Raw genomic sequence first — 72,089 nt, 5'->3', positions numbered from 1 at the left:
CCAACAACGCATGAGGGTTCCCTTTTCTCTAAATCCTCACCAATACTTGTTATTTCTTGTGTCTTTGATAGTAGCCATTCTGACAGGGATGAGGTGATAGATATCTCACTGTGGTTTTGATTTGCATTTCCTGATGATAAGTGATGCTGAACATCTTTTCATGTGCCTGTTGGCCATCTGTATGTCTTCTTTGGAAAAATGTCTATTTACGTCCTCTGCCCATTTTTTAATTGGATTTTTTTTTGGATAATTAGTTGTATAAGTTCTTTGTCTATTTTGGATCTTAACTCTTTATTGGATATATCATTTATGAATATTTTCTCCCGTTCAGTAGGTTCTCTTGTTCTGTTGATAGTTTCCTTCACTGTGCAAAATCTTTTTAGTTTGGAGGTAGGAAGAAAGTTCTTGGGTGATGGAATGTTCTGTGTCTTAATAAGTATGTAGTTAAGTAGATGTATTCATTTGTTAAAATTGATCAAACTATACATCTAAGATCTATGAGTTTCATGCTATATAAATTATACATCAATAAACTTAACATTTAAGGAAGGAAGAAATTAAGAAATCATAAGATTGTGGAGCTAAGATTTTTTTATTAGTAATATACAAATAAGTATTCATATTTATTATTATTAACTTAGTCTGGCTATATTTTAAATTTTTTTTTCAACGTTTATTTATTTTTGGGACAGAGAGAGACAGAGCATGAACGGGGGAGGGGCAGAGAGAGAGGGAGACACAGGATCGGAAACAGGCTCCAGGCTCTGAGCCATCAGCCCAGAGCCTGACGCGGGGCTCGAACTCACGGAGCGCGAGATCGTGACCTGGCTGAAGTCGGACGCTTAACCGACTGTGCCACCCAGGCGCCCCTAGTCTGGCTATATTTTAACTATGACAATGCACCCACTTTTAACTTTCAAGTGTACCAATAAATTATCAAATAATTAGTTTTTAGGAACATTGCATGACTTATTACATGTTTATAATATTTGGCATATAGTTTTGATATACTCCTTCTTGAAATCAAAGAAAAATATTAAGAAAAAGAAAAAATAAGAAAGGAGTTCATAAAAATGAACAGTGTAAGGAAAGGTATGGTGTAAGCATTCATGGCTTCCTTTATTTACAAGCAAGTATCGTTACCATTAAACAGCACATTGTTATCCACTAGAGGTTTATAAAAGAAAATACAAAACATGAAGTGAGGTGTGATTTCTGACGTCATTTAATTTAGGAATAAGTTTTATCCGTAAGACTTAAGTAACAGCAATGTAATGTATAATTATTTCTCAAAATTAGTGGTAAAGGTCATGAATATGTAGAGAAAGATGGAGAAACAATATTCACGGTGCTGGTTTCTGTCGTAGGGTTTGTGAACTTAAACTTAACGCTTAGGCAGGGGATATTGTAGGGACAATACTTTTTCCTTCTGTCTCTGTGAGGGTAGTGCCAGCTAGCAGGAACACAGTCCCTGAGAGTTATGTTGCGTATTGAGTGTGTGTACCCATAGATTAATGTATACAGGAGAGTTGTATTTGGGCTGCGGTTTGAAAGTTTTCGTCAAGTGGGTCCAAGACTGTATTTTGGGCACATATGCCATAAGAAAAGGCAAAGGGCAAGAAGTATTTGACTCTACATCGCTTATTTTTTTTTAATTGAAATACAGATGGTTAACTGGTTACTAAACCTCCAGATGCTTCCCAAAACACCTAGGTTTGAATGAAATAACAATCTTGAGGTGGACAGACAAAGAGAATTTCCAAGTACTACCAACCCTGCAAACATATAATGACGCTTATACTGGGACTTCCGTCTTTCTTCTCTTTGAATATCACTCTATTATGTTTTGTCTGTATTAAAAATAAATTAGGTAATTTGCTCTGTTGCCCTTCCTCATTTCCTTGAACATTTCATTTCTTAAAACAAATGAAAATACGCTGTGATCGTAATGCATGACAATATAACTCGGAAAATGGAAACTGAGCATTTTAATTGCCATTTAAAATCATTTGATATTTCATTTACAAGGAGAATTTTTCTTATTGCCCTAGATATGTGTTTCTGTGATGCCCAAGTAAATGACATCTTCCGTCATTATTTCATTGTCACTCTCAAGGATCCCTATATTTTGATAACTGAAAATGAAATATTCCTCTATGTCCTACAAAAAATTTAGCAAAGTCTGTATGTTGCAGCCAGTAATGTCCTGTATAAACTTAGCTAATTTGCCAACTTATTTTTCTCTTTTACAAAGAGAAAGCAAATAATTTTGTCCACATAAATAATTTCAAAAATTTTGCCAAATGGAATATGCTATAAATAAAGGTATTTTACATATCTAAGAGAAAGAGGAAAACATACAATCCTTACTATAATTGCAAAGATCAAATTTTCAATTTACTTATAGTCATTTTGAAACAAGCATGCTGGAAGAACAGGAATCAATCTAAAGTCAAGGATGAAGACTCCTTAGAAGAGGAGTCTCCGCAAGGACTTGGCTCTAAGATAAGTTATTTGGGTTCCCTTACTTTCTCCCTATAACATGGAAAAATTCATGCTATTTAAATTTAAACTTAATGGCATCATTAAAAATGAAACATTTTGTGTAACCTCAATATAAAAATTGAATGAAATAGGAACTGTCTTAGTTGAATCTAGGAAGGTGGGCTCAGAGTTTCTCCATCTGTCCTCTCATCTCCCTTCCAACATGGAATCTGGAAAGACTCTTGGCTTATGAATAGACCATCTCTAGGATCCTTTACATCTTATTTTTTTTAATGTTTGTTTGTTGGTTTGTTTTTGAGAGAGGGAGAACCCAAGGGGGCAGGGAGAATGCCGAACAGTCTCAGAGCTGTCAGTGCAGAACCCAGAGCATTATGTGGGGCTTGAACTCACAAACTGTGAGATCATGACCTGAGCAGAAGTTGGACACTTAACAGAATGAGCCACCTAGGCATCTTAGGATCTTTTACATTTTAAACATCCTATGAACAAAATTCCTCAAGTTTGCGCCGACTCAAATCCCTTGTTTTCACAATCTGTTCTCAACTAAAAAGTTCTGGCCCCTTTCTTTCAAGTATCTACCAATTTTATTTGCCATTCACCAGCTTCAAAATCTTTGTAGACACTGCTGCTTGTGGGAATCCAATACAAACACTTCCTTTGGGCACCAAGATATTAATCTGTCTCAAAACTCTCTTTGTAAGCTTATTGTTGAAAACTGTCCCAGATTAATTAGTTTCATGATAGATACACACCCTTCATATATGCAAACATGTTTACAAAGTCCCATCTCCCTGTGTCTGTCTTTTATTTCTGTCACTCCACATGAAGTATTTTACTGCATGTTTCTCACTTATGCAAATTCAAGATCTTTTTCTAGTCGAGTTTCTTTTTTAAAAAACAATATTTTGAACGTAAACTCACTCAAACTAACTGAATTAACAAATGAAAGGTTTATTGTTGGTAGATAGTGATTTCACAATACCAAAGAACCAGGGATAAAATGCAATCAAACTCATGTTTATGAACCAGAAAGTCAGGAGCCTATGCTGTGTTCCCCATTTCTCTCTTCTTTGCTTGTCTCTAGGCACTTCCTCTAATCTCCTTTCCCTGTGGACAAGCTTCCTCTGCTTACTCATTTACACATAGCCCAACATGGTCATCAAAGTCAACTCTACATATTGAATTTTTCCCTTTAAGCCAATGCCAGTTCTGATTGGTTTGGATGTTCTCTCTCTCTCTTTTTTTCCTATATTTTTAACATTTATTTATTTTTGAGACAGAGAAAGACAGAGCATGAACAGGGGAGGGTCAGAGACAGAGGGAGACACAGAATCCAAAACAGGCTCCAGGCTCTGAGCTGTCAGCACAGAGCCTGATGCAGGGCTCAAACCCATGAACCGTGAGATCATGACCTGAGCCGAAGTCGGATGCCCAACCGACTGAGCCACCCAGGCGCCCCAAGGATGTTCTCTCTTTAAGGACTACAAAAGTCCCATATCTTCCATGGTCTTTGAGCTACTTATGCACACATTTCCAGACTTCAAATAACTCCTAGCTTACTTGAGTATGAACTGTTTGGATTGGGGATAGCAACCTTGTTCATGAACCATAACTTAGGTGTAACCTCCGAGAGTGCGCTCTATCCCATGGGTTAGCGGAAAGTGTTGAGACACAAAGAGAAAATTTGTGGAGACACAGGAGAAAAATTTGGTAAGAGGGAGAATAAGTGCTTTTAAAGTTTATTGGTTAAGCTTAGGACAAGCTATCACCCATGATCTTTGTCTTTATTTTATATTCTATTGAAATAATTTCTCATTAGATGTTTGGAACCAAATGTGTCAGTAGTAACTTTAGACTTTGGTATATGTAGACAGAATTATTGTGGACCCTGGACCTATAATTAAAAGCAAACAAACAAACTTTGTTTTATCATACGAACTGTGGCTACTTACCTAAGGATTTACCTAAGCATATGTCACTGACAATTCTCAAAGGTATGGAAATTAATTGGAAGAATGCCAGTGTATAATGGGAACATCATAAGCTCTCTTCCATGCTCAGATAAATCTAAAATGCAGAGATGTTTTCCTAATCCCTGTACTAATAGATGACATTGTCTTCATGGATTTATGATAATTTACATGGCAGGAAGCATTAGAGATAATTAAATATTTTGTATCTATTTTATCTACATGTTGCAATTAATTTCTGCTTACTTGCATGTGCGTATCTCTACAGCAGTAGCAGCATCTGCTTTTACTCATTTTCCCCTTGCAGTTCCAGGATACAACAAATATGGATTATCCAATTCTAGACTGACATGCTTTTGAAGAGAATACATTTGCAGCTCACGGAGTAATGCCTTGGGCTAAATATAGGAAGGGGATTTTCTGACAAAAGAATATCATTGATATCTCTTACACAAATGTTAATATCAGTTTACCCTAACAAAACCTATAAATGGCACCCCAAGGCATACCTTGTACTTATTTATGTGTTTTCATAAAGAGAAAAAGAGAATGGCCCTACCAAGCAACAAGAACATTGCAATTAAATATATATTCCATAAATATTTCTTATTTCCTATGTCCTGAAAAGTGGTGCATAGACCTACTGATTAGGAAGCTATTGACCTGTGCTATGGTCTGAATGTTTGTGTCCCTCCAAAATTTATATTTTGAAATCCTACCCCCAAGATGTTGGTATTAGATGGTGGGGTCTTGGGAGTTGATTTGATCATGAAGGTGAAGTCCTCATGATTAGGATTAATGCCCTAATAAAAGCGACCTGGAGAGCTACATTGCCCCGTCTGCCAAGTGCAGTTATAGAGAAAAGAGAGCCATCCAAGAGGAAGCAGTCTCTCAATAGAGATTGAGTCTTCTGGCTCCATGATCTTGGACTTCCCAGCCTCCAAAATTGTGAGAAATGAGTATTTGCTGTTTATAAGCCACTGAGTTTTAGTATTTTTGTTATAGTAGCCTTAATGGACAAAAATAACCTGGAATTTTTGATAATTTGGTTGTGATGGTCTAAGTATTGCTTTCTAAATGGTGATGGTGAAAATTTTTAAATAGTAAAAGTAAATTTTATGAGTTGTTTTTATGTTTGCTCAGCAACCTAAATAGGAATAGTTGCCATTTAATAATTATTTATTTTTGTTTATTTCTTTTAATTTTTTTAGCATTTATTTATTGATTTGGGGGTGGTGGAGGAGGGGCAGAGAGAGAGGGAGACACAGAATCTGAAGCAGGCTCCAGGCTCTGAGTTGTCAGTACAGAGCCTGATGCCGGACTTGAACTCACGAACTGCAGGATCATGACCTGAGCCGAAGTCGGATGCTCAACCGACTGAGCCACCCTGGTGCCCCTTAACAATTATTTCATAACTGATGAATGAGTGAAGGCAAAGGGAAATTAATGAGACATTGACTTTATATAATTATTTTCAAACTCTGCTTCACGTGTACAATGGAAGAACCCTTATTTTAAAAGGCAACCTCTGAGCAATCTACATCCTCATCATACCTGATCTTTATTTAAGTGTAGCTTATCTTCTATTCTTCAGTCTTCTTGCCTAGATAAATAACAGGCTTTATTCCCATTCTTAATGTACATTTTCAGTTTCCAAGATTGTGGTGGATATGGACACTAATTATAGCCCAAGCAGTCTCTCGTCTCTCCATCTCTTACGAAGCTCAGCAATTACCTTAATCAAATTGGGAAGGGTACAGATATTCAGAGAAGTCACCACTTCCTGTGGACATCCATGTAGTTGGTTGTTATATCTGGCTTTTCTTATTCTGCTAGGAAAACTTTTGTAAGTCTGCCTTTTGTCTTTACCAATGTAGAAGAATAATCAGAGCTGAATAGTAGTTCAGGTGGTGAAAACAAATTTTATTTAGAGCTATCGTAATTGGGGGAAAAAGACCTCAGTATAGAAGTGGACTCAATGGCAAATACAACATGGACAAATGGGAAATTAGAGCCAAAGAGTAGAGCAGGGTTTGGTGGATGGAAAATGAGTAACAGGAAACATTACAGATTAGAGGGGATTCTGGCTAAACCCACCTAACAGGATTCTTGTTGAAGGCAGGCCAGGGTCATCAGACCTAGGGGGTGGTGGAGGATGAGGAATCCAATCAGATATTAAGGGTTATCATATAGGGAGGAACTGACCATTCATTACTAATCTGCAAAGTAACTAATTACTAGTTAGCACCCGTGTATTTAATCAAACAAATGTTTTTTAAGCAACTATTGTATTTATTTCTTAATCATTTAATGATATTTTACTGAGCAGCTGTTATCTGCTAGGCATATTTCTAGATGCTAGGTATAAAGCAATAAACAGAACACAGGCTGTACTCGATGGATTTTCTAGTTGGAAAGAAACAAAGTATAAACAAAGCAGGTAAGCATAAAAATAGTATTTGGTTGGAGTTAGATTCTATAGAGAAAAATGAAACAGAGGAAGGGGATAGAAAATCTGAGTGGGTGAAGGTATTACCATATTAGTAAGGGCATCCAGGGTTTCACTGAGAAGGCAGCATTTGGATAAAGACCTAATGGGGACAAGAGAGATGACACTGGGTTTCCCTAGGGAAATGTGTTTCAGGAACAGACAGAAGCAACAGGAGGGTCTTAAAGTGGGGGCAGCTGACACATTGGAAGAACAGCCGTACGGCAGTCTGACTGGGACGGGGTGAGTTAACACTAGAGGTACAGGAAATGAGTGCAGAACAGCAACTGGCCAAAGGGACCAATTAGATAAGTTCTTAAGGAATTTCTTTGTCTTTTATTCTAGGAAGACTGGAAAGTATTGGAAGGTTTCAAGTAGCTATGTCTCATGAACCAACTTAGGTTTTGCAGGTACAAAAACGACTGCCTCGGGTTGGTAATTGGGAGCTCAGATTATAACGTGTTAACTTTGAATGCCTATTTAATATTGAATAGAGGTGTAAAGTAATCAGTAGAAGGGAAGAGTTAAAAAAGACTCTGGAGTTTATGGGAGACATGTAGGTAGAGATACATATCTGGAAGTCACCAGAATAGACATGGTTTGAAAAGACATAAGACTAAAGGAGATCTTCAGGAAAGCAGTATGGAATGAAAGGAGCTCACCTCCTTATATAAGATGCTCCAATATTTAATGCTTGACGAGAATGAGCAGGACCATGTAAAGGAGACAGACTAAGAAAGAAAAGCCAGAGAGATGCCAAATGAATATGGTATCCTTGGAACTAGTGAGGAACTATGGATTCAAACAGGAGAGAATGACCAAGTATAACATATGCAGCTGATAAGTAAGAGGAGTATACAGTACTGAACCCTGGATTTAGCAATGTAGAAGTTATTACTGATCTTAATAAGGGACCTTGATAGAATGGTGGTGGTCACAGCCTGATGGAATGTTGTCCAACAGAGATAAGAGGAGAAGAATTGGAAACAGTGTTCTGAAAACTTTTTAAAAGAATTGTGTTTTAATAGGCAAAAAAAAAAAAATGAGGTAGTCGCTGGAAGCAAAAATTGGATTACTAGAGGGCCTGGGATTGTGTTATGTTCTGGAAATCTGGAAATAAAAGATATATAAAGTGCAGAGCTGTTCTCAGTGAACAAAGGGCTTTAACACCTAGTTGCAGTCCAGGAGAAAGTCCAGGAGACATTGTTTAGATAATGTAATCTGTTCAACTATGGAGTAAAAATATCCACCAACCTTTGTCCAACATGAATGGACCAACTGACATGGGAAATCAGAGAAAGATGACCTGAGTCACTTCCAAAGACATCACAGAAGGGGTAAAGCAGGAGCTAAGTGCTGACATTTCAGCCCATGTGAACAAATGGAGACAATAGTTGTACTGGTGTTTTATTCTCAAATTATCATAAGACACTGGAATGTGTATCACTTTGACAAATCCTAGAAGACAGTGATCATTTCTCTTTCTCTCAACTGTTTCTACAAACTTCCCAATGCGTTCACCCGGGCCCAGCATATGTCATTCCACCGGACAGATTGCAGACATGTCAGCCACAGGCACTGAACACTGTCGCACTGAGCCAGTTCCTAATGAGGAGATGCCAGCTCTCTCCGGTGAGCCAGGTCTAGGATCACAGACTGAAACCAGTGCTTGAAGTTAATCTTAGAGTCATTAACTCTTCTACTTACCCCAATGTAAGTTAAAAGATTTCTGATAAACTGACTTTGCAGACGTTATATTAAATCATTTGACCAGTTTAACAGCTATCCTTCCACATTGCCCAATTCCTACATTAGCAGAATAACTGCTTCCAAGAGACTGACAGGGAGAATTAACTTCTTGTCACAAGACATGCCACCAATTAGAAAACACACTGCCGCTTGGATGTGCTGGCTGTAGGGATCACTTATTGTGGCATATCCTGAGATTAAGATGTGGATTGTCACATACGACGATTTTTAAAAAGTTTACCAGCTGGCCTTGCCATAGGTGGAATGTTGCCTGTCTGGAATGTATGAGTTGAGTGGCACTGGTTAACTTACTTGTCCCCATTTGCTCCCTCCCATCGATAGCTTGAAATGATCATCATGCATATCATCTCTGAAGAGTCCCATAATTTACTTGGTTAAGTCTTATGTGCATAGCATCATATCTTTGCCACAGTTGGGTATGAATGGATTAAGTACATTAACATGAAAATCAAAAAGGACTCAAACCCGGTGGCATTTACTGGGTAGTGATGATGAGATCCACATATAAAGCAAGAACCTTGTCGGGCAGTTTTAGTGCCTCCAGTTTATTATATGGTTGGAAACAACACTGACTTAAAACCTACAGGAGTTTATAAGGTGGTAGGAGACACTGCATACAGATTTCTATCACCCCTGAGTTGACATCATAGGAACCACAAGTCAAAACCACTGGAATAATGGCAGCAAACTTATGATAAGGGATCAAATTAATTAAAAGGGTCCACCTGCTAGAGGTATTGCTGCCTTTATGCCAACTATGTACGAAGATGAATATTTTCAGGTGAGAAACCTCTGCTTCATGAAAGACTTTCCTCATTCGCTCATCTCCTTTGCGATATTTGATTTTTAAATACAAGAGCAGAATAAAACAAACAAGAATTTGAGGAACATGTTTCTGAGACAAAGGAAGGTCAATAGGCCTCTATTTCATCTAAATTCCCAGACTGGATTGAGGCTTTAAAAGACCTTATTCTGGGCTTCCTAGGGCAGCTGTTTAACACTTGTTCTGCTATTTTGTTTAGTTCTTACAAAGCTTAGATTGTTGGGCCATAACTACTTCTCAGGGTGCCAGTGGCCACCTGTATAAAGGAGCTTCCAGAGTCTTTTGGGCATTCAATGAGACAAGTAAAGCAATCATCCACAGAGGGGCATGGAGAGACTAGTGCTGTGAATTCTCAGTGCAACCTGCTTTTCCTTTCTATTACTGATTGGAGAAATACTGAAAACCATACTATTACTTACAACTTAGATGGCTTAATTTCTGGTTACGATTGTGATCGAATTACTCCCCTTCACAAAACAGTAAATTTGGTCTTCTTATCCTCATTTTATAAAAGGAAAAACTGCAGGTGAATGATAAAGAAACATTTTTGATGCCTGGAGAAGAAATTAACTTGTAAATGACAATTGTGTTTCTGCCCTAGTTTCTGTCTTTAATGAACAAGAAAAAGAAGACAACTATTTAAGAATATTGGATACCTTGGGGACCTTGCGTCCTCCTTTTTGTGTGATTTAATGCCTCCCAGATACCTTTTTTTTTGGACAATGGTGAATCCTCCAGCAAAATATCTGTAGTGAGGCAGCCCTCCAGGCTGCTACAACATTTAAGTAGTATTTATTGCCTATTTCTTAAGGGAGGTTCTCTTTGTCAAGGTAAGAAAAATAAGAGTTATATTAAGGTGTAAAACAGAAATATCTAAGCAAACAGCAAATTGTTATCTTGTAGTATCTTTTCCTTGTCATACAATTCACATGAAGAAAACCTCTCCTCTCTTTTTGACTCTCCTCCTTTTTGACTTGGCGCTTGTTCTCCAAAGCTGCTATTGTACACATGACGGTACTATCTTGTTTGATGACTTTTTAAAAAATTAAGGTAATACAGTTTCTAAACACTAAGCATGTATAATCTAAATCATACAGCACTGGTGTGAAGAAAGAAACAGGAAAACAGAGACCAAGATTCTGAGAAGGAAGGGATGGAGGAAGAATGGAAGGAAGGGAGGGAGGGAGGAAGAGAGGAAGGAAGTATGCAGAAAGGCAGGAAAGAGAGAGAGAAAGAGGAAAGGAGAGAGGGAGGAAGGGAAGAAGGAAGGAACGAGGGGAAAAAAAGAAGGGAAGGAAGAAAAAGAAAGGGAGAGAAAAGTAAAGAAAAAGAAGAAGACAAAAGTGAAAAAAGAAAGATAAGAGAAAGACAATGAGAAGTTCAATGACAAAGTAAAGGCAAAGCCAAACTGATTCGACCTATAAAACTAACAGTCATGCTCAGCTAGGAACAGTGTATTACTTACATAGGCACTGAAAAGAAGCATAAGCACAATGTGCTTCTTCTGCTCCTCCACCCACGCCCCAAAAAGACCACATGAAATCAAAGTCTACTGCCACACAGATTGTAGGCCATGCCCATGAGTTGAAGAGCCAAATGCAAAATGTAGCTAAGTGGCTCTACATTCTGTAGCTCTATTATTAAGGGAGTGCAGTAGAAAGAACCTTGGAGGTGATAAGCCACTGTCTCATGGCAGCCTCGAAGGAAAGTTAGGAGGGCAGGTGGGAGGCAGTGTCTCAGCAGCTCCTTACAGCCACCCTTCTCTGTGACCCATGGGTTCTCCTCTGACACAGATAAGCTACGGTTCAGGCCTTTGCCTACAGGGGTAGGTACAAAATCACTAGGATGCTCCCAGGGCCTGTTGTTTCCCTACAAGAATCAGGATTGTGAAAATCTTACTTTGGTGATTGAAACCTGTAGACTGAGGGTACAGATCTATCACCTTCTCCATATTTATCGGCTTTCATTCATTCAATAAAAAAATTATTGAATAACTTACAGAACACATACTCTCTGCCAGGCATGGGGGTTGATATTGGAAAAATAAAAATAAGCGAGATAGGTTACCCTTCATCAGGAAGATGGGGGGGGCAGTTAAGGAAGATGGTCTTGAAACTGTATGTAATAATGCCACGACAGAACTGTGTTCTGGGACCAGAGGGGCCACAGTGCAAGTCAGTTACTTCGTGGGAGAAAGGTTCATGATCAAGGCAACACATGCTATTTAAATTTCGAAAGGTGAATATTGTGCTCTAGTTCGAAAAGGGAACTAGGAGCAAAACCTCAGACAAGGTTACCCGTGGAATAAAAGACACACGGGCATAAATCAAAGAATTCTGAGTAGTTCAATGTGACTGAAATTTCAAATGTCTGACAAGGAGGGACAGTATAGACAGAGAGAAGACAGCGGGGCAAGGGAGCATAGAGCCAGTGTTCAGTTATCATAATCCTTGTATGCCATTGCTTTTTAGGCTTTTATTGCCAAGGCTTTAAGGCATTCTGAAAGATACTGAATTGAGGGCTGACAATGGCATAGTTTGTACACCATTGGTCATGGTGGGGAGAATGGTTCAGAGAAGAGTTCCCCCAGGGTCCAAAAGTACGTTAGGAAATTTTAAATGAGGTCCAAATGGAAATTATGGGAAATCCAGTTTTAAAAGGGAGAGACTGGGGCGCCTGGGTGGCTCAGTCAGTTAAGTGTTAGACTCGGTTTCGGCTCAGGTCATGATCTCATGCTTTAGTGAGTTTCAGCGCTGTGTGAGGCTCTGCGCTCAGTGCTGAGCCAGTTTGGGATTCTCTGTCTCCCTCTCTCTCTGATCCTCCCCCACTCATAATGTCTCTGTCTCTCTCAAAATAAATAAATAAACTTAAAAAAAATAAAAAAAATAAAAGGGAGGGACTGCAAGCTGAATGTGAACTTCAGAAAGGGTCAGGTTGGAGAACATTGTAATTCACCTGGAGGAAAAACACTCTTCTCTTTTTGACTTCTACAGCTTGGGACTTGTTTTAATAAAATTGCTATTGAAATTAACAGTTTAATTTACTTTTCCATTTATGAGATAAGTGCTCATGTAATATAGTGCCATAGTGACACTCGTTTGCTTTGGATTTAATTTACATTGACGGCCTATTTGCCTGTTTTTACGGGAACTGAATTAGGTTGTCCATGTATAATACACAGTAAGTTTAATGAGGTTCAGACCTGTCTCCCAAAGCTACCAGTGGGTAAAAAGTGTTTCACTTGGGAAATTAGAATCTCTGTTGCCACCTTCATTAATCTGCAGAGGAGGAATTTGCTCTCTTTTGTATTACATATCTATAACAAGTGGAAACAGGATGATAAATAGTGATCTATCAGTTCCCAAAACAATTTACACTAAATCACTTATGATTGCTTCCCACTTCTAGTTGCTTCACATGGAGTACAAAGCAAATGCCCACACACATTACAGTCCTCGGGGTCTTTTTCACAAATACAAAGGTTTTTTGGTAACTATTTCATGTAAACGGACATGGAAAGATAAATCCTGAAAAGCCAAGGAAAACACTCTCGGACAGTTCGTTGTTTGGTAAAGAGAAAGCAAGCATGATCTGCACACCTAATAAAGAAAGGTTCTTCATTAATGCTCCTGATCCTTCTATCACTTCATACATTTTAAGTCACTCTCATATAGTCTGTCCCAGGGGAATCTCATGAAGGCCCTATAACATAGTTCAGCCAAGCCATCTAGGAGAGGTTCAGAGATTTGTCTAAGCACGGCACCTTCAGGAACATACTCCGTTACAGGCTCTCAGTGTTTATGTGAAATTGAAGGAACTACACAGTGAAAAAGGCGTAAATGGCTATTCTCTTACACAGAACTGAAAGTCTAATTATAAAGAATTATACTCCACTAAACAGGAAGAGCCCTATGGCATCTAGGTATATGAAACAGTAAGCTCGACTTTGAACCCCGGCGTTTCCTGCAAGCAAACTGTCTTACCCTTGCAATCCAGCAGGAGACAGATAATTAATCATGGTTGTATAAGTTTGTCTGCAAAAAGCATCTAGAAGGCAACTAAGAAAGCTGGAAGCAATAGGCTGCCGGCAATTGGTGAAATAAGATTTGTTTGCATTTCGCTAACCCCATCTGTATTTGTCCCCTGAGCTGTGGAAGGGAAAGTTTCTTCTTGGGCTGGAGTCTCTTGCATTTTATATTTTTCACAGCAGAACCTGGCAAAGGGCCATTTAGACAAAATGCTTGTTCACATTAGAACGAGACAGTCTTACATGCCCAACATTTATCAGACACGGTGCAAGGTATTTTGCATTCTTTGATTCATGATTCCTTCTAGAAAGTGTTTTATGCCCTCAGTTTGAGGTGAGAAAATGGGGGATTCAATCAGTGAAAGCTTGACGTCCAAATTCACCTCCTACAAGCTTCTGAAGTGAAGAGAATGGGATTCACCTTCAGACATAAAGCCTCCAAGTCTGTTATTTTTTCCATAATGTGTCCTTCATTCCCAGTTAAAATTAATGAAAGCGGGCGTATTTGTAATGGCGAGATGTAAAGAGTTAATAAGATACAGGGCTAGTGTTAGCAGGCATGCCAGTAACGGTCACAATCTGTGCAGATCTGGCTGGCAAGGCCAGGAACCAGTGCTGGCACGCCCCGTGACCTTCGTATACTGCTAGCGTTGCTTCAGAGCGTGGCCCTCGGCTAGCAGTCTTCACGCCCGGAAGAAGATCTTTCTGAACCAGTGGAAATTACACGCCGTTTCTTTACATGCCAGATGTGAGCTTGGATAGCCACAACTTTTTGCCTCAGAGTCGCTCACCTTAGTGCGAATATCAAAAATAGATATAAAAAATCTGCAAAGCCCAAATATCTTATTTCCAAACTTAAAGAAAAACTTTCATTTGAATATTTGTTGAGCATACGGGTATTTTCTACCAGTTTGTAGTTTGATTTTTCACCTTTTTAAACTGTCGCTTTTAAAATAGTTTTAACAATCTTTTTTTCCCCTTTATATATTTAATTGATTTTTATTCAAGTATAATTAGCATACAAAATTGTATTAGTCTCAGGTGTACAGTATAACGATGCAACAGTCCTGCACATTTTTCAGGGCTCATCAAGTAAGTGTACTCTTAGTCCCCCCACCCAACTCCCCTCTGGCAACCACCAATTTGTTCTCTGTATTTAAGAGTTTGTGGGTTTTTATTGTTTGTTTTTTTCTTTGTTTACTCCTTTGTTTTGTTTCTTAAACTCCCACATATAAGTGAAATCATATGGTACGTGTCTTTCTCTGTCTTATTTTACTTAGCATAATACCTTCTAGGTTTTTCCATATTGTTGCAAACGGCAAGATTTCATTCTTTTTCATGCCTGAGTAACTTTCCATTATACACACACACACACACACACACACACACACACACACATATATATATATAATTTATGTATATATATTATATATGTTGCATGTGTATAGTACATATAATATATAATATATATGCTTTATATATATATATAAAACATTCCATTGTGCGTGTGTATATATATCATTGTGTATATATATATGCTTTATAGATAGATAAGGAAGATATATATATATATATATGCCTCATCTTCTTTATCCATTCATCTATTGATGGACATTTAGGTTGCTTTCATAATTTGGCTATTGTAAATAATGCTGCAATAAACATAGGGATGTATGTATCTTTATGAATTAGAGTTCATTTTCTTTGGTGGATACCAGTAGTAAAATTACTAGATCATATGGTAATCTTATTTTTAATTTTTTGAGGAATTTTCATACTGTTTTCCACAGTTGCTGTACCAATTTGCTTTCCCACCAAAGTGCACAAGTGTTCCTTTTTCTCCATATCCTTCCCAGTACTTATTACTTCTTGTATTTTTGATCTTAGTCATTCTGACAGTTGTGAAGTGATACCTCATTGTGGTTTTGATTTGCATTTCCCTAATGATGGGTGATGTTGAGCATCTTTTCACATGTCCGTTAGTCACTTGTATGTCTTCTTTGGAAAAATGTCTATTCAGGTCCTTTGCCCACTTTTGTTTTAATGTTTTATTTATTTTGAGAGAGAGCATGAGTTGGGGAGGATCAGAGTGAGAGGGAGAGTGAGAGAACCCCAAGCAGGCTCCACACTGCTTGAACTCACAAACTGCTTGAACTGCTCAAACTCACCAACCTAAGATCATGTCCTGAGCCAAAATCAAGAGTAAGATGCTTGACTGACTGAGCCACCCAAGTGCATGCCCCTGCCCACTTTTAATTGGATTATGTGGCTTTTTTGGTTTTGAGTTGGATGAGTTCTTTTTATATTTTAGATATTAACCCCTTAGTGGATATGTCATTTGCAAATATCTTCTCTCATTCAGTAGATTGTCTTGTTGCTTTGTGGATGGTTTCCTTCACTGTACAAAAACGTTTCTATTTTGGCATAATTTTATTTCAGAATTTTTGTGTGATTCTCCCTACCCCCCCCATGACACCTGTAGTAGCTGCAACAGCTTTTCTCCTCCACTTAGCAAAGCCTACTGTCATTGATTAACTCAGTCACTATCTTGTCTGTTAACTATGCATAGCTAATCTCATGACCACCCCATTTCTCTACAGTGCAGGAAAGGTAGTCTGAAAGCTCCATCACTATGAACTATCACCCAGGTCTTGCCTCGGCTGATCTGAGCTGGGCTTTACATTGGTCTGTGATTATCCAAAAAGGTAGGTAAGGTCCGTTTCCATCTTCCCTGAATCTATAATCTCCCATTGAAGTATGTTGGGGTTCAGTAAAGATATGTACATGCATATTCTGTGTGATTGGGGGAAATTACAAAAAGGTTACTCTTCATTTTAACCAACCTTCCCAGGTATCATTCCTGATGTTTCTCCATCAGTGAGCTTTGCAGCTGGAGCTCAGCACAAATGTGTCTTTAGCCACTATTCATTCTCACTGTTAGTCGTGCCACTCCTTACATGCACAATCTTGTCTTTGAAAGCACTGGTCTATTCTTTATAGCTCGTTTTTGGGTGCAAGGGATAACCAGCAATTCACAAATAGATCGCACTGCTTAACACTTTGCCTCAACACGCTTCCAAAGTGTTGCTTGTGCCATTATCCCATGGAAGTTTCCCGTGGAAAATTGCCCAGGCATCGGGAGCCATCCGTGTCTTCCCTACACACATGCACTGTAGATAGGCCTTTCTTCTGGTTGTAACGTCATCTCCTCCATCTCCTCCTCATTGATAGAGCCTCAAGTTTAAAACCTCATACCCTGCTGATGTGACATGTGGTATGTTGGTGCTGAATGCTGCCTGGGTCATGGTGTTAAAACAAGATTTCATGTTTCAGCATTTCCACCTGAGTAAATGACAGTTTCAGGATGCATTAGGTGATCTTGGAACACTGACTTGGGGGGTTGTGCTATTAACACCATATTCTTTTCTGTCCTTGCCAGCAGTAAGATGCCCCTGCTGGCAACTGCATTGTTAAAACCCAAGCCTTTTTAGCCAAATTCTTTCCATAGATCAAGCCAACAGAAAGCCCTACCTCTGTTTAGTTTCTGCTCAGCTCAAACTTTTTGCTGCAGTCTGAGAGACAGGAAGTCACAGGCTTTCAAAATGCTCTAGATATATATACGGTTACCAATCTTTGACATGCAAAACTGTTAAAAATCTCAGCACTTACACCCTGGGGAAGTGCTACTAGACTGGAAGGCATGAAGTCATTGAGAATTCACAACTCATTTCTCTGAAATGCCAAGAACAAGGCTGTTAAAGCTCAGAAAGCACAGAGGCAGGCCCTCCGAGGAGAAGGGGGTGCAAGAAAGCTCAACATGCAAGCTCGGAGACATGAACCTGGTGGTGCCATTTCAGCCTCCACCCAGGCAGAAAGATACGCGCCACACGATCATGTTCTACCTCACTGCCCACAGTCCATCATCAGACTGTGTTGCCTGATAGATGCAGACTGACACCGGGTATTTAAACGTAAATATTTATCTGTGTTTGCTTGCCTCATAATTCTTGAGGAGAAAAGGACACATCTTTATCGTAAAAGGTGCAAAAACAAAACAAAACAAAACAAACAAACACAAACATTAACAAATACAATGAAACAAACTGGAAAGCTTAACCCACATTTCTTCTAGTCAAGTTGCCGAGCCCTGGAAGTCTCCATTGATGGAATTTTTCCTTCATGTTATTACCCCCCCATTGTTTTCTCATTCATTTCTGGAATATTGCAAGCACTTCCTAATTTCTCTTTCTCCAGCTCTTTGGGCCATCAGCTGCAAAAACCTGTGGATAGTCTATCCAAATACTGCTGTTACAATGCTGCTGTCCTGTACACACACTTGAAATTATTTCCTTGTTTTTAGGGATAATGTCCAGGCTCCATTTTTAAAATTTCTACTTTCCCAACTGCCACTCACTTTTTAGTTGCATCATTTAAAAGTCTATATCTATTGTTTCCTCATTTCTTTACATATTTGATTCTATACCTCACTTTCCCCCATCTACTCTTGGTTTCTCCCCTTTCAGAATTGTCTCACTTTCCATTTTTATCTCCATTAAATCACACAAACAATGAAGGCTAAATTAAAACTGTAATGAGATATCAGCACATTACCGCTAGAAAACTAAAATTAAATACACTGAACATATTGTGTATTGGCTAGAATGTAGCACCAGCTAAACTCTTCATACTCTGTTGGTGGATGTAAAATAGTCCAACCACTTTGGAAAACAGTGAAGAAGTTTCTTAAGAAATTAAACATATGCTTTCTGTAAAACCCAGCCATTGCACCTCTAAGTATTTATCCAAGAAAAATGAAATGAAATGCCTATGCACACAGTTTTACGTGAATGGTCATGCCAACTTTAATTGTAATAGCCCCAAATTGGAAACAACCCAAATATCCATCAATGGATAAATGAATGAACAAATGCTGGTATGTCCATGGCAGCCTGGAGATTACAAATGAATTACTGGTGCACGCAAAAGCCTGGATGAATCTCAAAATAATCATGTCACAAGAAAGAAGTTAATCCTATCAAAAAGTATATGCTCTATAATTCTATTTATATAAATTATTAGAAAATTAAAATGAACCTATACTGAGAGAAAGAAGATCAGTATTACCTGGAGAATGGGAGATAGAAATTGATGATGAGGGATTGGAGGGAGAAATTCCAAAAGGACTCAAGGAAACTTTGGGGGTAAATGTATATGTTTATTATCTTTATTGTAGTTGTGGTTTTACAGGTATTTATGTATGTCAAAACTCATTAAAATGTGTATTTGAATATATGTGATTTATTGTAAATTTGAAAAATCAGTTAAAATTAGCACTAGGAACAATCATCTTCTTATCTATAACTCAGAAACTTAACTGGTCTACTGAATAGAAGACTAGTGAGAGAATAAGACACAGAGTTCAGACAGCCTTTCAAGTAAGTTAAACATTTTAGGCTCATGAACCTATGAAGGCTGAAGGTCCACACATAGGGAATCTCTCCTAACAACCTAGGAAACAAACTAGATGGAATGATATGTTGCTGGCATTAGGGACCAGTACAGAATGGTTTTAGTAGTGTCTTTGGCTAACAGCCAGTGCTAGAGAAAAGACAAGTCCTGACAGCGAGGGCAGAGAATAGTTGCAGGAGTCCTAGCTCACCCAGCCAGACTTGGAGCCAGGTGGTGCTGGACTGGTTGCCAGTCTTTTAGGACCACAATAGTGCACTGGGCCACTTCACAAACTGTGTCTAGGCTGCTTTATCCAAGACTAGAGGGCCTTAAAGTTAGTTCATAATGGGGGCTTGTCCTTATCATCTTGGATAGGAGGCTTATTGGCAGGCTTTACTCTTAGAGAATGGACCACTTAGAACCCCTTCAGATCTTTGAGGGGCTTCTCCTGTCATCATTGACAAAATGCTATGTTATACAGCCTGAAAAATATGATATCAGACAGCAAGATTGGAAAGTCTTGAATCTATGTGGACATGTAGGCAAGCTTGAGGGCTTGTGGGAACTTCCCTTCCACGTACCCCACAAATCTACCTTTACAAATCTTGCACACTTAAAATTCTATGTCCATCCTGAAGCTTTTCCAGACCAGTCTTCTCTGACATTTTCCATATATTACTGCATTTTGTTTTGAGCCTTTTAATCTCAACTATAAACCTTGAAAGTGATTTCTTCCTCCTTTGAACTCCCCAAACTTATATTATCTGTATTATTCTTATGTGCCTTCATTATATTTGTCTTACTGTGCTGTTTAGATGGGGAGACTGTCTTTTATTGACAACCAGGCAAGTAGACTGTAAGTTTGAATGAGGTTGTGATTGTAGCCTTACAGGACATGTGTCCCCAAATGCATATTATAGAGTGGAGTCACATGTTATTCCCTGTTACTAGGATGAGATGAAAAAAGAAGAGAAAAAAATGGGATAACAGAGGAAATGCAAAAAGAGAAATTTTGTATCTGGTATTGATGACTATAAATTTTATTACATACAATTTCTAAATTTCTCTTTGTTCTCCCAAGATCTCTTAATTAGATGTTGATATTGTCTGGGATTTTTATTTCAACCATATAATCATAAGTCAAACAGTAAATGAAAATGTATTAATTGTGTGAAATCTATTATACATTTAATATGTGTCAAACCACTATTTTGAATCACTTTGTAATCTCTTAACCAGAAAACATATCAAAGGTGCCTTTTTCTGTCTGACTGTTTTCTTGTATAATACCCCAGCCACACATGGGAAAGGAAAAAGCCGCATATCTATTTTTATAATTCCTTCCTTCCTTGCTTCTTTCTTTCCTATTGTCTGCTTGCCTGCCTTTCTTCTTCCTCCCCTCCTCTCTTTCTGCATCCCTATTTCATTCCTCCATTTTTTTTCTTTCATCCATGTTATGGGTTGACTTTTGTGCCTCCAAAAATATATCTTCAATTCCTAACCCCTGGCACCTCAGAATGGGGCCTTATTTGGAAAAGGGGTCACTGCACATGCAATTTAGTCAAGATGAAGTTAGACTGAAGTAGGATGAGCCTCTAATCCAATATGGCTGGTGTCCTGATAGGAAGAAAAGACAGAGACACAGGGGGATGATGGCCATGGGAAGATCAAGGAAGAGATTAGAATGATGCTACCACAGCCAAGGGATGTCAGGGCCACCAAAAGGAAGGGGCATGGAAAGATCCTCCTCTAATGGCTTTGGGGAGAGCATGGCCCTCCTAACACCTTGATTTCAAACTTCTAGTTCCAGGACTGTGAGGGAATAAATATTCCCAGCCAACCAGTTTGTGGTGCTTTGTTACTTAGGGTAGCTTACGGAGATGAATGTAATCCATTCTGAATGCCCACATTTTATCTTCCTTGCTTTCCCTTCTCCTTCTCCTCCACCAATCTTTTACCCCCCCCCCTCAATTTAATTCCATTGTTTTCCGTGCAACCCTTTATCTTCTCAATTTATTTTTTTGACATAAAAGCTACAGTTATTTGGAAATAGTATTGCTCTCTGGGAACCAGATGAGGAAACCAACCTACAGTGGCCTGGAATAAAGAAATGCAAACCATCCACCTTCTGGGAATAGAATAGTTCCTGTGACTCCATGTCTTGATGGCATAATAGTGTTGCACCATATGCATTTCACTTCTGAATATCACTCTCCGTGAAGGGGAGAGGAAGCAAAAGAGAAAATGAATGGCCCAGGAACCAGCTCTAGACCCTCTCTGCTGTACTCTAGGAGCCCTGAAGAATATTATCTAAGACAGTTACCCATAGACCAGACAGCCTCTGTAGAAGTCCAGGTTTATGACAGATAAGTTCCAGCACACTGTTGGAACAACAACAAAAAAATGAGTTTTGATATATTGAAGAGGTTAAAAAGAATAATTTCACTTAACCTGTACTACCCCCTTCCAAGGTAGCATAGCTAGTGCCAAGAGGATTTCTCAGCCTGTGATTTCTCCTTCCAGGGAAAATAAGAGCATATGACTAAACTCCTGGATTTACCAGTGGTTCAGAACACTACAAAAGAGGTCCATTTATCTCCTGCACCATCCTGAGTTATGAGCTGCATAACTAGTGGGTGGGAAGAGGCTGGAAGACTGGCAGATAGAACTCTTGGAGGGCACTAAAGAGATGTGGATCATATTAACTGCTTCACAGCCTCCATCAAGAAGCCCACCCATGAGCATTTGGAGATGCCTTGCCCATAGATCCCCTCAACTGGTCCATAGGCTCCACTGCTCTACACACCTCACCATCCTCCACACTATGGCTGGTTTCCTATGCATTCTCCCAATGGCACCGAGAATGAACTTTGCAGACAGCTAATGAGCATGTATAGAAAACTGATACAAAGCTGTGGGCCAGGTAAAAACCACAAACTTGAATTCTGGCTTCCCTTGTGGGAAAGGAAAAGGGAGGCTGTTTGCACACGGCCTGGTGCATAGCATGATTAAGAGAAGGCACACAAGCTAAAGAATTCTGCCACAAGAGAAGAAAGAAGCATGGAGAAGGAATAGCTGAAGAAGGTCTGAGAAAGCCTCAGAATCTCTAGCAGGACTAATAGAAATCAGTAAAAACTAGAGGAGGTGATTGTTACTTCAAATGGAAACACAGCAAGACAAAACTCAACGAACTTGGAGAATCAAGGAAACCTGATAACACCAAAGGATCACAATCACCTTCTAGTAACCAGTCTCAAAGACATGGAGATCTGTGATTCACCCAATAAATAATCAAAACAGCCATTATAAGGAAGCCCAATGAGCTACAGGAAGACACACAAAGACAATTAAATGAAATCAGGAAAATAATACATGGGCAAAATGAAAAGCCTAACAAAGAGATAGAAATCATAAAAAAGAACTAAGTGGAAATTCTGGAGCTGAGGAATAGTATGGATGGAATGAAAAATATAATAGTATCAACAGCAGAATGGATCAAGCAGAAAATGTGTGTGAATTAGAAGGCAGGACATTTGAAATGATCCAGTCAGAGAAGAACAAAGAAAAAGACTCTAAAAGAGGGAAGAAAGCCCACATGATCTATGAGATACCATCAAAAGAAACAATCTGCACATTATTGGAATCCTAGATGGAGAGCAGAAGGAGAAGGGGGCAGAAAGCTTATTGAAAGAAATTATGGCTCAGAACTTCCCGAATCTGGGGAGACAATGGATGTCCAAGCATATGACATTCATATTCAATAAGCAAACACAACTTAAAGAAATCTTCTCCAAGACCAAAAAAACAAAAACAAAAACAAAAACAAAAACAAAAAAACTATCAAAAGTCAAAGACTAAGAAGGAATTTTAAAAGTAACCAAAGGGGGAAAAAGCTTGTAATTTACAAGAGAACTCCCATAAGGCCATCAGCAGATTCCTCAGCAGTGACCTTATATGCCAAGAGAGAGTAAGATGATACATCCAAAGTGCTGAAAGAAAAACTGCACCAAATACTCTATGAGGCAAAGTTGTCCTTGGGAACAATTACAATGGTCAGATTGTCTCTCTCCTTGGACTCTCATTCTCCCACACAACATAGCCCCTCCTGAGGTCACTATAACTTACGTTGGATTTGTATTAGACATTTGGAATCCAGCTTTTCTCTTGGACTGTCTTTGGTTTCATTTCCTTGGCAAATACAAGGCACAGTTTGGGGTAGAAGTGGGAGGAAAGCGGTGAAATAGAGCAATTCTTGTGGTCTGCTTTGATCTGAGCCTGCTTCAGCTGAATGAGGCTTAGACAAAGAAACCTTCCATGTTGTCCTGGCCAATTTACTAGAATTCTTCATTAGCATTTGAAACCATTGTCCTGCTAAAGAGCAAACAAAACCTTCACTATAATTTGCCTTGGGTGTCTTGTTTTCTTCATATATCTATGATGGGGATTCTACACCAAAATGTGATGATGGGAAAGGTGAGAGATTTTTGGACCCATGGCTAATAAATAATTTTACCTTCATCTCACACAGATTTGAGGAAGGTATTTATCCAATAGAATTTTAAACAATCTAGCCTTATTGGAAAAACCTTTCTTATTTTGGAGAGGGGATTGCCTGAAATTCTGGAGTACTCTGCTTAAAGTGGCGATGCCATCACTGTTTTGAAATATATGCATCTTTTTATTTTCATCTTTTTATTATTAAGATATTTTCCTTGAAATTATTACTTCATTCCCAGTGTCATTCTGCATAGCAGGGAGTGACAGAGCTGGCTGTATAGATCATATAGTGCTTTAATAGGTATTTTTTTATTTTAAATGTAGGAAGTTTGTTTATGATTTGGCTTTTGACTCCGCTTGATGTCAGGCAGGTAAAGAGTGCAATGATCATGGCTTTGCAAGTATTGTAGTTCATGTCTATTCAAATGGCTTCAAATGTGCCCCTCTGGCATCTTTGGATATAAAGGACTTTTGTCTGACTCCAACCAGGAAGTGTCACTATCCTTTTCTGGAAAAAGCACAATCTCCAGATAAGAGAGGAGTCAACAGGACGATCTAACCACCCTGGTGCACCCCACAATGTGACGTGAATCGGGGAGGATCTTGGCTAGTGTGAGAATGTTTGAAGTTAGTGTTAATGTGACTTGTGATTGCTTATTTTCAACAGCTCTGACATCTGATGAAAAGAAAAAAGAAACATAAGCAACACTTACAATAATTCAATAATTGTTATTCCTTCTCCACATTGAGGGGACTTTGCAATTTAGAAATTTTATTTTATAGTAAATAAAAGAATCAATATCATAAGACAGATGGTGTTTAATAGAGTGAATTATATTCATAGGGGAGATTTAATCCTTTATGTCATTTAATTAAAAAATTACTTTATGTAATGAGACCACTGCTCTACCAATATTTAGCCATTTCCTAAACAATTTTCAAGCAGAGAAATAGTCATAGGAATTTATTTTGGCCAACCTATTTAACTTCTATTTGCAACTTATGAAGGGAGGTTAAAGACATGTGTTTAAGTTTATAGATTTCTAACTGACTTATCCAATCCAAGTCTTCTGTTTTTCTGGAATTTATGTAGTTAAAAAACAAATAGGAACTAATTGTGAGTGCACAGGTAACCTAAATGCTTCCTAATGATCAAGGAATAGGTGGATGTTACACTTGTAATAACAGTGCCGATGCCCATGAAATTCCTTAAAAATCTTCTCAAATTCACTTCTGTATCTAAAAGTCTGGGGTCCAATTAAATGTACTAGGTATGTGACAATAATTGCAAGCAATAACAAAATTTTACCCCCTGAGTTGCTAAGTTAATGAGAGCAAAGAGTGATGGGTGGAAATGTGCAGAGAGAAAAGTGGGCTGAAATTTAACTGTCAGTGTGCCCAACAGGAAAGCCATGTCAAAGAAGGAAGGAAGTCAGATTCTTTCAGAGCTGACACGGTGAGGGAACTTCCAAGGCTGCTTCATTTGCAAAGTCAAAGCTGTTTAGTTTCTATTCAGGAATGACAGGATGAAAGGCAGCAACATTCTCTTGTTGCCCTTCACCTTCAAATCAGACACACTTACATTTCAAGTTAAAATGTGCAAATCAGCTTGTGTCCCTGGCCACACATAGTTTAGTATCCATACATTAAATGGAAGGCTGGTTAATTTCACATGCCACTATCTGTGGTTTTCTTTTCATTCTGGCAATTAATGCTGGAATCGTTAGTGACACTTGCCTAGAACACCGCCCCCCTTTTATCGCTTTGAAGGTTTTTTTTCCTATCACTTACTAATGGGGACAAGGGAAAAACAGGATGTAAGACAATTTATCCTGCCAGAAATCAGGTTATAATGCATGGAGTCTCTTTCCAAAGAATATTTCTATAAATAGAAGTCATGAAGTTCTGTCATAAAATAACCAAAGCCTTTGGAAACCCAGTAAATAGGTTATATAGAGCTGTCCTCCAAAGTACCACTGTAGTCCTTGAAAATGTCAAATTCACTCTGTGTCAGCATTTCCTAGCATACCTACATGCAGAATAACTTCCAGAGAGTAAAGTATGGAAAATAAATATTTAGCATCCCTAGCTGCTTCTGAAATTGTCTACATGAGTCTGCCCAAATTACTGAATACCCTACAAGCATTCTTCTCATGTGTTTTTACAGCATGATTTAGAAGCCTTGTACAGCAATAATCACTGGCCTGGATTTGAAAGTGACTAGCTATAGAAGTTGTTTTGTACAATGTCTGTAATAGGTTAATTAAAGGACTATTCAACATAATTGAGGTCTCCTGGGCTCTAAATAGTTCTTCTATTCTGTAAATCACTTCTGTCCATTATTGAAGACTCAATGTGAAGAGTCTTGAGGAGTAATGCAATGGTTTTAACGTGAGGCAGATCTGGATTATGTAATCTTAGGCAGTCAATTTATTTTCTCCTCCTTTCAGTTCCTTTATCAGCAAAATGGATATATATATATATATATATATATATATATATATATATATATACATACATACACACTTCATTGTCACTGCAAGTATTAAGTAACATCTTCGGTATAGATTATAGATTGTCATTCATATGGCATATGTTCATTACATGGTAATTTTCTTGTTTCTTGAATATACTTGTATCTGTGTAGGTATGTTCATGGTAAGCAATTGAAATAAAAGATTTATAACCTCACAAATAAACTAGCTGGCTTTCAGAAAGATACCACCCTGGAAAATTTGTAAGAGCCCAGCTATAAACTTTGAAAGGCCAGAGGCATGAGCTTCCCAAGGAACCAGAGGTGGAGTATTTCAGTCTCAGAGCACAAATGTGAGCAAAGGATCTATGTGTAATTGCAATAGAATAGCTCCTCTGTCCAGTGACACCTCCCCTCTGGGAACTTTGTGTGGGACTATGATATATGCTTATGGGGATGTTTGGTTTTGGTTGTGTTAATGCACAGATCTCTGATCTGAATATTTTAACACTATTTTCTGGCAGCTGTTGAGAACATATCCATATGAACATGGAACCCGAGATGGGCATTCCCATAATAAGGATTCACGCTGACCCCCTGGACCAGGGCTCTCTTTCCTAAAGTGTGTATAAATGGATTGTGTGGCTTTCCTTTTTCTAGCCATGTTTCTGTTTTTTTCTTGTTGGATTAACCTATGTTGGATACAATACTCTTAGGACAGCTCTTGTATCTTTATAAAGACATTGTCTGTATCATCATGTCTTTTTTTTCCCCCTTTAAGTTTGCTACTCTGATGGTGTTCTGATTATTCATTGTGATGTAATTTGATTTTCCCTGTCAATTAGCGAATGGAGTATCTTTTCATATATTTATAAGCCATTTAAATACCTTGCTTTGTAAAAGGGCCTTTTATATCACCATGGTTTGATGCACTTGATTGATGTCTATGGAAGTGACTCTATTCCAAAAGTATTTAAAGCAATGTCAAAATATACAGTGTTGGGACTCCTGGGTGGCTCAGTCGGTTAAGCATCCAATTTCGACTCAGGTCACGATCTAACAGTTGGTAGGTTCAAGCTCCGAGTCGGGCTCTGTGCTCACGGCCTGGAGCCTGCTTCAGATTCTGTGTCTCCCTCTCTCTCTGCCTCTCCCCCACTTACTCTCTGTCTCTCTGTCTCTCAAAAATAAATAAACTTTAAGAAATTAAAACATATATATATATGCAGTGTCATGTAACAAACACAAAATAAAGCCAAGTGGGTGGAGAACTTAAAGGCCAAATAAGCACAGATTATGACATGAAACTGGAAGTAAGTTTAACAAATTAAATATGAATGTTAAGGTTCAGTGTACCATATAAAAACAGACCATAATTCAGATCTGGATTCCAGCAACCAGAGCAAAGTGGAACACCATATCAGCACATGATTCGGAATCTACAACATAAAAGACAGCCACCTACTGTTCAGAAAAACAGTGTCTTCTAGAACTGGGATTTGGAAACATTTCTCTGTTAGAGCAGAGAATGGAAATAGGCTGGGTTTCACATACAGATTTATCAGGGTTGGTTTTAGTGAACACTATTTTACAAACTTTTGAATTAAATATTATTTACATATATATTAATTTAATTATTTGAATATTAATTAAATATTATTTACATATGTATTAATTCAATAAACTCTATACCACATATAGGGCTTGAACGTATGACCCTGAGATCAAGAGTTGCATGCTATAACAACTGAGCCAGCCAGGCCCCCCTAATTATCAATATTTTAACATCAAGATACTTACATACCAAATTCTGGGCTCCAGATTTCTGTTCACAAATCAAAACAGACACAGCGTGCCTTTGTGCCTGTAGGTAGCTGAGTGCCATTCCTTGGAGAGAACATGTGTCCTCCATTTTACCAGGGCTCCCATCAATGCCTGGTGTCAGATGCCATTCATCATCATTCTTCTGCTCATTCCATTTATTTTGTATTTAGTGATTTTCTGCCACTTTACCCAGCCCATTTACCTCATTTCTGCTTCCAGCTGGTCCCTGTAGGCATCTAAGTTTGTATTCCTCAAGGAGTAGATCAGATGTATATGCCATCAGTTAAGCCTTTAGAAATGTTATTTCTCAAAGAAACAATACGCTATGAGATCATCAACTTCTTATTTTGTTGCTAAGCCTGAAAGGAAAACACAGAAAATCCCAAGAGGCTGATGATCTGAAATTTATGTATGCTTGTCTTGGCATATGTTACCTAAGTAGTTTTTGAAAACGCTATGCCTTCCAAATTGTTTTCTGTGTTTGTTAATTGTGAAATTCAAATGCAAACATCAAAATGATGCACAGGCAAAGAAGAATGGCATTAATAATATAGAGAAATCCATCTGGGATTATTTTTTCAAAGATGATTGATAACCCACACAGTGCTCACAGGAATAACTGAAACTTGATCAGATTCCACAGAGTGTTCCAGAAACTATACTTTTAGATTAATAGGAATTATGTAGTTGTTTTGTTGTATTTTTAAAGTAACTGTTTCACTTAAATTGCATTTAAAAGTATGCAAAAGTATATAGCTGAATGAATTTTTGCAAGTAAATACATTGATGTAACCTTCATCACTGAGACCAAACATAGGTTACCAGATCCCCAAATCCTCCCCTGTCCCCACTGCTCATCATTAGCTCACTCTTCTCATTCCCACACCAAAGATTACCACTCTTGTGACTTTTATTTCCATAAGTTCATTTTGACTTTTAATTTTATATAAATAAAATCATATAGTATGTAACTTTATGTAAGACTTCATTAGTTCATATGGTGATTGGAGCATTAATTCATGTTTTATGCTAACAATAATATGTACTTTCTTTTTTTAATGTTTATTTATTTATTTTGAGAATGAGACAGCAGAAGCAGGGGAGGAGCAGAGAGAGGGAGAGAGAGAGTATCCCAAGTAGGCTCCATGCTGTCAGCACAGAGCCCGATGTGGGGTTCTATCTCATGAAGCATGAGATCATGACCTGAGCCGAAATCAAGAGTTGACCACTCAACAGACTGTGCCACTCAGGTGCCTCAGTAATATATACTTTCTTATTGCTATATACTATTCCATTAAATAGACTGCAATTTACTTATATATTCTATTACAGATGGACATGTGAGTTATTTCCAGTTTTCACTATTACCAATTGGGCTTCTATGGATATATTGTATGACTTTTGCTGTACATATTTATATATTTCTGTCATATGAGAGGAAATACTAGATAATAGAGTGTGTTTATACTCTTCTTTAGAGGATACAGACACATAATGTTCCAGAATGATTGAACCAATTTAAATTACCACCAGCAATGTAGGAAAGTCCCATGGAGTTACTCAATATCCTCACCATTACTTGCTATTATCCCTTGCTCCACCTTCCCACCTCCACAAATAAACCTACTGAGATTTTCACTAGGATTACATTAAATCTAAGAATAAGTTCATCGAGAATTGACAGCTTTATAATATTGTGTCCTCTGATCAGTAAATATCTTTACATTACTTCAAGTCTGTAATTTTTAAATTATTTTTGTTTTTTTATTTTTATTTTTCAGTATAGATTTTATTCTTGGTGTTTCATATTTTTGATAGAACACTAAATACTATACTCTAATTTTTATCTTCTGCTTCATTCTGATATATATTTAAATATTTTCATATTTTTATAAATATGCATCCAACTACTTTGTCAGACTCTCGTATTAATTCTAGTCCCTTTTTTCAAAGGTTCTTTTGAATTTTATATACTCCCAGTCAGGTTGGATACAAAGGGGGGAGGGCGGATTTTAATTTCTTCCTCTCTAAAGCTTACTTTTTTTTATTTTATTTTATTTTATTTTATTTTATTTATTTTATTTTATTTTATTTTATTTTATTTTATTTTATTTGTCTACTACACTGGCTAAGGCACAATGTTGAGTAGGAATAATGATAGTGGGTCTTTGTGTATAGTTCCTTTTTTTATAAGTGTATTTATTTATTTTGAGAGAGAGAGACAGGCAGAGGGAGCAGGGGAGGGGCAGAGAAAGAGGGAGAGGGAGAATCCCAAGCAAGCTCTGCACTGTCAGCATGGAGCCTGACATGGGGCTTGAATCCACAAACCGTGAGATCATGACCTGAGCCAAAACCAAGAGTTGGACACTTAACCAACTGAACCACTCAGGTACTCCCTCCTTGTGTAGTTCTTGATCATGGGGGGAAGACTCAGTATTAACCATTAAAGAAAATATTTGCTGTAGGTTTGTTAGTATATAACCTTTATCAGACTAAGGAAGTTGTTTCCTATAAATGGCTTGTCAACATGATAAATGTCAAATTTTATCTCCTTTTTTAAAATCTGGAGATAGTGGTGGCTTTAATCTTCTATTTTCACTAATGCAAAATAGTGCATTCAAAAATTTTCATTATTAGCTCATTCTTCCATTATGATTTTATATTGCCTTTTCTCTGAGCAGAGGAGAAAATCTTTGTTATCTAGGGTTAGGCAAAGATTTCTTAAAACCATATTCCAAAAACACAACCCATGCAAGAATAAATTGGATTTCATCAAACTTAAAATATTTTGTTCTTTGAAAGGTACTATTAAGAAAATGAAAAGATGAGCTGCTGATTAGTAGAAAATATTTGCAATTCATGTCTCTAATAAAAGAAGTATCTAGAATATATTAAAAGTGTAACATATTAAAGTATCTAGAATATATTAAAATCTCTCAAAATTTCTTAAAGTCTTTGCCTTGTTATAATTCCAGTATCTGGATCATCTATGGGTTCTATTTTAGTCAACTGGTCTTGACCACTGGCATATTTGGTAATTTTCATGGAATTCAAGCAGTTGTGTCTATAAACTTGCAATGATTCTATATGATGTTATCTTCCTTTGGAGAGGATTTATTTTCGCTTGCTGGGCAGTTATGGTAGAAACAGTTAACCCAAAATTTAGACAGTTTTGAGAAAGTTTAAACCCTTTCTGAAAGTTTAAAACATTTTTAGTTTGCCCTCTTTCCTATGGTGTGGATTTGCAGTAGTTGCAAATCAAAGTCTGGAATATTGATCAGGTCTCCTCATTCTTGGTTAGCCCTGAACTCTCGTTATTTTTCACTCTAGTGACATGAGAGTACCAAAGTGCTACTTATATTTTTAGTTTCTAATCTGCCAGTTGGCCTCTAGCCCTATCATCATTCACAGGTTAAAAATCAGCAAATATCTCAAATGTAAAAGTGGTAAAGAATGTTGGACTTACCTCAGTGTATTTCTTTTCTCTCTGGGATGTTGGTCCTTCAAATTCTGGATGTGTTGATTCTGAATCTTGTATCTTCAAGATATAAGGTTTTGCAAAATTCATTTTAAATAGCTTTTATAGTTGTTGAAAGTAAGGATATCGGTCTGATAGAAACTATTCTGTCATTAATGGATGTGGATGTCTGTCTTCTAGGTTGTTTAATAATACAAAGCCATTAAATATGAGAAAGAAAGTGGCATACAATTTTCTCCAAAGAGTTCTGAGCAATTTATAGAATCCATATCATCAATCTTTACCATATCCTTGTCAACACTAGTAACTCATTAACTATCCAAAGGTCACCCAACAAACCCGTCAGAAGTCCAGAAATAGAAACTGAACATCCAGCTCAATCCCCAGAGCCACATAGACTATTGATGCCTGATATAAAAATTACATCCTCATTCAGGAAGTACTAAGTAATTCCATCAGTGACCTATCTGTCATTTTCTCAGCACCATATCTTCTGTGGAAGAAGGAAAGGAAGAAATGAAAGTATTTTGGTCTTAGATTTTCAGTAAGAGGGGTGACTAGTGTTATTTAATTTTTTTTCAATTTTATGAAGTATTTTTTTTCTAGTCATGATAATAAAAGTAAAAGGGCAAAGATTCCTCTGGTTTCTGATTGTCTTGTCCAGAAAGTTGGATAAAGTGAAAACCTGATTTTATAGTAGTTCTATCCTAGGCTAAAAGTGAGGAAGGAACAAATATGTAATTCTAACATGTCACAGAGATAACCTATGAGTAGCCTATTCAGTTATTCATTCAATGAGTATTTATTTAATATATGCTATATGAATCACTTATTTTAGGGACAGGGATATAGCACTGCATGTAACATAGAGGTTGCTAAAGGCTTAAAACATAAATTCTTGTGGAGAAGAGGGATAGTAAATCAATATATAATGTATATGTCAAGAAGTAAGAAATTCTATGAAAAAAAAAGAGAACAGGGTATAGAGAAGAGTTGGAATGCCATTTTAGATTAGGTGAAGAGGGAAGATTCTTCTGAAAAAGTGACTTTTAAACAATGGTCTTAATGAAGTCAGAGTTGTGAAAAAAACATGTATATTTCTGTAGAAGCACTTTCCAGGCAGAGGGAATATAAAGTAAAAAGCCTCTAAAGCAGGAAGTTTCTTAGAATGTTTGAGGAAGAACAAGCAAGATTGTGGCTGGAGTATACCAAGTGGAAATGAAACGTTAAGAAAGTAAAAGGCAAGATCAAGTGTGGAGTTTTAGGTCATGGTAAGGGCTTGAGTTTATTGTAAGTATAATGAGAAGCCATTGGCTGGGGTGGCTCAGTAGGTTAAGCATACGGGTCTTGGTTTTCGGCTCAGGTCATGATCTCACGGTTGGTGGGTTTGAGCCCTGCAATTGGGCTTTGTTCTGACAGTGTGGAGCCTACTTGGGATTCTCTCTCTCCCTTTCTCTCTGCACATCCCCTGCTCACTCTCTCTCTCTCAAAATAAATAACTAAACTTCAAAACAAAAAAAAAACAACAAAAAAGAACTTATTGGCTGGCTAGTTAAGGTGAGAAGCATAAAATATAAAGGGGTTAGAGCAGAAGCAAGGGAACCAATTAGAAGACACTAATTAAAGTGGGTGATAATAATGGCTTCCACTAAGATGGTGGGAGAGAAAGAAGTGAGACATGGAGAGATTCCAAATAGATTTTGAGGATGGAATTGGCCAATTTGCTGATGGATTTGATGTAAGAAAAAAGTGAGAAGTTGAGGACAGTTCCAAGGTTTTTATACAAACAAATGGGTGAATAATGGTGCCATTTATGAGAGGAGGGACACTGGAAGAAGGGCAGAACTAGGGGAAGAAATCATGATCATCTTTATCCCAAATTCATCATTAGCTTGGAGCTTATTAATATAAAATATAAATGACAAAGGATAAAACTCCTACTGCCTATTGATTTACTTCCCATCCTGTGCTATTTCTTCTCTGAGAATCTAAGTAATCAGTGAGATCAAGTAGAGATCTAAAAGAAAATAGGAAATCAAAAGGAATCAAAAGGAAAGAAGAAAAGACAAGTCATTGGATGAGATAGGCAATGATATTCTTAGCCAGAACAAAATGTAAGCTTAATTAAAATCAAAGGCGCACTGTCCAGAATGGTGTAATATATTGAGAAATAAAAATTTCAAGTTGTTCAACCAGTGCTCAGTTGTTTTTTTTTTTAAATTTTTTTTTCAACGTTTATTTATTTTTGCGACAGAGAGAGACAGAGCATGAACGGGGGAGGGGCAGAGAGAGAGGGAGACACAGAATCGGAAACAGGCTCCAGGCTCTGAGCCATCAGCCCAGAGCCCGACGCGGGGCTCGAACTCACAGACCGTGAGATCGTGACCTGGCTGAAGTCGGACGCTTAACCGACTGCGCCACCCAGGCGCCCCAACCAGTGCTCAGTTTTCTATAGGCTCCAGATCTGTTTTATTTTTAATTTTATTTATTTATTTATTTATTTATTTATTTATTTATTTATTTATTTATTTATTTTTATTTTATTTTGTTTTTAGAGAGAGAGAGAGTGAGAGCGGTAGAGAAAGAGAATCTTGAGCAGGCTCCATGCTCAGCAAAGAGCCCAACACTGGCCTCAATACCATGACCCTGGGATGATGACCTGAGCCAAAATCAAGAGTCTTATGTTCAACTGTCTGAGAGACCCAGGCACCCTAGATCTGTTTTTATTTATTTTTTTTTTAATTTTTTTTCAACGTTTATTTATTTTTGGGACAGAGAGAGACAGAGCATGAACGGGGGAGGGGCAGAGAGAGAGGGAGACACAGAATCGGAAACAGGCTCCAGGCTCCGAGCCATCAGCCCAGAGCCTGACGCGGGGCTCGAACTCACGGACCGCGAGATCGTGACCTGGCTGAAGTCGGACGCTTAACCGACTGCGCCACCCAGGCGCCCCTAGATCTGTTTTTAAATAAATGCAAATAACAACTCATTCTCATTCTCATATATTTTTTCTTATCTTCCCCATCTCAAAGCTTATGAGGCCAGAGGCTGAGAGAAAGAACCAAGATGAGTATAAGGACACTGTTTAATTTCCACTTATTAACCCTTTTGAGTCCTAACACCAAATATTGTAATGGTCCATGTGTAGTTGATTATAAAAATGTCTCTACTGTAATTTATTATTTCCACACTAGTGGATCATTATCATCTGCCATTATTATGGGAGCATACTCATGAGTCAGTCATGGGTAAGTCAGCAAGGATGCCAAGTCTGTTAACAGTATAACCAACTCTACAAGATTCAATTCAATTCTGTTCTATTCTGTTCTCTCACAGTCCTCTCCTTTTCTTTGGCAACTCCTTCAGGCAGTGTAACTCTGGAGAACTCCAAGGGGGAAAAATATTTAAAAAGTATCCAATTGACCACAGTTGTCATGTTGCGTCTTCATAAAAAGATGCGATTTCATCTTCCCAATAGTTAATTGTGAGGATGTTCACTAAATATATTGAATCTCGTGTGCTGTTCCTAGACTGAAATATTAAAATTTTAATAGCTTCCCATGCATTCTCAAATATGAGCATGTTACACACTTCTATTTCCTTTGAAAGAGCTTGCAATCTCTGAGCAATAATCTGCCATCTAATTTACATTTTTATAATGTGTCACAGATAGGAAAATATTCTCCCTCCAGCCTGCATATCTTTCTCTTCTGAATTGTTTTTTTTTTTTTTTTTTTTTTTTTTTTTTTTTTTTTTTTTTTTTTTGTACTGCAAAAGGAGCTACAGATTTCATAAAATAATTGGGGCCAAACAGAAGACCTTATGCAATTTCTATAGAAGACCTGATTGTACCACCTGAGAATTTTGAGGCATATTTCTATCATAAAATGTCTTATATTCGGTCAGAAATATTCATTAACTTCGTTCATTCATTCTGCTAACCTGATGAACATAAAAGTCTTTTTAAACACCTGTGTGTATATTTGCCACGTTTTTCTACATACCCACTGTTCTTTTGTAAATATGATACATATCATGGTAATATTACTGAACAAAACCACCAAAGACCATTTGCCCCCCAAAATTGCTAAAACTTTCCATTCTCTATTTTTATTAAATATTTTCAATCCCTTTTAATGGTCTATCTAGAATATAACCTGCATTTCAAAATTACATTATAATCCAAATATCAAAAGAAGGTAAAATGATGATAATTCCATCTAGTTTATTGATGGATGAGAAAGAGTTAATTAACCAGCCCTGGAAAAAAAAATGTGTTTATTAACAGTGCACCAGGAAAAAAAGTCTGAAAACATAGGATGGATGAGCCTATATTATTTAATGTCCTAATCAATACTAATAAGACTATTGAGATTCTTTAAAAAGCAAAACCAAAAATCCAAAAGTTTGCAAGCTAAAATAACATGTATTTCCTGGGAAAAATGGAAGATTCTTGCCTTAGTAAGCTAGACCTTGACCATCTTCCTGTTCGATAATGTGTCCTCTTTTATATACAAGTTCCTGGAAAGAGTAAATAAGAAAGCTTGGAACAGAAAATCTTAGGCTCTTCCATCCCCCAGATAACCTAGGATAAGAATATGGAAAAAAAATTATATATATATTTTTAAATGTAACAGAAGGTTATGAAAAATCTGCATGCATGCTATGTTGTGACATTTCCCTTGGAGATTTAGAAGCATCCTAAGAAAGGAACATTTAAATCATCTTGGTTTTCTAAAAGGATATGTAGTATATGGTCATCCACTTAGATCTGGTGATAGACTCCTTTTTTTCTCTGTTCCTAAAAAACAAGATGGGTGCTAAGTCTGCTCAGATATTTTAAGCATTTAAAGAAGGTTGGCGATCTTGGGTGGCTCTTGATCTTGGCTTGGGTCATGATCTCATGGTTTGTGAAACTGAGCCCCATTTTGGGCTCCATGCTGACAGCACAGAGCCTGCTTGGGTTTCTCTCTCTCCCTGACTCCTTCTCTATCCCCACACACTGTCTCTCTCAATAAATACATAAATAAACATTTTTTAAAAAATAAAGAAAGTGGAGGCTTTACAGAGGTATTGAATATAGACAATACTTGTTATGACTTAATGACTAGGAAATAAAGAGACATTTTAAATCCTCTTTCAACTGACCTCTTTACATTGATGAAAGTTTCATTTAATGCTTTACTGAAAAAATGTATTAATTGAATTAGAATCTGGCAAGGAAAAAGAGTCTCTCTTGATCATTGACCAAGATGATCTCACTGCCTTTGTGATATTTTTAAATTTTGTTTTACTAACATAAACTTGCTGAATAATGGCTCGCCTACAAAAGACCTCAGTAAAAGAACTAGAACTATTAATTTACATAGACAAATTAAGATGTATAAATCGAAAGTTAGAAGTTATGCCCACCATTTGACTCCATGGGATTTCCTATCAAAGATTTCAGCTTTGGTGGAAATACATACCATTAAACAACAACAACAACAACAACAAACAACAAATTAGGCCAACATTAGGGCAATATAACTGCCAGTTCACCATTGGTTTATCATGTTCATTTTTCTTTCATTTCCTAAAATCTTAGCATTGACAAGTAGATTCTCATATCATAATTACATGTAGCCTTTTCTGTCCCGTAAAATTGTCAGTGCTATGCTTTGGTTATGGGTAAAGTTTAGGTATTCTTAGTGTAGTCATTAATTTGACAAATATATGGAAAAAGAAGACAAGTAAAATGACTGGCACAGGTCTGAACCAAAACAATCACCACATTGACCAAAATAATGTTGAGAATGGAATTATTGGATCATGTTTACCACTTTGGGGGAGACAGCTGATGGATCTAGATTCTTCTTATGGGTATGCAAGGAACTGTGGACTTGCTTTGGTACAAAATTCATGGGTTGAGGTCTAGGTCTTAAAAACGATGCTACTTCACAACATATATTGCAAGTCAATTCACTTCATGCCTTCCTTCCTAGATCTGAAGGCAATGTGAGCAAACTAACATCCCTAACGTTTCTACCTTCCAGTGGCTTTTTCCACATTCAAGGTTGCCCTTGGAATCCATTTTCACCTGCATGCATACTTTGTGCAGTGATTCATCAATCCTCAAGGACTGGCCACTCCATGGATTTGATGACATGGACTCAGGATGAGGCCCAAGTGAGGCTGAAATCCGCTGAATATGAGCCTTAGAAGGCCTGCCTTTATTTTCATATAGCACCTAACTGTCCTTTCATTTGGTATTCACTGTTACCAACAGTTGGTATTCACTGTTACCTACAATTTTCACAGGTTTATTTCTCCAACCGGTGTTGATTTCTTTTTCTTCTTTAATTTATTAATTTCAAGAGACAGCAAGCAGGTGAGGGACAGAGGAGAGAAGGAGAGACAGAAAGATCCCAAGTAGGCTCCACACTGCCAGCACGGGGCTGGAACTCATGAACCATTTTCTGTCTGTGATCCTCTATTCTGTGGTTGTGTGAACTCATCCTTCTGCACGTTGCACTGGAGTACTCTCCTCTGGTCTCCTAGAAACTCCTCAGTCCCTTTGGAAAGCATGGAGGATGGAAAGCAGGTAAGGAGAGCACAAGAGTTCCCATGCTGTTAGGAATCACCTCACACAGTGGGAAGATGAATACAGTACTCCCATTTTGTTAAGGAAGAAGTAGACATTCATAAATATTACATAGCTTACTCAAAAGAGCTACAAACGGGTAGGTAGGTGGCTCAATTACAGTTTGAAGTGTTGTTTGATTCCTAAGTCTGTGACTGGTCACATTTTCTCATGATTTTGAGCTCTATATAAATTTTCGAAGATCATCTCACCGAGGGCTGGTAATTGGAATTGGGTGTAAAAGTAATAAAGGTTTCTCACTGATGCTCCAGGTTTGAACAGAACTGGCTCTCCACTTGGATGTATCAGCCTACAAGCTCTAATTTGAGAGCCAGCAAAGGCATCATATGGTTTCTTGGTGTCTTTTCTCACCTGCATCCCTACTTCTTTGGAAACAGACATATGGCGCTATTCCTTCTATACATGTGGGCTGTAACCCAGGCTAAGGGGAGCTAAGCATCATATTCCATCTCCCCGACCATGTTGATTGGTCCCCAGACGAGCTCCTGAGCCAAGCCTATCTAATTAGAATCCTCCTTTGGGACATTTTTGCTGGAGTGTTATACAAATACCTCTCCTGTCTCTTGGGTCATAGAATTCCAACTGGCTTTATTCCCTGGTTTATGGCAAAACCCTTCAGCTTTAAAAGCAATGTATGCCATTTTAAAAACAATTAAAGCAGCATGAAAGAGAGTATAACTGCTGGTTCATCATGGGAATGCAGCAGAGGTGAGAAAGTAGGAGAGAGGGAAACAAGGAAAGAGCCATAGGAGAGAAAGGAGAGAGAAAATGAGCTAATAACTTTGGTTCCCTGGATTTAGTCATCCTTAGAGTTCCTGATGGGGTTCTTGATATGCTATTTTTCTGTATCCAAAGATTTGTAATATGCACACCACCCCAAATAATTATGCTATCACCAATAAACTCTGTTGAAGGAACTGAAAGCTAAGATATAATCTAAGAATGTATTACATTATTTGAAAGGGTCAAACACGAACTCATTATGACATGTAGCATTTCTGTAGAATATTGGAAAAAACACTTGTCTCAGTGTCCAACACTTCAGTTCTGACACAAACTCTGCCAGTGATGTTCTGCCTTCCTTTGTGCTTCAGTTTGGCTTAGTGAGGTCTTCAAGCCATTCCTAACTTCATTAAATTCTTTGTACCAATCGTATTCTGAAGTTGTTCCTTAGATTTTAGGGACAAGTAGTAGTAAGGCATAATGAGGCATAGAGTTAGGTGGTTCTTCTCGTTTACTTTTACTGTAAATACTCTTCAGTCTCCTAGAAAACTCATAGAGACACAAAAACTCAGGATTATTCTGCTTTTCCTTGTATTCATCATATCCTGATTATTAGGGTGCACTGAGCACTGGTTCTCTCCACTTTATTTTAAGTTTATTTATTTATTTATTTATTTATTTATTTATTTATTTATTGAGAGAGAGAGAGAGAGAGAGAGAGAGAGAGAGAGAGAGAGAGAGAATCCTAAGCAGGCTCCATGCTGTCAGCACAGAGTCTGAGAGGAGATGGATCCCACAAACCTTGAGATCATGACCTGAGCTGAAACCAGGAGTCTGACACCTAACTGACTGAGTCACCCTGGTTCTCTTCAGTTTAGACAGGAAACAGAGATAGCCACACCAAAAAGCTATTACCCTGCTTTACCAGGATGGAAAACAGGTAACATCTTAAGAATTGGATTTGTTATCTGTAAAGGGGATGCTTGGTGTAAATCTAAAGCAATCTTTTATTTATGTTGTGGTTTACTCTAAGGAAGATATTCACCAGGTTTTCTTCTTTTTCACCCAGCATAGAAATGGAGAAACTGTCATTGTATCAAGCAGAATTTGAAGATTGGCATTCTTAGACCCTCATGAAAGTAAGAGTATTTGATTCTGAATCAGACACTCACAGAAACCATGGAATTTCACATTTTAATAATGACTACAAAAATACCATTACGATTGTTTTGTGCTTCTCTTTATGGAACACTTTAACACAAATTCTTACATAATTCTAATAAGCAAACCCAGGAAATGGGCATTATTTTCCCTACCTTAAACAGTGGGATTAATTGGTTGTATTATCTCTACTGTGATAGAGATTTTAATTCAGGCTAAAATTCTGGTTCCAAATCCGGTTAGGGATGTGGGAGACTTTTGGGAGATGGTAGTCTGCGCATATACAGGCTTCTCTCCAGCTCCGATCCATGGGAGTTAAATAGCTACTTAGCACTTGGACTTACAGGGTAGATGCCTTAGCTCCTTCCAATTCAGTAGGAAGTAGGCTTGCAGCAAAAGCTTCACCTGGACACTTGCAACAAATGCAGATTCCCCAGTCTCATCCCAATCTGTGAATCAGAGTCTGCATTATAGAAAGAGTCTTACAAGATTTGTTTGCAACGTTTTAGAAGCTGATTGCAGACAGTGAAATCGAAGCTACAGGTCTTGGAGAGCCTGGAGACAGCATCAGCACCTTTCTTTTCCCATGACAAGGAACAGAAAATTGCTCATCCTGAAAAGTGCTTGACCTTGGAGATTATTGATCATGGGGGGAGCTTGGCCCCCATGAAACTGAGAGGAAATGAAAACGTTGAACTGATTCCTTTTTACCTTAAATTTTGCAAGCTTGAAATGCCATGGTAGCATAAGACACATTCCTGGTATTTGGACAGGGTATTTACACACTGGCTGTCACTCCCAGCTGGTCCACAGAAGTTGGAAACCATGGTGCTATTCACCACTTGTGATACTTCCTCCATCGACAACACTCTAAAGGTGGGCATGAGCCCCAGTGAAGAGCCAAGGAAAATAATACTCTTAAGAGATTTTTTGGCCCTCGACCCAATGGACCCCAGCAGCCAAATACAGTCAAAACAGGTCCCAAATGAAATAGAGAGGTGTGTGTCAGGGACCATGCTAGGTGCACAAGAAAGGAATCAGCAAGTTGAACAAAAAATCTGAAAAGAACACCTTAGCGCTTCAAAAGAAAGATCAGCAGCATGCTATATTCTAAATATGAAATATAATTTTTAAGTGTATTAAGACTTTGTTAACTGATTTCTGAGGAAACTAGTGGTAAGATCCAAAATCTGACATCTCCCTTGTCATAAAAGGATCAGTCTTCTTACCATTTTGTCTTATGCATTGGTGATTGTTTTGGTCTAAATTATCCTTTTTGAAATTCCAATATTTGTGTAAACAAATTTCTGAATAGCCCTATTGTAGAGTTTGTCATTCATTTATGTCTCTGATAAAAGATAAATTTGACATCCCACTGTTTATAATTTTGAAATGCTTTTTCTCTCTTTATAGTTAAAGACTGACATTTCTCTCCATGCTGTTACTTTGGATGAGAATATTAGAAAAATTCAATATATTTTCTTTCCTATTATTTTGCATCAATGGCTTGTTCTGAAGCCTCACTTGCTGTCTGTGGCTACATAGGTATTAACTCTTTCATTCTTAACATCATTAGGGTTATATAACTGAATCCATTTCCAATGCAGTCTGTCTTTGGAGACATTCTTCTCCATAATCCCTGCTATATTACATCAGAAACTTCCTGCCATATCACATAGAAAAGAAGGGCTTTGGGGGATAGTGTATGGTATCTCCTGAATTCTAGTCTCTTCTACATGAAATTTTGTCTCCGTGAATACCCGTCTATCTGACCAAATTCCTACATCTGTCTCTATAAGCGTGAAAAGCTACGAGAAAGTATAAAGACCCCCAAGACAAAAGTAGAACTCAACCAAATTATACTAAAACAAAATCTATTCTTGACATTGTATAAGTACTGGAATACCAGTTAAAGACATTTGAGCCGTGAGAGATAGAAGTAAGAACCTGCTACATAAAGAGAAAGAGAGTAAGTGCATTATTTTCTCCTATGCTTTTTCTCTACCTTAAATATACAAATTACCTTCCCTCTGGGGCTTAATTTCTAGAAAGACCTCACAGGGTAAGCAAGAATGAGTGTAGAAAGTTATTCCTCTTAAATATACAAAATTGTTTAATGTCCTGTAAGATCACAGTGTTTGTAGTTGATAATATTTTTGAAAAGATAGAAAGATTGCTAAATTAGTAATTGCTACATTGTTGTTATACTTTTCATATAAAATTATACTTTTTTGTGCATACACCTCGGAACTCTGGGCCTCGGGGAAAGAGAAGCACAAAAAGTGAAATGAGTTTGTTACCACAAAGCCAGATTAGAGAATACATTAGGGTTTTCTGTATTTCTCCCAGAACCTACTCCTCAGGATCTCCATTCTTCCTGCATAGACCTCACTTAACCTCCATGTGCAGGCAGGAAGTTGGAGGAGGCTGAGCATGGAAGGCTATCCTGTAGTATCTGTTATCTAGAGGGACAGGGGGCCAAGTGCCTGGGCACCTGGGCATACCCAGATCCAGGAATTAGAGCAAGAAGAATACAAAATAAAAAACTGTAGGAGGCACCAGAAAGCTTGAACTCCACTTCTTAAAGTAAAGTTATTTGAACAGAAAGTTTGCCTAAATCAGGGAAGTAAAGGTTGCTGTAAATCAGTTCCCCAAATTTCATGGAGGATTGGAATTACTCAGAGGTATCCTTACCGTACAAAGTGCTGGTCCTCTCCATAGACATTCTGCTTTAGTTGATTTGAGTCGGGTGGGATTCGGGAAGTTTTAAATTTATATTTCTTATCTATTGTTTCATAATGCTCCAGGTAATTTTTAAAACATTTTTAAAGTTTATTTATTTTGACAGAGAGAGCAAGAGCACTTGTGTGCACACAAGTGGGGGAAGGGCAGAGAGATGGAGAGACAGAATCCTAAGCAGGCTCTGCACCGTTAGTGCAGAGCCCGATGTGGGGCTCAAACTCGTGAACTGTGAGATCATGACCTGGGCCAAGATCAAGAGTCAGAGACTTAACCAACTGAGCCACCCAGGTGCCCAATCCAGGTAATTTCTTATGTCCAAAGTTTTGAATCACTGCTCCATTGGCAACAAGGAAATCCTCACCACTGACAATAGAATGGGAACTAACACCTGTTTGGTACTATTTTGTGCAAGACTGTGCAAACTTGTTTACTTTTCACTAGTGTATCATATCCTCACTTTACAGATGAGGCAACAGAGGCACAGGGATATTAAAGTCTAAGGTGTCACAGCAAAGAATTAGCAGAACAGAAAGATACCCTCTCTCTCTCTCTCTTATTCTGTCTTCTAGTACACTTTATTTTATTTTATTTTTTTTATTTTTTTTTCAACGTTTATTTATTTTGGGGACAGAGAGAGACAGAGCATGAACGGGGGAGGGGCAGAGAGAGAGGGAGACACAGAATCGGAAGCAGGCTCCAGGCTCTGAGCCATCAGCCCAGAGCCCGACGCGGGGCTCGAACTCACGGAGCGCGAGATCGTGACCTGGCTGAAGTCGGACGCCCAACCGACTGCGCCACCCAGGCGCCCTTCTAGTACACTTTAAATCACACCATCATTAATCACTTTTATAAATTTAGAGAAGGAGGATGCTATTTAGTATAAGTAATTTTCCTTTTTGTTTGGTGACGTTTAATGTTTTGGCTTCATAAACTCTCTTATATTCTAAACTGAAGTCCCAGTAGCCTTAGGAAGAAATTCAGCAATATTGGATATCAGCGGAAAGGTCTCATTGTGTCTATTGAAAATCCCATCACCTGTTTCCATGCTGAGCTGAAGCAGTGTGATTTCCTCACTGGCAGGCCATTTATCACTCCCCACCAGCCATCAATAATTGATTAGGAAGATTGGATTCAGCACAATGCAGATCAGCTCCTTTTATCAACATAGAGTACAGTTTATGTCAAAATGTGGTAACCCCTGGGTCTCTTTGCCTACTCATCTTTGATAGGCTGTCTGGATTTGCACTTATTCCACTCACACCAGGAAAGAAAGGAAAATAAGCAACTGATTTTTTTTGCTAATACCCCTAAAATAACTTGCTCCTTGTCATGTGTATTTCCCACCTCCCACCCCTTACCTAAAAACAAAGAATAGAAGAATGTTTTAAGTCAAGGAGCCAACCCCACAGCCTTTTTAAAGCAAAGCCTACAAGCAATCCCTTGTATTCTCAAGTAGGGGCTGCAGATTCTTAATCCGATTCCTTCTCCCATCAGAACCACCCACTATCACGGCACCTGAGTGGCTTGGTCAGCTAAGCATCCAACTCTTGATTTGGGTCCAGGTCATGATCTCAGGGTTTGTGAGTTCAGGCCCAGTATCAGTTCTGCACTGACAAGTGCCGATCCTACTTGGGATTCTGTCTCTCCATCTCTCTCTCTCTCTGCCCCTCCCCTACTTACTCTCTCCCTCAAAATAAATAAATAAGCTTCAAAAATTTTTAAAAAGAACTACCCACTATCTTCTCTCTTCCCAAGTTTCTGTTTCCACAGAACCCCATAACAATGTACCACTTGCAAGCTTTTGTGGCAACTCTGAAGATAAGTGCATAGGCCATTTGGTTTAAAGCATCACAGCAGAGACACAGGAAATAAAAACAATAAATACGAGCAAACTGCAATGATTATGGACTCTTGACAATTCTTTTCAGTGATGCTTCAGAGTTTACTGGTCCTGATTCTTAAAAACAAAAAGAAAATAAGGGATTTCTGTCCTCTCCTTTGAGTTGTGCAGGCAGGACTCAGCAAATTTCCCTTTTCCTTTGGATCAGTATTGAGAGAGAGCTGTCATCTTTTTATAGTGCCTCTTTGGAACAAAGGCCTGAAGATTCAATTAACACAGAACAATAGAGATGCCCCATAGTCTGAAGTGAGCAGTTGGCTTTTCTGAAGCACTCCCATCAGGACAAGCTGGAAAAGGAATGAGAGCAGCTGACACTCTGAGTGTGAGATGTGCCAGACTAGTCCAAGTGTTTCAAACAGAGTAACTCATCCATTCCTCGTGGCAGTTCTAGGAAATAGGCATATTTTTGTCTTCTCCAAGTTACAATGGTTCAACTAAAGCAAGAGAAGTTTTATAACTCAGTTCTATCCAAACTGTAAACAAGGCTGGTGTGGACGTAGGGCCTGCACTCTCTCATGTCACTGGGCGTTTCCTCTACTGCTTCTCTGTTCCTGAGCACCCTGACTGAGCCACCCTAGTGTGCCTGGGCTCCATACTGGAAGATCATCTTTTGGCTTTGACCTTGATTATAAAGTGTTTCCTGTTTTCCCCCGGAAACTTAGGTTCACCACCTACAGTTGCATGTATGATGCTGGCTGTCAGGTGGTGTGGGGCTGGGGTTGGTGGCTTCTTGAAAATAAGACTTTGAGGCATTTTTCTGTCCTCCTTCCCCTTCCCCTTCTCCCCAGCTTCCCCTGTTTTCATGATAAGAGTGGCTGAGAGAGGCTGAGGTAATCACCAGCCCCAGCATCAGCCAGGTCAGATCACACCTGGCTGTGAAACTTCAGTGCTATCATGTTCTCCTGATATCAGCAAAAATGATCTGTGTGTATAAATAATATAAAATAAAGACTTAACTTCTTTCAGAATATGCACCTTTAGAGAAATGAACAAACTTTTGAGCTCAAGATTGCCCAAGGCCTTTTAAATAATTTCTTCCACTCATTTAGGAAGGAAGAGACCTTATTTTATTACTTCTCTCTTTGTTCATTTCTGCTTTGATAATATGATCAAGGGCCTAAGTTCCCCCTTGATGCCCTAATGTTAATAGGGCATATAAGTGCTCTTCAAAGAGACAAGGATATTGCTCATGCTTGAACAATTTTGCAGGTTTGTATCTTTCCTACTCTTGCCTAACCTCTAGCTACACACACACACACACACACACACACACAAATACACACAACCCTTGATATACATATATGTATATATATACACACATCTATACACACATATATATACACAAATATATATAGATGTGTGTGTGTGCAATGAAGCCAGCGACTAACACTGTCTTATGATGGTGTCGAATCTCCCTCCTGAACTTATGCTATCATAAATCTTAAGAACTACCTGTTTCCTATATTTTTAAAGAAAGGAGAAAACATTCAGTGTTAGAAAAATAACTTTGGACATCTGAAATCCTGAACAGCAAAGGGGAAAATTGACTTGGGCTGTGTGTTCTTCATTTAAAAGGATGAAATGCATCTAGAAATTCATATAAAATATAGAGTAAAATGAGTCAGAATAATACCAAGTATAAGTTAACTTTCAAACAAAATGTAAATATCAACTATACCCATAACAAACACAGGTGATCCTGAAAAAATTAAATGGGGAAGTAGATAAAGCTTATTTGTGGTATTCTACAAGGAACATGATCTAACATTCAATTAAGAGACTCCCACTGTGTTCTGGGGGTAGTACTAGAAACTGAGATTATAGAAATGAAAGATATGACACTTTTGCAGAAAGGGATCATAGGCTTATAATGGAGAAATACAAGTGTATTAAAAAAAATATAGTGGTATATGATGTATGAGATACAGGGGTGCATACATACTCTACATACTCTATATAGCAGTCCCCAACTTAGTCCAAAGGATGAAGGGAAAAAAAAATACAAGAAAAGAAGGCCCTTGAGGAGTTGTTTTATCAATCAAGGTGGGGAGAGCATTCCAGGCGGAAAGAACAACATGTTGGTGAGAGTAGAGTGCATTTGGAGAGAACTTCAAGTTGTTGCCTGTGGTTTAACAAAAACTTACCATACAATCTAGCAATTGTTCTCTTACCTTTCTACTTAACTGATTTGAAAACCTGCACATAGATCTTTCTAGTAGCTTTATTCATAATCATCCAAAGTTGGAAGTAATCAGACTTCTTTCAATAGGCAAACAGAGTATGGTCTATCCATACAATGGATTACTATTTAGCAATAAAAAGAAACAAGTTATTAATCCCACAAGAACATGAGTGAATGAAAGAATCCAGACCAAAAGGGGTATATATTGTATGGTTCAACTCATATGACACTCTGGAAAAAACAAATTCTAGGGATAGAAATATACCAATGGTCGCCAGGAGTTTGAAGGGGACAGTATTCAACTAGGGGACTATAAAGAAATTTTTAAAGTTTATTTATTTATTTTGAGAGAAAGAGAGAGTGGGAAGGGGAGGGGCAGAGAGAGAGGGAGACAGAATCCCAAGCAGGCTCCATGCTGACAGCACAGATCCCCAGTGCAGGGCTCAAACCCACAAACCACGAGATCATGACCTGAGCCAAAATCAAGAGTCAAATGTTCAACTGACTGAGCCACCCAGGTTCCCCTAAAGGACTTTTAAGGTACTTAAAATCTGCAATGGTATTGTAGTGGCAGATGTATGACATTATGCATTTGTCAGAATTCATAGAACTTTATAGCACAGAGAATGAAACTTACGTATACAAATTAAAAAAAAAAAAAGTCAACTAGGAGGTAGGGAATCTACCAAGATGGAATCCAGGAAGTGACAGAAGAATCTATGACATACCCTCCCTGAAGGAGCAAATTTCTGACTTCAATGACTTTGGAAAACAGTGCTTTAACTGGAAGTGGTAAGACGAAGGAGACCATGATAAAAGTGCCCATACAGACTACACTCTAGGCGATTAAGCTGAGGGTGTGGCTTAAAAATTCTCAAACTAATTTGAAAGTATTCTGGAGCTGAATAAATAAGTAAATGGATGGTGGATGGTGGGTGACATATTTCTCACTGTTGGAGATAGAAGTTACAGATAAGCAAGGGGAAAACGTCTAGGGGCCATAAGGAATAGGATTAGAATCAGTAACATCAGTATGGACTCAAGTTTAGATACATAATATAGATACAGAATAATAGACATAGAAATAATTGCAGATATATGTATATATGTAGATAGGTATAGATAAATATATTGCCTAATTCTGTCCACTGAGAAAACACAGAAGCAATGACACCTGGGTAGCAACAAGCATGTCCAATGGCCAGATCTTGGTTTCTAATACCATTTTCCAGTAAAATGAACCAGAGTTTTAGGGTTTTACAGTGGAGCAAGAATATATAGTGTGTTTTTGGAACATCTTGTAGTTCCAGAAAGTAGTGATCACAAATAAAGAGACACAGCACCAACCTGGAAGAGCTCCCAATGGCCAAAGATGGAACAACTTCAGGACTAACCTAAATAACATAGTATTGGATTCTAACCCAAATATTAAATAAATATCCTATTGATTCTGATATAACTAAATGTTTGAAATAAAGTAGAAGACACACATCTCATATAGAGAATTCCAAATAACTTTTGTAGATACTTCTCCTTCCAAGAGATGTGGCTTAACAACCTCTCCCCCATTCCCATTGAGTATGAGCTGCACTTTTAAAGAGTAGAGTAGGGGCACCCGGGTGGCTCAGTAGGATGAGCATCTGACTTCAGCCCAGGTCATGATCTCACAGTTTGTGAGGGAGGTCAAGCCCTGCATTATTAGGCTCTGTGCTGACAGCTTAGAGCCTGGACCCTGCTTCTGATTCTGTGTCTCCCTCTCTCTCCCCCTCCACCACTCACACTCAGTCTCTCTCTCTCTCTCTCTCTCTCTCTCTCTCTCTCTCTCTCAAAAATAAAGAAACATTAAAAAAAATTTAGAGAGTATGAAAAGTTGGTAAGGAAAAGTTACCTTACCGTGGAGAAATCCAGCCAACACTATCTTGGCCAGATGACTATAGCAGCCCACAGAAGTCCACCCAAAATGTACTACAGTAACAAATGGATTATTTCAGATTGAAGCTATTTGAGAAACAGTCAGCCCCAAAGCACCCAGACCCTCCTCTGTCCCCCTGAAAGCAGGAAACCAATCTCCCATATGAAAGGTATTGCTCCCTGTACTAAGAAGTAAAAAGACACCCTTATCACTGGATAGGAACTTTAAAGCTGAAAAAGCTGTAAAAAACAACCTTGTTACCTTTTCACAATCTACTACCTCAGCCCAAATTCCCCTTAGAATCCCTTACCAACAAAAGCTCCCAAACATCCGTTTCCTTCATCCTGTCAATTCCTCACAAGTGTATTGTCTCTGTCTAAAATGTATACAAACAGCCTGCCTTGGTAATTTGTTTGGGTCTCAGTTGCATTATGGGGCCTTTGTGTGTACATAATAAAACTTAATTTTTTTTTTCTCCTGTTAACTCTCTAAATTTAGTTCTTAGTCCACCTGGAAGAACCCTGGACAATGAAAAATTTCTTCCACCCTTGATGATCAAGTTTTACATTATCTCTTATAAGCCATATGGATGGTATGTGCCCTTGATATGATATGGTAAGAATGGCATCTTACCTCTGTGGTCCCAAAAATCTATTACCTGAGTCTAACCATGAGAAAAAAAAAATCAGACAAATCCGGATTAAGGGATATTATACAAAATACCTGACAACTATTCCTCAAAACTGTCAAAGTCATTAAAAACAAAGAAAGCCCAGATCAGTTACCATCTAGAGTAGGCCAAGGATACATGACAACTAAATATAATGTGCTGTCCTGGATAAGATCCTGAAACAGAAAAAAGTGACATTAAGTAAAAACTAGTGAACTCCTTAGAAACTGTGGACTTTAGTCAATACTCATGTACCAATGTTGACTCCTTATTTGTGACAGCACATTTACATGATATAACAATAGAATTGGTAAGGGTTCTACAGAAACCTTGGATTTTATCATTGCAACTATTCTGCAAATCAGAAATTTTTTTTTAATTAAAAGTTAAAGAAAGTGCTACTCCTGATGAGAAAATGTGAAATATGGGAAGGTGGAGAAAATGGAAAACAAAGGTCCTTGTAGAGTCTGGTATGGCATAGGGGTTGGGATTATTAGGGATTGTGAAGGATTGTTATAGGGAAGGTCCTTGTAGTGGGACCTGTCAACAGCCTCCTGTGTGAATCCAGATGAGAAATCCTTATCCAAATAAATGCTCCTGGAGGTGGAAAAGCAGAAGTGACATAACCTGGTGGCAAAATGATTACAGGAGGTGAAGAAAAGGAAACCTCTCAGAAGGGTCCCGGGTTTCTGTTGGAGCAGAAGGTGCTCCAGCAGATGGGCATGATGCCTTTACTGAGCCAGGGGCCACAGGAAACAAATCTGCTTGGGAGGAAGCATTTTAAAGAGGCTTTGTTAGAACTGGCCATGAACAAACTAAGGGGATGTTTTCAGTTTTCAGGAGGCACCTGGAGCTTATCTACTTTCTGCCAATGCTCCCTCCATTCCACTGGACCCAGCATCCATGTCCACACACACTCTATCTTCTCTCTCTATGAATATTTGCCCTCAAGTAGATTATCAAGTTGGAAAAGACCTGATAACTTATTTCATGCCAAGACATGAAATGGCTCAATGGAGTACTGTTTCCAAATTCATTTAACTTTAGACAATAAATAATCAGATGAAAACTGGGAGGAAGCTGGGAGTCAGCAGGGCTGGAAACTTTGGGAGTGGTACTGGGCACCAGGACAACTGTATACCTTCTGCCTGAGGTTGTGGTGAGGCAGCCCTTTAGGAGGAAGCTTACTCTTCAAGGTAATGGCCTCCATGTGAGGGAGAGTCAGAGCTGCTAGAAACAGGAAGTTCAGTCAGCAGGAGTGGCAGAATGGGAAAAGAACAAGGTCTCAATCACGTCTGATGAAGACCACAGATGAACAAAATAGCTAAACACTAAGTAGGTTTTTTGGAAAAGGTTTCTCATGCATTCCTCTCAGAAATATCTGTTGAGTACCTTGTACATATGTCAGGCTCCATTTTAAGAAGTTTGGTAGATCAGTGAGTCCAACAGATAAAGCTCCTTCTCTAAATAGAGAGTTTCCATTCTAGTGGAATAACCAGGATAATCATACAATAAAGAAAAATAACAGCTTCTGGGGTTGAAAGCACTATGAAAGAATAGTTAGGGTGATACCTGAGCTGAAACTTGATGGATAAGCCTGAGGCACCCATTCAAATAAAAGGAGCAAAAAGCACACAAAGTTTGTTGTGTTCAACGTTTAAGGCAGAGATATGGAATAATCTCATTTAATCCTCACAACGGATCTTAAAATCGTCAAGAAACTAAGTGCTATGTTTACCATCATTGTATAGATTAGGAAACCGGGGGTTAGCCATTAAGTAACTTGCACACTACCTGCTGTGGGCTCTATCACATGCTCTCAAAATTCGCTAAAGCCCTTAACCCAGTACTTCAGAATCTGACTGTATTTGTATTTTAACTTACTCAGAGGTGAGTGAGTTAAAATGAGGCTGTTGGAGTGTATCCTAATTCAATCTGACTGTTGTCTTTATAAGAAGAGGACATTTGGACACACGAACAAGTATCAGGGAGGTGCACGCACAGTGGAAAGACCGTGTGAGCACACAGCAAGTAGACAGCCACCTGCAAGCCAAGGAGAGAGGCTTCAGAAGTAATCAAATCTGTGGATGGCTTTATCTTAGATTTTCAGCCTCCAGAACTGTGCGAAAATAAATTTCTATTGTGTAAGCCACCCAGTCTTTGGTACCGTGTTATGGCAGCCCTAGAAATTTAATACATTACTTAAGATGGTGACACAGGGACTAAAATCAGGTGTATTTAGTCCCACTTGCTGTGATTTTAATTACTATTTTGTATAGACCTTCCCAAAAGATGTTTCTGAATTTTTTTTTTAGGGAGCCCAAGGAGAATGCATGTTCTTTCAAGATTATTTCAAAAGCAAGTGCACAATGGACACGGGGGAAAACACAAGAAATAAGGCTGCCTTGGAGAAACATCAGGTACCCCTGGATGACTCTATTTCCATAACTAGCTTGACTATTGCTGTTGGGGTACTCAGGGTCAGAAATAAGCATATTAATTAAATCCTAGGCTCTGGAGTTAAGTCCAGGTTCCCCGACTTACTAGTTGTATTATTAGGGGCAATTTGTCTGTAAGTTTCCTTATTCTCTCATCTATAAAATGGGGATAACAGTATCAGCCCACGGGGTGGGAATGAGATTCATGAAAAGGGGCAACGGAATCAGAGTGATACCTGGCTTACTCTAAACGTTCAATAAGTATTAATTGATATTATTTATAAAGCAACAGCCAGCACCCATTGATAGAGCCAAGGGTTGGGAGTGATAGTTGTCTTGTTTTGCTCACTCTGTATCTGCAAGACCCAGTAGGTTATGAAGAAATGGTTGGTACGGAATGAAATCTACCTAAATCTGTGAGAAACCAACTGGAAAGTACATTTTTAAAATGAGGCATAGAAGGGGCGCCTGGGTGGCTCAATTGGTTAACCATCTGACTCTTGACTTCGGCCCTGGTCATGATCTCAGCATTCATGAGTTCGAGTCCCACATTGAGTTCTGCACTGACAGCACGAAGCCTGCTTGGGATTGTGTTTCTCCCTCTCTCTATGCCCTTCTCCCGCTTGCTTTCCTTCTCTCATTCAAAATAAATAAAAATAAACTTAAAAAAAATGAGGCATAAAAATCATGAGAGACTGAGGTATAAGATTACCTCAGTGGTTTTCCCTATCATGTCACTACTGTGACTCTTGTCCCTTTGTTGAAAACGTTACCCACAGCCACACAAGTGGAGGACACTGCCTGTGGTGGCTGGTTTGGACGTTGGCCAAATGAGGAAAGCTGTGTGCACAGAACTATCTGAAAAAGTAGCCCCTCAATGTGCCCCGTGCAGCAAATCCTTCCCTTTTGATTTGCCTTTCTTGGGAAATGAGAAAGAAACGAAGCCACGCACAGACTTGGTATAAGGCATATGGAGGCTCTCAACCTTTCTATATAATCAGCTCAGGCAACGCATACCATTCTCTCCAGCAAGGACAGCCTCTGCAAGTTCAAAAAGCTTTCGGAACAGAGACTGAACACCCCTGGTGGGTACCTATAACTCCACCTCTTGGGCGGTAGAACTATCTGAAGGGACAAAAACAAATTTCTTCACACCCAAGAGACATGCCAGCTGATTGCAGGAAGCCTGAGTGCAGGCAAGTGGCTGGACTGTTTGAGGTCTGACCAGCATTTCCCAAGCTGTGTGTAAAGAAAACGTGATCACCTTGAGAAAGTGCTGCCACCAAAACTGTCCCTGTTCTCTGATGATTAACAGGGTTATTATTTATCCTTTTTGTGATTACCCTTGAATATGTGACACAGATCCTTTGTCATCCAAAGAAACGCTGTTTTTACATTCCAATGAGAACATAAGAAGGGTTTAATTACTATCCATGGCATCTGCTTATTTGAGTCGTCTTATGAATAATCATGTAGACCAACATATCCAGATGGTCAGGCTGTCTTCTTTTTCTGTCTTTCTCTTCCTTTCTCATGATTAAATTCATTTTATCTTATGTCCAGGGAAGTCACTTATGGAAAGATGATTGGGGATGTGGCTCCAAATGCGTAAAATAATATAGAAAAATAAATCCCAGTAACAGGAGAGCACACAACATTTATGCTGATCAGATGGTGGACATTTGCCTCACTGTAGCAGGATGTTACTGGCTAATCAAATAGCCCTTTGCCCGTGGGCAAAATCATCCCTTTCCCACAAATTAGAAACTTTGTTTACCCATGCATTAGAAGTAGGAGGAGTTTGATTTACAGGATGTAAAAGGATATCTTATGAGAAGTAATTTACAGATACCTTACTCTGTTAAGACTCAAATAACCACAAAAGTTACAAAACTCGCAAATTCATATTGATATACACATACCGCAAACTGTTTTCTAACTAGCACGCAGGCCAGGACATGTTATTTGGTATCCTTCTCAAAAGAAAGGAGAGAGGGTTGTCCATGATCAAATATCTCAAATACATTTAGGAAGCATTATCTATCCTGTATCTTTTAGAGATTCACAATAAGGCCCATAAATTTAACAGTGATTCATTTAAACTTATTCCATATAGGCCCATAAACTCTTTGACCTTGGAACATTTTTGGTTTTGTTGTTGCTTTTACAAAAGTCCTGCAAAATGCCAGTTCTGTGGATCTCAGTTAGGAAAGACTGCCTTATATATGTAAGCTTTCTTCGGTAGACCCCCTAAGACCTACTTTTCTTTATGATGGCACATTGTATTTTTTAAATTTTTTAAACCTAGTTTGAGAGAGAGAATATGAGTGAGCATGAGTGGGAGAGGGGCAGAGACAGGGAGAGACAGAATCCCAAGCAGGCTCTGCACTGCCAGTACAGAGCCTGACATGGGGCTTGAACTCATGAACCATGAGGTAATGAGCTGAGCCAAGATCATAAGTCAGATGCTCAACCTACTGAGCCACCCAGGTGCCCCATGATGGTACATTTTAAACTGGAAACATTTAGAACCATATTTTCCTCCTTTGGGTGACCATCCTGCTTTCTGAACCAGTCACAGGGCAGAGGGCATCCAGCCAAATGTGTCTACCCCAATAGTCTTGGAGAATTAGTTTCACTTCTAACTAGAGAGATATTTTATGGCTTCCGAAGTAATAAAGTGGTCTATTCTCAATGTGGCACCAATACAGTAGTTGCTTCTCACATAAGCTAAAGATTAACAACAGGACTTGGGTGGATTTATAGGCAGGTTATTATGTCTTGAAAATAGGAGGGTGTTACTAATTCTCTTTTCCTTGCTTTAATAGACTGACAGCCTCCTGAGCTCCAGGGAGCTTCATGAGACAAATAGCTCTCCACATAAACCACCTGGGAGTAGGGGAACTTGGAGGTGACCCTGCTCTCTATGACCCATCACTGCTCACTGCTGCAAAGGGAAGCAGCAAGAACACATGGTCCCACAGTGCTTCTAAGAGGATGCAATCAACTTTAAGTGTTTACCCCCGAGGAATTTGTGTGGTTGGGTGGGCAAGTGGAATCGACACCCTTCAAGCCACTCCTCTGTCCTTATTACACTCTCCTGGACTATAATCACTGACAACCGATTTCCATCTCAGGACCAGTTCATAGTGTCTGAATCACCTTGGAGCTCTTAATGTCTTCCTCCTCACCCGTAGGAGAGACCGCAGGTGATATAAATCCCCAGAGACACAGAAATAACCCTGAACTCTTCAGTGCTGAGGCGAAGGGCCTACTTCACCTTGTCTCCCTTTGTTTGATCAACTACTGGGACCCCAGTTTTTAACATTTATAGGATGATAGGGTTTCAAATTTCTATTGGTCTTGGGGGAAGACTTTGAATCTTTCATTAAGTAGGAAACTGCCTGCATGGTTTACTTTGAGGGATCTTGAAGATGCCCTTCCTATTCAAATAACTACTGTATGCCCCTGAGCTACCTGAAATATCTGGCTTCAATACTGATCCTAAAACATTTTAATAAGATTAAGATAGTAATAGATATTTTTATATAACTTCAATAATATAATGTTATAATAGAGTAATTCATGGTCTTCTGATAATGATTTGGAACACTTGTTATAACCTAGCATTTGATTTGGGGAGTTATAGAAGATGCAGAACATTATGATGATCTAGTTCAAGTTTCCAAACAGATTCTCAAGGGAAACACACATTGTGCTGTTAAAACTAGCGCCTTGTCTGGAGATATCCATCACATCCCCTCCATCCTATCCTTACGTCCTGGTCATGCAATAATGTAGAAATCAAGGTATTCCACCAGACCAGGTATATGTATGGGTATTCCCCATCAGACCAAGGCAGTATGGGTTGTGGTTAGGGAGAGGGCTCTGGGCACACTGTCTGCATTTAATTTTGGCTCGGCCATTCATTAGAACTAGGATGGACCTCTCTGAGTCCCAACCTCCTCATCTGTTAAATGTGCTAAAATAGTAAATATTATTGTTAAGAAGAATAATGACAAAATACCCTATTTAATATGTTTGGTATGAGGACTTGATAAATTGATAAATGTAAACAGCTTAGAACAGTGTCTGGCATATACAAAAATTTCAATAAATGCGAATTTCTTGGCATTTAGCCCTAATTTAATTTTTAAAAGTCCTATTGAAGTAGCTATCATGATGCCCAATTTATAAAGAAACAGAAACAGTCAGGTTGTCCCTGTCCCAGGGTCACATAGTCAAATAATAGAGCTAAAATTCAAATCTGTTTTCTCTATCGCCGAAAACCCCTGCTTTTATCCATAACATTGAACTATATCCGTTTAAATCCTACTTCACTTAGTGGCTAAAGTACTTCATATTTCTAATTCTACTCCAGGGACCTTAATAACAATTCTATAAATTAATATATGGTTGCACAGAGTGCAGAAACCACACATATTTAGTGATACTGTACTATCAGTTGAAGGAGTCACTTAAGAGCCAAGGAGATTGACCATGTATATCTAGGTTGATTTCCTCATGATAAACACATACCTCTTATTCCTTGCTCACCTCCCCGCGGCCACATGAGAATGCTTTGCTCAGATCCCCTGTTGCAGGGTGCCAGCTTCTGTGCTATGAAATCTTTCACTGCATTTGCACTGAGGCTGTTCTTCCCAGTTTTCTGTTCCTGGGGACAGTGGACTCCATTGATGGCAGCTTTGGCTCAAGAACACTCCGGTGGCCTTGCCTAACTTTCCTTAGAACTGCATATTGGTGTAGGCTGCTTCATTCCACCTACTTTCCTTCCTTCCACTCAACCTGTTTTCTCTCCTTCTTCCTTCCCTCCCTCCCTCCCTCCCTCCCTCCCTCCCTCCCTTCCTTCCTTCCTTCCTTCCTTCCTTCCTTCCTTCCTTCCTTCCTTCCTTCCTTCCCTCCTTCAGTAAGAATCAGGTCTGTATCACAATTTGTCAGTTCCCTTAGTCTCTCCCAGTATCTTGTCCATTTTCTTTCACAAGTATTTTCCCTAATTCATTTCCTGTGTATTAATTCCATCTTGGCTTCTGCTTTTCAGAGGACCTGAATGAGTACATGGATGAGCCCCATGATAAATTGCAAAATAGTTGTTATCTTTAATTCTACCTTTCATTGTCCTCTTAACATCTAGATATCCGTTCGTATTTTTTAAAAGGTACATCTGTGCCTAAAGGTAACCATCACATTGTATATTCATTTTCAATGCCAATGATACCATTTACAGTTGAAGTGACTTTTTCCTAAACAAAGGAAGGAAGGAAATGAGGAAGGGAAGAGGGAAGAAAAGATATCATGTATTGAGTGTCTATGTGCCAGGCTTACCTTTCTGATAAGTCATCTTATTTCAACTTCAAATCTTGTGTTTAGATTTACATATGAGAGTGGAAAAGTTTAAGTATCGAAGACAGGGAAGAACTCAAATTTCAATCCTGTTTTCTTAAGTCTTATGCTCTTTTTTTGTACCTCATAACGACTCTGGAAGATGGTATTCATGACTGCATTTTAGGGATACTTTCCAGATATATCTGAATATAATTATCTGAACATATACACATATGTGTATACCCACAAACATTGAGCAATACCTCTATATATACACATATGCGAACTCAGAGATGGTTGGGGGAAAATAAGATTATGAGCATATGCTTATATGTATATAAATACATGGGTAGATATAAACGGATGTGCAATATACATACATGGATTCTGCAAACAGTTTTTTGTGTGTGCCATACGGAATTTTATTTATTCAAAGAAATTAGACACAATTACCATTAGGGTCTTTTGTGACATTGAAATAATTTATTCTCACTGAATAAGGATTTTAACGTGTAGACAGCTGATGCTGTCAAAGAAGACAAAACATCAATAATGGTCTTTGGGGTTCTGATCTATATTGGAGCTCCTTTAGGTTCTGCTGGTACTGTTAGATGTGAGAAGGAGGAGTGGATCAGGTGTCTGTGAACAGCACGGGACACCAAGAGCTCTGTCTAGGAAACCGACATTCTCCTACTGAGTCCTGCAGAAACCTATTCCAGTCTCTGTTAATGCAACCAGGCTTATTAGTAAGTAAGTAGGTCAGATCATCCAATGATTCTGGAAAGGAAAACCAAAAGATACTTGCTTTCATAAATGCCTCAATTTGTGAACCTCTCTTTGCACCATTGAAAAGAAGGTAGAATTGGTTTGAATTACAATAGTTCTCACATAGTGGACTCAGGTAGTGCATTTATTGAGAAGGTACATTATTTGAATTCTAATCCAAATGGGATAAAAATCCACTGGAAGTTTTCAAAAATAGGGGGTAGCATGATCTCAGTTGCATTTCTTAAAATCCTTCGGACAATTATGAGGGATTCTTTCTTTCTTTCTTTGCATTTTTTATTTTTTGTTTCTATGGATGGCACAGGGTATTTTGAAGCTCCCCTCAGTACTTTACCTTACTGCAAAATATTTCTTTTTATTACTATTTAATTCTTAATGGCTTTTACATTCTGTTGCCACCACATTTTGCACACAACCACTCTCTTTTTTTAATTTTTTTTTAGCGTTTATTTGTTTTTGAGACAGAGAGAGACGGAGCATGAATGGGGGAAGGTCAGAGGGAGAGGGAGACACAATCTGAAACAGGCTCCAGGCTCTGAGCTGTCAGCACAGAGCCAGACACAGGGCTCGAACTCACGGACCATGAGATTATGACCTGAGCCGAACTCAGACGCTTAACCGACTGAGCCACCCAGGCTCTCTGGTTTTATATCAGTACCCTTACTATGTAGTCTAGAGTTGGCAATGAAATTACAAACATAGCTCTGGTCATGTGCGGGATGTGAAACAATCGGACCATGTGAGTTGGCCATAGAGGAAACACTTTTGATCTTTTGAAGAGTTTGTGTGTTAATGAAATATAATTTTTTTGAATACGTAGCATACATGCTTATAACAGATCAGCTTGGAGTGCACCAGTCTTTTACTAAAAACAAGGATTAATACTGGATAGCATGCAAAGCACATTTGTTTGAATGCATCATAGAGCTACCAAGACAGCCAGAACTTAAGAGACCGATGTCCCAGAAGGACAGCACAGACATGTTATTCCAACAGTAAGAGTCATTTGGAGAAGTAACCACAGTCTTAAACTCACTTCTCTAGAAAAAAAGAAAAGTATAAAACACTTTCCAAGACATTTTTGTAAGACCAAAATTATCTTCCTATCAGAACCTCATGAGGTTATCACAAGGGAAACAATTCAAGTCACTCTTTCATATAAACATAGAAACATAAGCAATAGGGGCGCCTGGGTGGCGCAGTCGGTTAAGCGTCCGACTTCAGCTCAGGTCACGATCTTGCAGTCCGTGAGTTCGAGCCCCGCATCAGGCTCTGGGCTGATGGCTCAGAGCCTGGAGCCTGCTTCCGATTCTGTGTCTCCCTCTCTCTCTGCCCCTCCCCCCTTCATGCTCTGTCTCTCTCTGTCTCAAAAATAAATAAACGTTAAAAAAAATTTTTTTAAATAAAAACATTAAAAAAAAGAAACATAAGCAATGAACAAAATATTAGAAAATCACTGTCAATAATGAATAAAAAATCTAATATAATATATATGAACATAAGGCATGTTAACACTTATGTAAACAAAATATATATTAATAATGCGAGGTTGGTTTAAATTTGAAAGATATCTAATTCTCTCCTTTGTCCCAAATAAAGCAGGAAAGTTGTGTGATCATGTCGATAAAAAACAACATACCCATGCCATTTGCAAAACTGATTCCGGATGAAGTATTAATCTAAGTGTGACTGGTAAAAAAATAAAGGTTTTGGAAGATAAAATATGATAATATTCTAATGACCATTGGGAGGGTACAAATAAAGAATAGCCATGGAGAAAACAGTGGTAAATTTAGACTACTTAAAATTAAGAATTTTTATTAATTGTAAAACTGTGTCAAGAGAGTGGAAAAGTAAGGTAAGCCAGAGTGGAGAAAGATATAGAAACCACATGTCTCTGACAAAGCCCTTGACTCCATAATGTATAATGAAGTCCTATAGGTCACTTAGAAAAAGCAATAAGGAAAATCCAAATAAAATATGAATAAGACTTGAATAGAGATTTCACAAAATGGGGTATCCAAATAGTCAATAAACATATTAAATGTGAAAATATAAAATGTGAGCAACCTCAGTCATCAGGATGTACAAGTGATATCCACAATAAGATACCATCGTACAACCATCAAAATGGTAAAGCGACAAGATAGTTATTGGCAAAATATGAAGCAACAGCGGCTCTCAAAATTTGATGGCTGATGTATATACTGGTATAATTACTTGGAAAAGCTATCAACAGTATCTTTAAAGGGGGCCATATACTTAACACATGGCTTAGCATTTCCATTTGCATGCACACAGTAGAAATGTGTACCTATGTGGATCAAAGGATATGTACAACTATATTTACAGTAATACTTTTTAACAGCCCCTAATTGCTAACAACTACAATATTCAGCAAAATTTAAAGGGATGAAAAACAGTGTTCTATTCATACACTAGAATATTATACAGCAATAAGAATGAACGAACCACTGTTCCTCACAACAACATAGATAAACGTCAAAAGCATAATACTGAATGAAGGAAGCCAGACACAAAAGAATACATGGAGGAAAAATTACTCTGTGGAAATAAAAGTCAGAAAAGCATTTATCTTTGAGGAGAAGCAGTGACTGAAAGGAGCCAGGAGGGAGTTTCTGAGATGTTGGTAATTCTGTTCCTGGATGTTGGTTGCTCTGTACTCACTGTGTATGTGCATTCCCTTTGTAAAAACCCAGAACACTGCTCACTAGTGATTAGGGATCATGTTGCGTATCTGCTGTGGTTTGACTGACATGTTCTGGCAGAATATATTCTCTTTTTTAATATTTATTTATTTTTGAGAGAGAGAGAGAAAGAGCACGAGTAGGGGAGGGACAGAGAGAGGGAGACACAGAATCTAAAGCCGGTTCCAGGCTCTGAGCTGTCAGTACAGAGGTCCAATGTGGGGCTCAAACCCATGAACCGCGAGATCACGACTTGAGCCGAAGTCTGACGCTTAACCGACTGAGCCACCCAGGCGCCCCAGAGTATGTTCTTTTAATTCCAAGACCAAGGTAGAAGGAGGAACCCCTTCTTATATATGCCAGTTTTTCAGTGGTGGGGTGGGGGGGGGCGGGCATGGGGAAAGAACAAGACTTTTACAGGGCACCTGCATGGCTCAGTTGGTTAAGTGTCCAACTATTGATCTCAGCTCAGGTCCCAATCTCATGAGCCGTGGGATCAAGCCCTGCATTGGGCTCCAGCCTGACAGGGTGGAGCATGCTTGGGATTCTCTCTCTCCTCTCTCTCTTCTCTCTTTCTGCCCCAACCCTATGTGTGCATCCATGCACTCTCTGGCTCTCATAATAAATAAATAAACATATTTTAAAAAGTGAGCTAATTATAATAAATCAGCATTTTATATATATATATATATATACATATATATATATATAGTACAAGTCATATATATATATATATGACTATATATATGACTTGTACAATCAATCATGTCATGTATGCTAACAGTTCTGCTCAGGGGAAGAGTAGGCCATGCCCACTTACTTCCTTGTCATATCTCAGTCAAGTCACAAGGCCAAATCTTATGTCAAGGGGGCAGAAAGCCCAATCATGGCACTGGGAGGATGTCTGCACTGAAGAGGAGAAGATATGTTGACAAATGCTACAATTTTCCCCCAATGATTTTCTTTTTGGCCAACTAATCCACACTTAACTAGCTAACTTTCTTTCTTGAGAAATTTCAACTGGAACAAAGTTAAAAAAAAAATGGTTTTTAAGAATTCCCTTAAATTCCCCCAGGACATTATATGAAATTGATTCCAAATAAAACTGCTTGCAAATCTACTCAGTAAGATTTTTCTTGTAGCAAGATTTACAAATGCCCAATTAATGTCTCTCATCTATCTCCCAAAGCTGAGTCACTAATAATACTGAATTGCAACTTTGGAACTATTTTAGAATCTACCTTTATTCTGACCCTGGAGTGTTATTTGTAAAACCACTATAGGAAAAAACGTTAAGTTTATTTATTTATTTTTGGAAGAGAGAGAGAGAACACGAGTAGGGGAAGGGCAGAGAGAGAAAGGGAGAGAGAGAATCCCAAGCAGGCTTCGAACTGTCAGTGTAGAGCCCAGTGCAGGGCTTGAACCTGAGACCAGTGAGATCATGACCTGAGCCAAAATCGAGTGGGATACTTAGCTGACTGAGCCACCCAGGCATGCCAGAAATTTTTATTTTTCTCACTAAACAATTCCTCTCCCCAAGGAAAGTTTCAAACAGTACATATGCGTATGTTCATCTATTTCAATGCAAATGGTTCAGATTAGACTATTTACAATGGAAATTCTTTTAAATCATGTGCCATTTAAAAAAGCAAGTTTCATATGTCTTATAAATGAGTAAGATTAACTTTTCTGTGCAGTGAATACAACTAAGATTACTTTGCATTGTCATTACGAGAAAGATTGTTCTTTGAAATTGTGTATGTGAGAAGGTGTTTGTCAGTGTGGGGGCTGAGAGGCATTAAAGTTTATGAAGACCTACTGTGTGTCATGTATCCTGTTAAGCTCTTTTTGCACACTATCTCACGTTTCCCACAGTTACTGGAGCTTTATTCCTTTTACATTGATAACACCGAGAGTGGATCACCTCTAATGGCCCCAACAGTCCTACAAAATAGCTACCTAAATCTTTTCCCAGACTGCACAGCTATTAACCCCCATCTATGTGCTCTCTGACAAATCACTCACTCCTTCTTTCATCCACTCTGTATTAATATTTGGAAACTTCAGAGTATCATATTGGTGCCAACAAATAATAATCCAAACAGACCGGAATAAACCATGCATACTAACTGCCATTTCTGTTTTACTTCCTTGTTTTATACATATTTCTCTTTGGACAGTGAAAGAAACTTGTAAGTAAACTGTTGTAAAAGTGACTCATCACCTGGTGCACAGTGAGCTACACATAACTTTTTGTAGCATCATTTGTCTACAAGACTTCTTCACTAACCACTGTCAAAGCTTAGAAAATGAAGGTGACAATAATGGCAGTGGTAAAAAGCAATGCGTGTGTGTGTTATGTGGGCACAGCCTCACAAATGGATTTAAGATAAAGATCTTGAATGGACAGATAGGAGGACCACTGATAACCAGCTAGCATAGTAACACATGCTATCACATGAATACCAGCTGCTTGGATTACTCACTTTAAAGCAGAGATACTGGGGCACCTGGGTGACTCAGTCAGTAGCTAAGCCTCAGATTCTTGGTTTCGGCTCAGGTCATGATCTAACAGTTTGTGAGATCAAACCCCATGTCAGGCTCTGCGCTGACAGCATAGATCCTGCTTGGGATCCTCTCCCTCCCTCTCCCTATCTCTGCTGCTCTCCTGCTTAGGTTCTCTCTCAAAATAAATAAATAAACATTAAGAAAAAAACAGATAGTATGGAAGGGTTGATGGGAGTTAAAACAGCCCAGAAATTCATTTACTGACACCTGAATTATCAGGGTTTCAAAAAGAAATACCCCATGGACACTTGCTTCTAATTTCATGATTTAGGCTGTATTCCTTAATAAATAATTTATTAGAAACTCACCTATAACATGTTTCCAAATGACTTCAGGAAGGAGGAGGAAAAGGATAAAGAGGAGGAGGATGAGGAGGAGGAAAGAGAACTGATAGTAACTGTTATCTGTATGCAACAGTCCAAGCTGTCGTTGGCTCATGACTAGTTTGGGTCATTCATTCTGATCTATAGCAATGCATGTGCCATCATATGTCTATCTCTATGCCGACTCGTTACACATACTGATGCTTTTCTGTTTCATTATTTCAAGAATGGCACAGCACCTATGGCTATGGTCCCAGTCTTCCCATTCAATCTTAGAATAACATAAAAATTCAGGGACCAGGGATCAAAACAGACCTTGAATTTATTTTTCCAATTGGAGGACACAGAACTTAGATGTCTCTATGGCACTTCAAAACATTCTGGGGTGCCTGGGTGCTCAGTAGGTTAAAGGTCTGACTTCGTCTCAGGTCATGATCTCGCAGTTCGTGAGTTCAAGCCCCGCATCGGGCTCTGTGCTGACAGCTCAGAGCCTGGAGCCTGCCTCGGATTCTGTGTCTCCCTTTCTCTCTGTCTCTCTCCCACTCACTCTCTCTCTCTCTCTCTCTCTCTTTTTCAAAAAAAAATAAATAAATAAACATTAAACAAAACATTCTGATGTTACACATACACTTGTATATGTCAAAGTACTTAAGTAGGACAAGATGGCTGTTTTTTCATCAGAAGAGTTCCATTTTGTAAATGAGTCTTTCAACTTTAATTCGTGCAATTATTGTTGCCATTGTGGGACATTCCTACATCTCATGGCTATGCCCAGTGCTTCTGAAATGTTTGCATCCCAGAAAGGTACAGGTGATCCTACCTGAGTTAGTACATCACCCTAAATTGTACTGTTTCTTGACATTTCTGTACCCTGAAACACTCACGTTTTAAACAATCCTATTTAGGGCCAGAAGTATAGAAAATACATGTAGACATATATTTATTGCTAGAAAGTGGAAAAGTGACAATAAAGTACCCCCCAGACTGAGAAGGCATTTCAAGATAGAAAAACAAATCAAGCCACTCCATACTATTTACAGAGTTTTATCCAAGGTAACTTACTGACAGGGGAAATGAGGCAGACCACAATCCAGGGCCTACACAGTTATTCTCCACAAAGTCTGAAACTTAACCCCACAGCTTTCATACAGCCAGGAGCATTGTGATGAGGTCAAGGGTAGTTGTCTTAGGTGGTACAATCTGTGCACCAGGGGAAGATCAGAAGAAGACTTCCCACATTCTGGTCAGGGCATACATTAACCTGCAAGGGCCTGGAACATGTAGCCCAAAGGGATGTCATTGCATGGGCAGGAATCAAAGATGGCAGAGGGCCAAAGATGGAGTCAGTATTATCAGCAGTCCCACAGTTATACAATGTTTATGTAAGATTCTTTGATTTTTTAACCTGTAAGCACCAATAAAACATATTTTTTCCTTTTGGAAAAGGCAATAAAGTGTCAGGAAATATAAGGCTTCTTTTTGCTTTTAGATATATTATTTTAATTAATAATAAGCAGTTACCATTTGTTTTCAGTCTCTGAATGCCAGGCATAGTGGTAAGTGCTTTTAAAAAATGACCTAAAATGTGGTGCCATGTTAGTAATAAGACAATAGAATGGTCAATGTAAGTTTGTGGGGTTAATCTGGTGTAAATCTGGGGTGGTGGTGAGGTTGAGAGAGGTCAGTCCAAACACAATCCAAATCCCTACCAGTTCAGCCTGGAGTTTGGCGCCACCTGCAGGTGGCTATTAGTTCCAGCTGTTGAATATTCAGGGCATTTGCAGTCAATCTAACAATGGCTCCGTGAGTTAATGCCCATTTTATTAGTCTTCCTCCGGGATATTAGGAAGCACCCACTGTTCCTTTCCCAACTATCTCAGAATGTAAGAGTTTTAGCCTGTCCGTTTTGGAGAAAAGAACTGAAAGCAAACTTGATCCAATCTTCAGCATGTGGTAGGCATGGCAGCTTGGGGTATGCTATCACAAAGTTTTAATGTATTTACATTTTGAGGAGTGAGAAATTTTTCTAAATTCTTTGTGGCTATTGAGAGATGGATCTTCATTGGGAACTCAGGCTGTAGATCACGTTGGTAAGGTTGAAAATTTGTCCAAGCACACATAGCTATTAATGCCAAAGTCTAGATTAAACCAAAGTTGATGGATCTCTCAAGTCTACACTAAACTATCCGGGAGGCAAGATGAGGAAGAAATCAAGAGGTAAGGTACATTTAAAAGTTAGTAATTCATGTGCCCTATTTCATTTGGGAAATTCTTGGTGAAGAAAAAGTGACTATCATTTGTAGAAGGCTTACTGTGGTGTAGGGCCCGTTATGAAAATTTGCAGAAGTAAAACATCCAAAGTCTGTAATCTAGTCTAATACTTCATTTAGGAAATTGAAAACACATCGTAAGCTCCCACAAAATGGACGTTTCTTTCCTTCTCTCCTGTCAACTCAAAATTTTTAAATGATTTTACTTAAGCAATAATTTTAATGAGTTTTATCTCAGCAGTCCTCCTCTTACAGCTGAATAATCTGGTCTGCAAGGAATTAAATAATCCTGCCAATTCACCGTTAGTGTGTTCCAGAGCAAGGGATGAATGTAAATTCGTCCAGCTCTGAAGCCCATGGCCTTCCCTGAACGCAATCCTGCTTCCTCCCCTCACGCTGCTAATTCAGAAACTAACTACAGGATATTGCCTTTACTTAAATCTTTAATATCCCCTTTTGAAAAGCAGACAAGAAAATGGTAAGATGGCAATTGCTATTGAGCAAAGGTAAAAGAAAGAAAAACTCTCAGGTTCAATCGCTCATATGAGAACACATCAGCATCCTTTCTGCCAATGAAATGTTGCCAAGGCAGCCTCATTTTCTTTTCTGTTACAACAAGAACGATTGAGGCACAAGAGGATAGATGTCTGTGTATTGGGCTTTCAGGGCCGATAATCAACTGGTATGTCTAGAAGGAGTGTTCTTCAAGGGCCACAGGTACAAATATTATGTAGTGAAGCATCAAGAGGATATACCAGAAATACCCCAAAAGAAGAGCACAAATAAAACAGGATTTGAAAGCTTGTCTTTCCTTATTTAGTATTTAGTGTTATTATATTAATCAGAGATTAAAAACCACATTAAGCAAATGAAACCAAAATCCTCTATAAACAACCAACCTCTACAGAATGACCCTGATAAGTCTTGAGACTCTTGAGACCACAGTGGCTTCCTGCAGCTAATTCCACCCTAAGTGGTTAGAATCACCTTAAAAACAATGTCCCCAAATGCTCTCCCTGAGAAGGAAAGCAAACACACTTTAAAATCTTTCCCAGGAAGTTTTATAGAAAAGAAAAAACGTGTGTGTTTCTATCAATGAAGATTGACTTTTGTATATTAAAATTCTCATATGGCTTCTGTAACAAATACCCTCAACTCTGATCTTCATGCATTCATACGTGTTCATTCTTGGCTAGAGTCCCTCAACATTTAATAAGCATCTGTTTTGTTCTAGGCATCATCCTGAGCATAGGGAAATACAGCACTGAAGAAACACGGTTCTATGATTTGCAATTGATCACAAGTTATTAGGGAAGATAGACAAGAAAACTAACAAGTTTGAAACAGGTAAGCACTATCAAGGCTTATGGATATGATGCTATAAAAGCCCAGCGAAGAGGTATTTAAATCAAACATAGGTGTGTGTGTGTGTGTGTGTGTGTGTGTGTGTCTAAGGAAGATTATCAAGGAATTAAATATTGAAGAGGAATAGTAAAGAACCATATGTTTTATTGTTGGGGGTTGTGGGATTCATTGCAAACAAAGACAATAGCTGGTCCAAAGGCAGGAAAAAATGTGATGTTTGGAAAGCCGCAAATAACTTGTACTTCTCCATCTGCCAAAAGGGTATTCAGATTTACATCTCTAGTTAAATAAAATCATACATTTCATTAATTTTACAGCCCTGCTCCTGTCTTTGGATTTTTTCATAGCTTGGTTCAGTTTTGTTTGTTTCTCTTTTGAGATAAAAGCTGATTGACCTTTGAGAAAGAGAAAGGGATATTTATATGCATTGCAATCGACCTGTCTCAAAGTCAAAACGGCACAGAGGTTATCTTACAGAGCTTCACAAATTTAGTTAGCGCATTGTTTACTGTAGTAACATTTCTACTTCGCCTGAAGCATTTTCACATTGCCTGACCTTTCTATAACACTTTAATATTCATATTTGGCTGCTGAACTATCACAGTTCTGTAGAGTTTTAAAGCTGCTAATCTGATCATTCCTCTCTATTCTTCTCACCTTCTTCATTTAGCCACTCCACTGACAGCAAAAGAAGAAACAGATTTAATTTGAATTTTGTATAATTCAAGACTGATGACCCAACAGAATATTCAGGGCATGCCTTCCTTTCAACATGAATATCGTGAGTAAAGAAATTCAAATGAATACAGTAATTCATAGTATGGACTCAATTACATCCATCAACAATTGTTGCTTACTTTCAACCTTATGCAGGCAATGCACTAGTTGCTGAGGCCAATAAATTCATGTCCATCTGATTAAAAATGTAAAGCATAGAGAGGGGTGCCTGGGTGGCTCAGTCGGTTAAGCGGCTGATGTAGGCTCAGGTCATGGTTTCACGGTTTGTGAGTTCAAGCCCCGCGTCGGGCTCTGTGCTTATAGCTCAGAGCCTAGAGCCTGCTTTGAATTCTGTCTCCCTCTCTCTGCCCCTGCCCTGCTCGCACTCTTTCTCTGTCTCTCAAAAAGTGAATAAACATTTAAAAATGTTTAAAAATATAAAACATATAAATTAATTCGTTATTCTATTCATTCACCCAACAAACATTTCCAGAGTGCATACCCTGTGTTACACAGTAGCAATACAACAGTGAACAGGACACAGACATTACCTTCAAGGAGCTTGCATGTGTTTGTATGGGAGATGCTGACAAGTAAAAAAAAAAAAAATTGTAATACACTATGACAATTCTTAGTATTAAAAATAAGCACAGGGTCACCAAAAATAAGCTTGGAAGCTCAAGAAAAGCCCTCTAAAGAATGTGACCTCTTAGCTGATATCTGAGGAATGAAGTGGCTTCCTAGTCTACAAAGGAAGAAAATAGTGTTTCCACGTTAGTTGTATCCCCTAAAATTAATTTTTGAAGCTTTAATCTCCAAATATGAGTGTATTAGGAAATAGGGCATTTACAGAGATAATTACATTTAAAGGGGGCCATTTAGAGTAGGCCCTAATCCAACATGACTGGTATCCTTTTAAGAAAAGAAAACACAGAGACACTACCAGCACATTCACTGAGGAAAGGCCATGTGAGGACACAGAGGGCAGCCATCTGCAAACCAAGGGGAGAGGCATCAGGAGAAACCATGGCTGCCTACACCATAATCTTGGACATCCAGCTTATCGAACTGTGGGAATATGAAATTCTGCACTTTAAACCACACAGTCTGTGGTTCTTTGTTATGGCAGGCCTAATCAAATATTACACAGGCATTGGGAACAGCATGTTCAAAGACCCAGAGATAAGTTAGAACTTAGCATGATGCAGGGCCTGAAAATAGGGATTACAGCTACATGTGTTATGAACTCCTAAACAGTGTGTGTGTGTGTGTGTGTGTGTGTGTGTGTGTGTGTGTGTAAAATCATGAGGCCCAATCAACAAAGAATTGTGCTTGGAGGATTAGAGATGGAATCGGACAAAGAGAATGATGGCAAACCTGGGCTCCCAGCGGCCACTGGAGCAGAAGTAAGAGAATATCGGCACTGGAATCAACGCTGCAAATGACCAGGAGCTAGGAAACAGGAAACCAAGGGGTGCCATGAAGTGGAGATGGAAAATACATTTCCTGCTATGGATGGGTTCTCAGGACAATGCTGACAGCCCCGTGGACCAAGATATAGCAGGAAGATAAAAAACCAAAACCCAATTATTTGAGGGCCTGGAGCTCCATGAAAGTGCCCAGGAAATGGCAGTGTTTCAGGTCTTCCAGTGATCCCTCCCCTGATTCTCTGTAACCTCTTCACAGGAGCGTCCCCCAGGGCCCAATTATTGCTTCTCTTGCCTTCACTTTCCATACTCATTCCCTCGAGATCATCACATATCACCCACGTACCCATGACTCCCAAATATATAATTCAAGCCTAGACATTTCTATATAACTCCAGACCTACCTATCCAACTGCATGTCTGATATTTCCACCTAGATGTCTAATAGGCATCTTTTATTTAGCACACCCTAAGCCTCATGTGGGATGTCCACCCCATCCCCCAAATCCTGTTGCAAGCCCAGTCACCCTCACTACCCTTGATATCACTTTGTTACTTATAGAAGTTCAAACCAGAAGCCTCACATTGTCCTTGAGTTTTACCTTTCTCTCACACCCCAAATCTAGACTATCAGGAAATTCTGGGGGTCTCTACCTTTAAAACATATCTGTTTTATGAGATAAGAACCCCCCATATCTCAGTAGTTCCACTCCTTTCCCCAAACTGAACCCACAGAGTCCCTCGTTGGATTATTGCAGCTTCTTCTTCACTGGCCTTCCTGGTTTTATCCTTGCCGTCCCTGTGTTTACCAGAATCACCTTTTTGAAAGTTAAATCAAGTTTCTAAACCCTAGCACTATTGACACATGGAACGAGTTGCTACTTTGTTGTTGGGGGGGGGTCGGGGCACGGGGTGGGGGGGGATGTCCTGTCTACTCTAGGATATTAATTTAGCAGCATCCCTGGCCTCTACCCACTAGGTGCCAGTAGCATCTCTCCTCACCTTTGTGACAATAAAAAAATGTTTCCAGATATTACCAAACGTCCCCTTGTGGGCAAAATTGTTCTTGGTTGTGAACTACTGAGATAAATCAAATCATAAGATTAAAAAAAAATCAGGATAAAAGCTGTAGTCCTCATAAGGGATTATACAGCCCTCCATTGTCTGCTGCACCCCATCCCTTTTATCTTTCTTGACTCATCTCTCACTTTTGTTCCAAACCTACTGGGCCTCTTACTGTTCTGTTCCATGAAATCCAGGCCTGCCCCAGGGTCTTTGCCAAGTACAGCTCGCCTCTGACCTCTTTCAAGTCTTGGCTTAATTACAAATGAGGCCTACCTGATCACCCAATATGAAATCACAATCTAGTAGGATGGCCGTTACGGCTCTGACATCTACTGTTCTCTCCTAATTTTGCTATCATGTATCGCTTTCTAACATATATAATTTACTAATTCAATCATTAGTTATTTACAGAAGATCCACTTTCTAGTAGACACTGGTTTATGCTTCTGAGGTTTAAGAGTAAATAAAACATAGATCCCAGATTCTAGCTGGGGGAAACAGATGTTAAACAAATCAACAAATAAAAGAAGTAGTATGTCAGAAGGTGCTAAGTGCTTTTGAAAGCCAGAAGGCAGGCAAGGGGATGACAGTTTTAGAATTGCAGCGGTAGGGCATTGCAATTTTAAGTAAGATAGTGAGGGAGGCCTCACTGAGGCTGTGAGATTTGAAAGATCATCAGACTTTGTTATTTTTCTAAGATATTGTCTGTCCTTCTCCATGAGCTTCATGAGGTCAAGAATTTTTTTTTCTGATTTTGATTCCCAAGACCACTCTGCCAACTTGAAGAGAGACTGACATCTGGTAGGTGCTCAATAGATAGTTCTTGAACTTTTCTTGGCTCAGAGAAAATTATTTGTGTTATGAAGTCTTTACAGTTTTGTTTTAATGGTGTAGAGGGAAAAAGGTTCAACTTGCAAACATGTCATTCATTTCTTGCATGAGTTTGTTATGGCCGTAACACAGATGGTTGGCCTTGGATGAACTTTAATGTCTGCACGGAAAGAGAACAGCAACATAAAATAATGTGGTAACTATTTTACAAACGGTGCACGCAGCGTTTTCAAGGCACAGAGATGACAGAATCCAGTTCAGGTGGTTGGAGAAAATATCTAAAATGTGCCTTGAAGGAAAGGTAGGCTCCAGTGGGGTAAAAAAAAGTCAGGCAGGAGACCATTCCAAAGATCAAGAGCATAGTGAACCAGATGTTACTGGAGCTCTGCTCTGAAATTGTGTCCATGACATTAACCAACCTCTTGCCTCTTTAGCTTATGACTTGTATGACTACAGTGACCGTGGGTATGGATGTTATTACTAAGGGGAGTATATTTTAATAATTGTTAACAGGACAGTGAGAATGATTTTAGACTGTTATAGGCAAACCTTATTTATGTAATTATAAACCTTGCCTTGTACCCCCTCCCATCATTGTTTCTTCTTTGATATGTTCTCCATTGTGTATGTGCCCTTGTGTTGGTTTCTACCTCAGGAGCAAAGAGGTGAACCTCTGCCTCTGCCCAGTCCTCACTCCCCATCATTCCAGTGATGGGGGACAGAGCCAGCACTCCTGTGTTAGTTGTTAGCTCAAAAGAATGGCAAGGTGACATATTTTGGGGTGGTGTATTCTGACCCCCTTTATAAGAATCAGTGGGAATAGATGAATTATTTTCTGAACGATAGTGAGAGTCCAATGCAGTAGATCTAGTTCCCACAAGGAGGCATAGGAGCAAGAGGAGAGAATGTGGGGTTTGAGCCAAACTAAGTACTGACATGTGAGCAAAGCTTTGTTAGGACTAAATTAAAAAGTGAATCTACAGGAGCCTCAGCCCATGACTCCTAGCAGACCAGC

At 38.7% G+C, this 72,089-nt stretch overlaps 1 long non-coding RNA gene across 1 annotated transcript; it reads left to right on the top strand.

Annotated features, from left to right (window-relative positions):
* Nucleotides 1-16,191: 16,191 nt before the first annotated feature.
* Nucleotides 16,192-67,863, top strand: LOC121030455 (uncharacterized). The gene is made up of 3 exons (XR_005790206.1): nucleotides 16,192-16,288; nucleotides 66,904-67,016; nucleotides 67,705-67,863. It is a non-coding gene; the product is annotated as an uncharacterized LOC121030455 (long non-coding RNA).
* Nucleotides 67,864-72,089: the final 4,226 nt, after the last annotated feature.

This window comes from Herpailurus yagouaroundi, unplaced genomic scaffold, assembly GCF_014898765.1.
Source record: "Herpailurus yagouaroundi ecotype Mexico unplaced genomic scaffold, PumYag 140, whole genome shotgun sequence".
NCBI lineage: Eukaryota > Metazoa > Chordata > Mammalia > Carnivora > Felidae > Herpailurus > Herpailurus yagouaroundi.
Note: the sequence above shows the minus strand (reverse complement) of the source record. Positions and strands in the feature narration are given on the sequence as shown.